Raw genomic sequence first — 69462 nt, forward strand, 5'->3', positions numbered from 1 at the left:
CTAGAAATCGACATACTTAAATTGCAGAAAATTATGTAAACTTCATTCGAAAGGTATACACTCTGAGACTGAACATTTCATCCTAACCAATAAATTGCTCCTAGTTGGCATCGATTTATTAAAGTCACCTAATTGCATATCAAGAATATCCAAAACAATTCTGTTCTTCAGCTCGACCTTCTTGTCCCACAAGCACAATTCCAAACTCCTCTATGGTCATTGTTGTCATCACTTTATTTCATAACCGTCATGCACAATCCAATCTCCCTAGCATCCGGAACATCATCCAAAGGAATAACCCACATACTCCAACGAAACTTGTTTTTTACGGCAGTGTTTCTCCGGTGGGTCAAACTTCTGCACCAATGATCCCAGCTCAAAACAGTGAACTAAAGAAAGCTAGCAAAACCCAGATTCCAGAAAAATCGAAGTTGAAGACCAAATCGAACAAATAATGGCGTGCAGGACCGTGTGGCGTCGCGTGTTCCTGACCGAGACTCCGGCGAGGCAAAGCAAAACCCAGATCATTCGCAACCTCGGGCAGCCTGGACGGGGCAACACTAAGGACGGTAATTTCAAGTATTTCTATGCAAAACAGGCAATAATCGACATTTCGCCAGAAACTAAACCAGATCTCCAATTCCCCTAAGCTTGACTACCGTATAAAATCAGGTGTGGGGGCGCCTTGAGCTTAAGGCCTTTAAAAGGCCTTGGAAATGCTAGCATTTGGGCAAAATGGGATCCCAAAAATAAATGCCAAACACACTAGCATTTCCTTGGACAAGTTTTTGCAGTATAAATCTATTGACGTAAAATCATGCCGTAACTTCCGGTAAATGTTAATGTGCATCATGAGATCGCAGAGGCAAAGAGTCTGAACTAATCGCTGTAACATATTGAGATACTAACACTACAACCATCGATATCAAGTTGAGAAGCTTTCAAGATTCAAAATTCTCCAGCAAAAAGCGGTACAGCTCCTCCGCAACGGCAGATGGGTACTCTTCCTGTGGCAAGAGCGCACCTGGAACCCCCACGAATTTGGTAACCCCTTTGGCTCCTCGAAGGGCTTCCATCTCTGCTTTTGACCTCCTAGGAGAGCCTTCGGTTGACATGACTAGGACTGGCGTCTTTCCCTCCAAACTGGCAAATAGCTCAAGAAACTCCTCTCGCGATTTCACAGGGTCAAGTAGACCCGTCAAGAAAGCGGCAGGCACATATTGGGCACCTGGTCGTTTAGTTAGCCCATACCTGCTCTCGACAATTTCTGGTGTCACGTTGTCGGGGTTTGCGTATACATGAGATTTGTACTGGGATTGGATTGCCTTCTCGTTGCTGACCAGTACTTTGTACATCATCCACCCCAAAGCAGGGGCCCTTAGAGTGCCTCTAAGCAATCCGTACCTGATAGAAAATCGAGTAAGAGAAAGAGAACTACTTCTGAACTTGGGGAAATAGCGCTGCTTACAGGGACCAAGGGGGACAATCTTTTTGAAAGGCTACCCAGAACGATGTTGGCAAGGACAAGCCATAGATTTAGTTCAGTTAAAGTTTAGAATAGTGACATTCAAATATAAACTAGCTGAGAATTTGGCAAAAGTATGTCTCATTTTCAACAGGACAAGTGGCTCGGTGATCTAAATGCTTTGAGGAACACGAAACCAAGTCCATAGGTGAAATGCCATGTTCAACAATTCTCAATTTTGTTTCCAGGAGAGATACTAAATCTGCACTCAAATCTTTCAGCAGATAGCGCAACAATAAACATGGGTGTGGATTAGCACAATGAATCATGGTCCAAGACTAAAGAAATTGGCTTTATTTTCCTCCTTTTTTCTCTTCTTTTACCTTCAAGCGGTTGGCTTTATCAGCAACTTGCTACACTACATCACCAAGTAAACAAGCATGCACTTAGCCTCTCCCTTTTCAAACTGTTAGAAAACAACTCCTACCTGGAAATTGAAATTATAAAAGGAAACAAAAGAAGCCCAAAGGTACCTTGTTTCCATGTTGGAGTCTCGGCCAAACACTATAGGGAGAGGACCAGCCCATGTCGGAGCAACAGCAGCAATGGCTCTTGGCTTCACCAAACCCTTTTTCACAGCACGAGCTATGATTGTGGCGGCATGCCCTCCTCCAAAAACCACCAAATCATTTCCTGGTATTAACATAAGAGAGTTATCAAGAGTATAATCCATACAACTTGAGAGACAAACAGGCTCTATTAGAAGATAAAAGCTTTAAACAGAGCAGCAGACAAAATAAACCAGTAAGTAATTAAAGACGACCGGAACTTTAAGATAGTTGTGAGCAGGGTTGAAACTATTGAGCTCAAATTGCTTATCCTCGTACAGAACAAGCGAGACTAAACGTTTGATCTTTGAGCAGCCTAATGGCTGCATATACCAACCTCTTTTACTATATTGAGAAGAAATACATGAGAATAAATAAAATTTTGTCTGTCCTACACCTTTAATATTCTCTGACCCTCATAGAGAAAATCACTGACACTTCTACAGAACATATAGCCATATGTCAATCACCTTGTTTGCTTGATTGTACAAGAACATGATGCCTTGTTAGAAGCCTTGACATTGTAGGATTTTAACTGTTAAAAATGCTTTATCACCACCACACTATGGTGTATGTAGTCGAAAAAGTTTCAAATGGAAGCTTCAGTGAAGTAAATGTACTCATTTACATGTATTTTACTTGGAATGCACTACCTGAGTGACTTAGAGGGCCATCAGGCGCATTTATAAAATCAACCAGGAATTTCTCCATGACATCCGCATCATAATCCATCTTTAACCGATCAGAGTAGCCCAGACCGGGCCAATCCACGATAGTAGCGTGCCAATTAACTTTACCAACTCGTTCGACTATATCTTTGGCCACTAGCCTCCACTCCTCTACAGTACTCACATCAGATACTGTTGGCACCATGAGAATATCTTTAGAATCATCAAAGCTTTCACTTTCATGCTTTTCGTAGTGGATGTTGATATCATTGTCCTTGAACTTCCATAGCCAATTGTTGGACTGAAATCAGATTTAGATTGATCAGATAAATTGCAAACAATAAATAGCTGATGTCCACATATTTTTAGTCACAATCATGTACTACGTTAGGTAACATGAAAATCACGAAACACCCAGATTTTGCATAACATGTTGCCCACCAATTAATAATTGAGTTGAAATGCAGGACCACCTAACCCTACAATATAAGTCAAGATCAGCCAGTCTGCTCGCCTCTTCGTCAGGCAAATTTGGCGAGTCAATATCAGCCAGTCTGCTAGCCTCTACGTCAGGCAAATTTAGTTAGTCTATCAGCCAATCTGTTGCACAACCACAAAAAATCACCAATAAAATGCTACTTCACTTTTATTTAATTCTGTCGTACAAGCTATCTTTGCCCAACAATACAAGCTAAGCAGCTAAAACATGAGTGTGATAAAAATCTCCATCAAGAGGGAGACAAGTTTACATTTGAGAAACCTAGATCAGAGATGAATCGCCAACACCAATTATCAAGGAGAATTGCACTAAACCTACTGTTGTATAAAATAAGTATTTCAAAAGGCTTACATTCTCACTTTACTGAATTCTAAGAGTTTAAAGCAACATTGAAAAAAGAACTTCGGTGAAGAGCCTTTGGCAGTGGAAGTCAAGCAAATGGACCATGAACAAAGTCCGAAACATTTGCTTCTTTACGAAGCAAATTTGAGACAGTGGCAAGTACATGAGCAAGCTGGAAATTTCTACACAAGGAAGCAAGAAGTAGCCAAGTCCAAAAACTATGTTGACTTGAGAAGCCAGCTCGCATCAAATGCAATGAAGTGGTCTTCGGCGGCAACTTGAACCAACGAGAGGCAATCTATACTAGGTCATGGACTCCCATAGATGTATGTTAATGTGTTTGATGTACTTCTCTAAGAAAAAGAATGTATTTAAGAAAAGCACAAGGTCGCAAGGTTTTGAATGTAAGCACAAGTGTTTAGAGAGGGAGAGTGATACAGAGAGAAAGAGACTTGCTGTATCGAAAGAATCATGTTCCTATATTGCCCTGTTTAGACAGTCTGTTGTATCCTGGAGGATTGCCGCAACATGCCTTCTCCACTTTATGAATGGCAGAATTTATCCTCGAGGACAATGCTTGCACGCCTCAAGCTCTTGTTTTCTACATTTTCTATTTGTAATTCTTCAAATTTTCACAAAACTTACAAGAGAGAGCAAATCTTTCATGGGTAAATAACACTTGAATCGAAAAACCCATCACCATCCAGCAAATTAACACTCGAATCGAAAATCCCATCACCATCCATCAGTTGTTTCAACCGCCCCCCACCCAATTAGCTTAGCAAAATTCAACCATTCAACAAACAAGGTGAACTGTAGGACTGGTAGAAGCGCACGTACCCTTGATGAGCTCGAGGGCTTATCAGCAACCGAGACGGCGGAATAATCCACAGAAGCCGAAAGGGCCTTAATTGACACGGCTTGTTTCACAAAGCAAAGAGCTTTACGGGTCTTCCAGTGAGCGAGCGCAAGAGAAGATGGCGAGGAAACGCAAAACGCTGCGGCGGAAGAAGCCATTATCTTGTGGTGGGTGCGACAAGGACAGAATCCTCAGAGGCGGGTGTTGGGAAGAACTGGGATTTGAGGAAGAAAGATGCCAAATTGGATGAATTGGAGTCGCCTGAACAGCAGCTAACCAGAGCCAAGAAGTCAACCGAACACCCAGATCTTTAGGACGTTGCGAGAAATATCACTCCCCTTCTTCCTTTTCCTCTTTTGGGTGGACGGTGGATCTCGATTCTTTAACGATAATCTGTAATTTTGGCTCGGTTTTCTTCGACCATCTACAGTCGACGGACTGAAAAATAAAATAAAATTATACGAGCACGTGCCATCGATCGAGCGTTTGTGCTGTTAATCTCGTTCAAGGGAGTTCATACAGAGGTTCCTGTTCAACTTACAAGCTAATTAACTGGACATGCTGTACGCGAGTATGTCGGTCTTTCTTGTCTTCTGGTTCTTTCAAGCACGCTCGCCTTTCCTTTTTTTTTAGATTGCTGTTCAAACAAAAATGTTTACCACCCGCCTCGGTGGCTTGGCTCTTTGAAAGAGCACTCTTCCTCTCGCAAATGAGTTGAGTGTTCGAATCCGGGCGTCGCAGGCAGACTTAACCTGCACAAGCGGGTGCAGCGTGTGTGGTGGGCAAGCGTGTCGCCTGTGGTTTGCCTCCGCCGTCGGCCGTGCGGGAGTTCCCTGGGTTACCAAAAAAAGAAAAATGTTTTGTACAATTCGACTAAGAAATTTGCATCGTGTCAGGTTCTCCTCCTTGAATGCATATCCGGATTGATGGATTCATTTTCTTGGTTTTTTTTTTTAGGTCTTCACTCATCTATTTTATGTACATGTTTGTGCGATGCTCACAAGAATCGAATCCGGATCTAGTACTCTCCAGCTCTATCCCCAATCCTTTTATCATTAAGGTCACATGTCCGTTGGAATTCATCTTCTTGATTGATGAACTGAAAAATATATCTTTTTTTGAATCTCTTCTATGTTATGATAACAAAGTCACTTCCCTTTCTTTTTCTTTCTTTCTTTGCTGAACCTGCCGGTGGGGGATCATTAATCTGAAAAACATATGTCTCAAGTGTCCATGTTGAATGTAGTCAAACGAAACGGCATTTTGGAACACATCATAGACATTAGCAACGCTCCATTTAGCTAAAGATTAGGCACGAGGTCATGATCTTACAGAATTACAATCATATTCGGTTCACAACATGTAAATTACTATGGGCTGTATATCAAACATATCGATATTCCGATATACCATGATGATTGAATTGATAATTTTAATGTGGTTGAGAGCCTTACGACAGAGTAAAACAATGTAAATGCATGATTTCAAAATTTTTAGAAAATAACATGGCAGATATATTGTCAAATCTACCTATTGGAGAGCCCATGGATTATCGAGAAAATATTGGGTACAACTGTTGAGCCACGTCATATTTAAGATAGTCCATCCAGAGCACTGACATATGTCGAGCCGGGCCCACCTTGTAGAAATTTTGAGATTTCCTCTATCCTCTCTCTCCGTTACTTGTTCCTCTCTCTAAATTGACTTCAATCAGTTCAGTTCAGCTGACTTCAAGCAGAATCTTTTCCCAGCAGCAATGGGCTGTATTGTTCAAAGAGGGAAAAAGAAATTGTATTGTTGGAGTTGACGGCCAAACATGGTTATCAGAAATGTTGGGTATTTACACCTGTTAGGAAAACTCAATCCCCGATCATTGCGTTCGAAACATATTCGGAACGAATTCGATCAATGCGGAAAACGTGCCCGAGGACCATCAACTTGTATCACCGATCGTACAGGTATATCACACAACGAACATACCTGGTATTGTCACAGATTAAGTGCCACTTTGCGCTTGAGAGTTCTTCGAATGTCTTTCGTACTCGCGTGCGTTCCGAAGCAAAAGCAGAGAATACGTTGTATCAAAAGAGTGTGTTTGCATATATGGAAAATCACGTCTGTTTTCCAAGGGGTGCCTTCTATTATAGATAGACAAATAACTACCTCATGGGCCCTTGTGGCTCACGGGCCGGGTTTGGCCCATCTTGGGCGGTCCACCCAATATGTCTTACATCTCCCACTCGCCCACGATGGGCTAAACACAACTCTCTTCCTTGCAAAGTTCATATTGGCAAATAATCCGTGCGACCAGCATACTCCGAGAGCTCGTTGTTATACATCTGTTAGGAATATATAACAGCTCAAATTGGGCATTATCCAGAGTAGAATTAGTATGAAGTTCCCTAGATCAATCAGTCACAATTTTCATATCTTTTAATCTCTTTTAGTATCTCGTATATTGTATTCACAACTATGATTTACTCAAAATCATAATTGGTCGACCTGTGAATACAAATATAGAATGTGACATCATAAATTAAATTGATCTTCCTCTTTCCTTAAACCTCTCCATTTCAGTCCAACTCGCTTTTCTAGAAATGCCCCGTTAGACCGAATTATCATGATCATCGGCAACATCCTAAGATAGCAAACACTGAATAGAAATTTTGAGAATAAGTAAGAGTCGTGAGGGCACTTTAATTGAGAAAAACTATTTTCCTCAAGAGTCTCACACGACTTAAAAGTTGAGATCATAACTTTTTGTCAACTCTTATCGGTCGTCCCATGCATACGTAATATGAAATACGTATTACGGTATTCTCTCCTTTTGCCATAGATCGTATGTCTTTACTCTCAATACCGTACAGATGATAGTTTAGACATACTCAATGTCTAACTTGAGTTCACAAATCTACTCTATTCATAAGCATCTATCAGAACTCACATCTGGCATTAAAGACAGGTAAAGTGAAATATGTGGGTCATTTCACTTTCGGACATAATAATCTATATGTTCTCATCTTAACATTCTGTTAAGGCGACGTCCATGCTTCAAGCTTGAGCTCTCAATTATCACCTAGATAACATGCTTAAAACTGTCTCATCTCTATTCATCACACAGTGAGTAGAGGCGATTACCCGTGTGAGTGGGCTAATCTCTCATCTGTCCGACATACCTTTTCAATATAATGCACTCAGCATCGACATTCACAAACGTCATACAAACTTATAGGCTTTGATAATAACAAACTTCATTAATAGTGAACATTCTGGGAAAATTACAATATTCAGTACATCATATTCTACACAGTCCTAGATATCTCACATGACCATGGAAAACTTCTCTAGGAATCGGCTTCGTCATAGGATCTGCTATCATCCTTTGTGTAGATATGTACTTCACGTTCACTTCCTTTCGTGCAACCATGTCCTTGACATAGTTATACTTGATATCTATATGTTTGGTCTTTCCATGGTACTTGGGATCCTTAGTGTACGCTATTGCTGCTTGGCTATCACAATAGACCAATACTGGGTTTGCAGCATTCTCAGTAACACCTAAGTGATCCAAAAATCTTCTAAGCCAAACAGCTTCTTGTGCCGCTGCTGATAGAGCCATGAACTCGGCTTCCATTGTAGATAAGGCTACACACTGTTGCTTCTTACTGCTCCAAGATATGGCGCCATTATTCAGTAAGAACACGTATCCAGAAGTAGATTTCCTTTCTTTTAAATCTCCTCCCCAGTCAGCATCAGTATAGCCTTCAAGGTGTAGATCACTTCCTTGATAAGTCAGCGCATAGTCGGCACTTCCATTTAGATATCTCAGGATTCTTTTGACGGCGATTCAATGTGCTTGACCTGGATTAGATTGGTATCTACTTACCATTCCAATTGCATAACAAATATCAGGTCTTGTACACATCATAGCGTACATCAAGCTTCCGATAGCACTAGCATATGGAACTTGTTCCATTTGCTCCTTTTCTTGTGAAGTCTCAGGACACATTCTGTCGCTTAATGCTTCGCCCTTTGCAATAGGAGTATCTATTAGTTTACAGTCTTGCATACGAAATCGCTCAAGGATTTTATTCACATACGTCTCTTGTGAAAGGGATAGGGATTTCTTTGAGCGATCTCTTGAAATCTTAACTCCAAGAATGTATGCAGCTTCACCCATATCTTTCATCTCAAAATTGGAAGATAACCAATTCTTGACTGTATTAACCAACTCCATACTGCTTCCGGCAATTAGTATATCATCAACATATAATGACAAGATCACAAATTGATCTTTGGATCTTTTGATATATACACAATTGTCTTCACTAATCATTACAAAATCATATGCCATTATGGCATTGTGAAAACGTATATACCATTGTCTCGAAGACTGTTTAAGGCTATATATCGACCTCAATAGTCGACACACTTTGTGCTCTTGGCCTTTTGTAATGAAACCAACAGGTTATTCTATATAAATTTCTTCCTCTAATTCTCCATTGAGGAATGCAGTCTTTACATCCATTTGATGTAATTCCAGATCCATACTAGCTACTATTGCCAGAATAAGGCGAATAGAGGTAAATCTAATCACAGGAGAAAAAGTTTCTTCAAAGTCAACTCCTTCCTGTTGATTATATCCTTTCGCCACAAGGCGAGCCTTATACCTCTCTATTGAGCCATCAGCCTTACGCTTTATTTTGAGAACCCACTTGTTCCCAATGGCTTTGCGTCCTTTTGGAAGGTCAACCAATTCCCAAACTTGGTTTGATCTTAATGACTCCATTTCCTCTTCCATTGCATGTATCCATTCTTCCTTATCAGGGCACTTTAGAGCATCGTTCACATTGTTCGGCTCATCTTCATCTTGTGGGGCGATCATGAAAGCTTCTCCTTCAATGTCAAAACGTCGACGGGGAATCCTATTACGACTTGACTGTCGTATGGAATGCTGTACTCCTGATGATTCACCACGTTCCATTGCGCTCCCACTCGAATGAGATAATGGTGGTGTCGTCTCTTTAAGTGGTTGCAATTGAGACTGGGTTGCATTCAACTCTCCATTTGTCACAATGCTCCCACTAACTTCACTATCACGATCCACAGATTCGTATAGTGAGTAATCACCACCTACTTCGCCCTTTTTAGGAAATTCATTATCTAAGAATGTGACATCCCGTGATTCAAATTCAGTTATACTTCCGCTTTCTTGCTCACTTATGAATACATATCCTTTTGAGTGCTCTGAGTATCTTATAAAAATACTCTTTTTGCCTCTTGGGCCTAATTTTCCATACTTGTGAGAAGACTCACGAGTATAGGCAGCACAACCCCAAGGTTTTAGAAAGCTTAAATCAGGCTTTCTGCCTGTCCATAACTCATATGGAGTAGAAGCAACTGATTTAGAAGGCACACGGTTAAGTATGTAGGCAGCAATCAACAAAGCATCACCCCAAAAGGTGATGGGCAAGTTAGCTTGTGTCATCATTGATCTAACCATTTCCATTAAGGTTCTGTTTCTCCTTTCCGCAACACCATTTTGTTGTGGAGTATATGGAATAGTCAGTTGTCTTTCTATTCCCTTTTCATCACATAAAATTCTGAACTGATCAGATAGATATTCTCGACCTCGATCGGATCTTAATGCTTTTATTTTCTTGTCTAATTGATTTTCCACTAAGGTCATAAATCTTTTAAAGCAATTTAAAGCTTCGGACTTATGAGAAATCAAATCGACATGTCCGAATCGAGTATAATCATCAATGAATGTGATGAAATAAACAGACCCGTGCCTTGTTTTTACATTCATTGGACCACGGATGTCGGTATGGATTAATTGCAAAGAAATTCAGCTCTTGTTCCTTTTCCAAATGGTTTCCGTGTTGTTTTTCCTTCTAGGCAATGCTCACATATGGGCAAATCAACCTTTTTAATATTGCCCAATAAGCCATCTTTAGCCAATCTATTCATTCTTTGTTGGCCAATATGACCAAGACTAGCATGCCACACGTTCACATCATTCTCATAAGAATCAGATGATGTAAATAAGGAATAACTAACATTAACTTCACAATAGTCAACATCTAATACAACGAAACCATATAAGAAATATCCGGAACCATAATAACTTGTACCTAAAGGCAAGTCTACACCATTGTTATGGAAGTTTACATTAAAACAAAGTCTAACTAAAACCAACACTGAAACTAAGTTCCGACGAATCTCTGGAGCAAATAGCACATCATGTAGGAACAATGTGCGTCCACCGCGCATAAGTAGTTGACAGGTGCCAATGCCTCTGACCTCCACTCTTGAATTGTTCCCCACGTATATCCACTTCGTTCCTTGTGGAACTCGTTGGAACCTACCACGAAAAGCTCATCTCGTCCTTCGCTACATGGTCTCGTGGCTCCCGGAGTCTACAAATTCCACAAAGGATTAGATTCGATTAGAAACACCGAACTAGACACATAAGTAGCATTTTCATGAATGCTAAGTGTTTCTACCTTCTTTGGCTCGCCACAGTCGCGAGCAAAGTGACCCTTCTTGTCACAGTTGAAACATTTCACTCTTGAAATGTTCTTCTTGAAAGGACGCTTTCCTTTCTCCCGTTGGTTGAGCCTCGGCTTCTTCCCTGAAGGACTTGGCCCCTTGCCTTTCCACTTCTTTGACCCAGCAGGGTGCTTCCTCTTGGAGCCCGAAACTCCATGCGAGCTAGAACCAGCAAAGTAAATATCAGTTTCTGGCTTAGCCGCCATGAGGCGATCCTCTTCCAGCTCAAGATGCCGCATAGCATCCTCGAAGGTCTTGATACCCTCATTGTGGGTCAAATGGATCTTCATGTGCTCCCATCTTTGAGGCAAAGAGCGGATTACTGCCTGCACCTGCTGTTCATCAGTGAGTATGTGCCCGGCATCCTTTAGCTCACTAATCATATTCGACATCTGCCTCAAATGTTGTTTCATGGTCTTTCCATGAGACATCTTGTATGAGTCGAAACGGATAGTGAGTTGTCTCAGTTTGGTCACAGAAGTTCGACCAAATCTTGATGCCAATGTAGCCCACATGTCTTTGGCGTTCTGGAAACGTCCGAACTCTCGCATGATGTCATTGTCCATGCTGCTTAGCAACGTAATGCGAGCAAGGGAGTTCTTTCTTTTCCAAACATCAAAGGCATCTTTGTCCCTTTTGTGTTGGGCAGTTGTCCCATCCTCAGGTTCTTCCATAATCTGGTTAAGAGCTTCGAGTGCCTCTTGCTCTTCCAGCACATATTGAATCTTGAGACTCCAAATCTCATAATTGTCGCCATTCAATTTTTCTCCCTTATTAAGTTCAGCCACTATGTTCTTAGTTGCTGAAGCCATCGTATCTGAACATTTCAGACACATATGCACGAATTATTAAAGCCTATCTAAATGCTTCATTAGCATCATGATTACATAAACTAATCATATTAATGAATAGTTTCACAAAAGGTCTTAGAGTCGAAAGTTCACTATGTTCCCAATCATCGTCTAAAAAACCCAATTTGAAATTACCATTAACATAATCATTTATGTAAAGAAATTGGTTCTTCAAAAGTTATTCAAACTTTTAAGAACTTCCCACATATAACATAACACATAATATGGCAATATAAAATGAGAGATCACAAAAATTCATAGCCATATATATATTTCATAACACATTCACAAATATTTAAGAACATGTAATATCAACTTGAAACATATACAGAATTGATTCCAAATCCTAAAAGAACAATATCAAGTGTACCAATCCAACACATAGACAGAAAATGACTCATAAAATTCTTTAGAAAGTTTTATTTTCTTCGGAACATAAAAGGAGGCTCCCGGAAAACCCCTAGATCCGGGCCATGATTTGCGCCGAGACCCATTCAATGCAAGGGTTGATGTTCTTCTTGCCCCAACCCTTATGTATTCTTGCACAAAATTCTCCACAAGCATCTTATAGCTTGGACCATTTAAGGTTTCTTTAACCTTATCAAGCATTCTTCCCAACTCATTAGGCATAGTGCATTTTAGGGCTCCGACCATTACATATTCCGGCATTACAAAACCGTTCCAAATGATATCCTGTATCATTTTGTTGACCTTGATGATGTGTGTCATCATATCATCTTTAGCGTCCCATCGATAAAGAGCTAGCTTGACTCTTAGGTTTTCAAGCTTCTCCTTTTGAGCTGCCGTTCTTGGGATTATCGGAGTGCGTCTCAAATGTACCATTGTTCCTGCAACGAATGCAGAACGAAGGATTACTCATAATCCATGATACATTAAGATAAGGAATGCTTATTCATATACATATGATCTAGCACTTGTATTTCAAAAAACTATAGAGAAATACTAGAGAAGGATTACTTATAATCCACGAAGGATTACTTCACATGCTTATTCATATACCCCTAAGTACGTGTACATAGGGTTTATCTTGCATTTTCACATTCATAAGTGCAGTAAAAATGTAATATGAATACACCATAACGTAGAGCATTCCGATACGAGCACATCGATACCAAGAACGCCCAAATCGGAGTTCAAATGAGCTCGAACGGCCGAAAGAAATAACGGAGTCATTCTGCCGGTTTGAACCGGTCCGGTTCGACCGGTCCGACCGTTGACCGGTCAACGGTCAACCGGGTCGGTTAACGGTCAACCGGGTCGAGTCAACGGGTCGAGTCAACAGTCAACTGGTCGGGTCAACGGGTCGGGCAACGGTCAACCGGGTCGGTCCGGATGACGTCACGCTGACGTCACGTCGGCGGTTGGGCGGCAATCGACGCGCCGTTTCTCACGGCCGCGCGTGGGCCTCACGCGCCGTCGCGCCCGCGGCACTTGTAGGCGCGTGAGAGCGCGTGCAGCGTCCTCCGGCGACGCGCCGCCCATCATTTTGCTCGTCTCGACGAGTACTTTCTGTTTATGCAATAAAATTTAAGTTTTGACGAAAAACAAAAATCGAAACATGCATGAATAGTTCGGCGACGCGAAAAAAACGAGCAAAAACGAGGCCAAAACGGAAAAACAAGCAGTATACACTTCAGACGATACATATGCATGATCGGGAAACAAGTAAACGGGCTCTGATACCAATGTTGGGAAAACTCAATCCCCGATCATTGCGTTCGAAACATATTCGGAACGAATTCGATCAATGCGGAAAACGTGCCCGAGGACCATCAACTTGTATCACCGATCGTACAGGTATATCACACAACGAACATACCCGGTATTGTCACAGATTAAGTGCCACTTTGCGCTTGAGAGTTCTTCGAATGTCTTTCGTACTCGCGTGCGTTCCGAAGCAAAAGCAGAGAATACGTTGTATCAAAAGAGTGTGCATATATGGAAAATCACGTCTGTTTTCCAAGGGGTGCCTTCTATTATAGATAGACAAATAACTACCTCATGGGCCCTTGTGGCTCACGGGCCGGGTTTGGCCCATCTTGGGCGGTCCAAACAATATGTCTTACAACACGGCAAAGATTGGCGAAAGCATGTGATGATCTTCTTGCAGAGTTAGATCCTTCGTCGTGTTCAGCGAGGTTGCAAGTTGCAGGCAGTCAGTTTTCTATGCAGCTAGTAGAATCGGTGATCAATAGCTACGCAATATATCACGGAAGGATGGAACAAATGGCTAGTTCAGTGTTATCGCAGTAGAAGTATTTATAGAGAGACTGAAATATAACGGAACATTCAAAGTAAAACTTTATTGGGCGGTAGCTTATTCCACAAGTATATGCAGATCACATAGAAGTGCAATCAAATATAACATGTGAGCGCGACAGACGAAGTTCCCGCCTTATTATCAAGGAGACCCTTATAAGCATCAAGCTGTTGCAGATTCAAGAGCCCTAGCCCTTTTTAACTGAAGAACGCCCACCAGCTTCTCATGAGGACGCATTGCCTCTTTCACCGATGGCAACTCGGTTAGAGCTTTCACCCTAGAGGTCACCCTCGGATACTTCTCTTGGTCCAGAAATTTTACACGGAGTATTTCTTCCTGAGCTTTATGAGCACCCAATATTGAACAGACAACAATGTCCAGGAGTCCCACGTTGTCACCGTTGATAATTGGTGATCCCCCGGGATAACTGCACTTGATACCCTCTTCGAACACCTTCATTTTCTCGTGCACTTCCTTGACAGCTCTCTCTTGCGCTTCGTAATCAGTTTTGAGCACAGAGAACATGGCCTCAAACAACTGCAGTTGACAACTTCCAATCATAAACTTGCTCGAACTCTAGTTTGATCTTAACTTTGTTTTAACCTGTCTATTTTGCAAAGAGAAAATCTTTCATCATGGCAAATGCTCCTGTTAAAATTTTGAGAATTTCTCATGCACGATGAATAACAATTAGGCAGCAGCTTACCTATCTCAAGGTAATAGCAAATTAAAACAACAGCAGGTTGATACGACTATTGTAAGAGTGTCATCTTTATCATCGCTGTCATATAAAAGCTCCCTTGGTCACGGACACCCGTTCTTGAGATTTTATTGGGAACAATGACAACTTGTCCTCATTTCCTACTCCATGTCTTTTAATTATTTGCATGTATTTACTGCATAATTTTGCCAGTCAAGATCATCACTACGAACAAGTGCACTCGCTGATTGATAAACAAGATGGTAAATCATGTAAAGCTGTGAATGAAAAGGCATAATCTGTCTGTCCTGTGACGATGGAGTAATGCAAGAAATGATAATGTACGCGTTGAGAATTTTCATCACACATTTTGCTGGAAAATTTGCACTGACCTGCTGGTGGAGAAAGCCAGCCCAGAAGCGAATTTTGGCTCTTTCATATGGATCTTGGGGCAAGAGCCGAGGACCCTCCTTCCAAGTCTCGTCGATGTTCTCGATAATGACAGGTGACTCGGCAATGGACTTGCCGTTGTGAGCAAGAACAGGGACTTTTGTTATAAAATTGCTTCAGTACTGCACGTGTTCTTTGAATACGTTTCTTTTTCTTTAATTTGTTTCAGTTAATAAAATCATGTTATCCTAGTCTTTAGGAAGTAGTTAGATATGTTGTTGGGATTTTCATCCACGATTCTCTCACTTTCAGTTTGTTTTCAACTTTAAATTTAAGATTGAGAAATCAAACAGATGCAGTTTTCCTTGATGGCTGCATATCCGTATACTTCTTTTCTTCTTCAGCACTTCAATCCTCTGTTTTTTTTTCTTTAAAAACTTACAAATTGGTATCAGAGCACTCTTCTTGAGGGATCTGTGTGTGAGTTTGACGCGTCATGGAAGCCGAAGCCAGTTTCTCATCAATTGCTTCGCCGGTGTTCGATGGAGACAACTACCAGATTTGGGTAGTACGCATAGAGACATACTTGGATGCCTTGGATCTTTGGGAAGCAGTGGAAGAAGACTATGAAATTCCTACTCTTCCAAACAATCCCACTGTGGCACAGATCAAAGCGCAGAAGGAGAAGAAGATGAAGAAATCAAAGGCAAAGGCCTGCTTGTTTGCTGCAGTCTCATCCACCATCTTCACTCGTATCATGTCTTTGAAGTCAGCAAATGAGATATGGGATTATCTCAAGACCGAATACGAAGGAGACGAAAGGATCTGAGGGATGCAAGTGCTGAATCTGGTACGTGACTTTGAGTTGCAGAAGATGAAGCAGACTGAATCCATAAAAGAGTATTTTGACAGATTGCTTAACATTGCAAGCCGAGTCAAACTACTCGGCTCTTCTCTGCCAGAATCAAGGATTGTTGAAAAAATCCTTGTAACGATGCCTGAAAAATTTGAGGCCACGATTACATCCTTAGAAAACACTAAGGGTATGTCAAAAATCACTCTAGCAGAACTGTTGAATGCTTTACAAGCGCAGGAACAAAGAAGAGCTATGAGGCAGGAAGGTGAACTTGAAGGAGCCTTACCTGCAAAACATCATGAAGCTGACGAAAACAAGAAGAAAAAGAAGAAAAGCCAAGAGGGAAATTCGGTCTTACCTGCTTCGAGTAGCAACAAAAGCAGAAATGGAAATTTCAAGGGTAAATACCCTCCTTGCCATCACTGTGGGAAGAAAGGTTACCCTCCATTCAAATGTTGGAGGAGACCTGACGCCAAATGTTCCAAATGCAATCAGCTCGGACATGAGGCAGTGATATGCAGGAATAAAAATCAGGTGCAGGAAGCAGATGCTCAAGTTGCAGATCAAGAAGAGGAGGATCAATTGTTTGTAGCCACTTGCTTCTCAAGTAGAGAATCAAATGTGAGTTGGCTGATAGATAGTGGTTGTACAAACCACATGACTCACAATTGAAGTCTTTTCAAAGAGTTGAAGCCCACGGCAATCACAAAGGTCAGAATAGGAAATGGTAACCATATTCCGGTGAAGGGAAAGGGAACCATTGTCATCTCAACAAATTCACGTACAAAGTCAATTTCGGATGTTCTCTTTGTACCTGATATTGACCAAAATTTGTTGAGTGTTGGTCAGCTCATTGAAAAAGGATTCATGGTGTTTTTTGAAGATAAACTTTGCCTCATACAAGATGCAAATGGAAAGGAAATCGTCAAAGCAAAAATGAAATGCAAGAGCTTCTCATTTGAACCAACCAAGGAGGAGAAAGCTGCTTATTCCATGGAGGAGAATGTGACTGAGACCTGGCACAAAAGACTAGGCCATTGTCACCTTTCAAGAATGTTGCTGATGAAAAAAAAGGAGTTGTCAAATGGTTTACTAGTCTTTGCAGACCATTTATCGAATTGTCATGCCTGTCAATTCGGTAAACAAAATAGAAATCCATTTCCTAAGTCAATTTGGAGAGCCTCTCACAAGTTGCAACTAATCCACACAGATGTTGCTGGTCCTCAAAGAACTCAATCACTCGCAGGTAATTGGTACTACGTTATTTTCATAGATGATTTCAGTAGAATGTGTTGGATTTTTTTCATGAAGCATAAATCAGAAGTGGCTGGCACGTTCTGGAAGTTCAAGAAAATGGTGGAGAAGCAGAGTGGTAGCAACATTCAATGCATTAGGTCTGACAATGGAAAAGAGTATACTTCAGAGCAGTTTAACAAGTTCTGCGAAGAATCTGGCATCGAGCACCAACTCACTGCTCCCTACACTCCACAGCAGAATGGAGTCAGTGAGCGGAGAAACAGATACATAATGGAAATGACTCGATGCATGCTTCATGACAAGGAGTTGCCAAAGAATTCCTGGGCTAAGGCAGCAAGCACTGCGGTTTTCTTGCAGAATAGATTGCCTACCAAGGCATTAGAGGACAAAACTCCATTCAAGGCATGGTATGGCTATAAACCTTCACTCAATTTCCTTAGAGAGTTCGGTTGTATGTGTTTCTCTCACGTTCCATAGGTCAAGCATGATAAACTTGACAAGAAGTCAGAACCGGGCATCTTCGTGGGTTACAGTTCTTCCTCCAAGGCCTACAAGGTGTATCAACCTCAAACAGGGAAGATAATTGTCAGTAGAGATGTGTTCTTTAATGAAGATGAGAAGTGGAACTGGAAACAGACACAAGAGACATCCACGAGCAAGCAGAAATCAAGTCTTCCCTTCCAAACAATAGAAGATCGAGCAACAGAACAGTGGCAAGAAGAGTTGGAAGATGATCCACCAATCCATGGAACAAGACTGCTCTATGATATCTATCAGAGATGCAATGTGGCCATTTGTGAACTTGCAGGGTATGAAGAAGCTATTAAAGACCAGAACTGGAAGAAGGCAATGGAAGAGGAGTTATCGATGATAAAAAAAAATAAGACTTGGGAGCTTGTCGACAAATCGAAGGGTAGAAAGGTTATTGGAGTAAAGTGGGTGTTCAGAACCAAGTTAAATGCAGATGGTTCCATCAACAAGTACAAGGCTAGACTTGTAGTTAAGGGTTATGCACAAATTTTTGGTGTTGATTATTCAGACACCTTTGCACCCGTGGCTAGATTAGACACCATAAGACTCTTGCTAGCAGTTGCAGCTCAAAAGGGTTGGAAGGTGTTTCAACTAGATGTAAAATCTGCATTCTTGAATGGTATTTTGCAAGAGGAGATCTATGTTGAACAGCCCGAGGGATTCGGGGAACAAGGTGAAGAGGAGAAGGTCTACTTGCTCAAGAAGGCTCTATACGGCTTGAAACAAGCACCTAGAGCATGGTATAGCAAGATAGATGAGCATCTGTCAAGCCTCGGATTTGAAAAAAGCATGTCAGAGACTATTCTTTATGTGAAACATAAGGGAGATGATTTGCTTATAGTCTCTCTTTATGTTGATGATCTCTTAATCACAAGTGGTAATGCCAAGCTTGTTGAAGAGTTCAAAATAGAAATGATGCAAATCTTTGAAATGACAGACCTTGGACTAATGACATAGTTTCTGGGAATGGAGATTAAGCAGTTGGAAGATGAAGTTTTCATCTGTCAAAAGAAGTATGCCAAGGAAATTCTCAAGAAGTTTCGTATGGAGGATTGCAAGGCAATGGCCACTCCAATGAATCAAAAGGAGAGCTTGAGCAAAGAGGACGGGAGTGACAGAGTTGAAGAGGGTTACTTTCGAAGTCTGATTGGTTGTCTAATGTATCTCACGGCATCAAGACCAGACATTTTATTTTTTGTAAGTCTCTTATCTCGTTTTATGCATTGTGCTACTGAAATGCACTTAAAAGCCGCAAAAAGAGTAGTGAGATACATTAAAGGAGCAATTGAATTTGGTGTGAAGTTTAAGAAAAGCCAAGATTTCAAGCTGTTGGGATTTTTTGACAGTGATTGGGGAGGTTCGGTGGATGATATGAAAAGCACCTCTGGTTATTGTTTTAGTCTTGGCTGGGGAATTTTCTCATGGTGCTCTAAGAAGCAGGAAGTTGTAGCACAATCCACAACAGAAGTTGAGTTCATAGCAGCCACATCAGCAGTTAATCAGGCAATTTGGCTAAGAAAAATTTTATGTGATTTGAACCTGAAGCAGTGGAACAACACGGAAATTCTTGTTGATAATCAGGCAGCAATTGCAATTTCTCACAATCCAGTTTTTCATGGGAAGACTAAGCATTTCAAAATCAAGTTTTTCTTTCTAAGGGAAGTGCAAAAAGAAGGCGAAATTGCACTTGTTTACTGCAAATCAGAAAATCAGTTGGCAGATATTTTCACGAAGCCATTGCCTGTAAGCAAATTTGAAGATCTAAGGAAGAAGCTCGGGATTTGCAGCACCTAAAGCAAGGAGGAGTGTTATAAAATTGCTTCAGTACTGCACGTGTTCTTTGAATACGTTTCCTTTTCTTTAGTTTGTTTCAGTTAATAAAATCATGTTATCCTAGTCTTTAGGAAGTAGTTAGATATGTTGTTGGGATTTTCATCCACGATTCTCTCACTTTCAGTTTGTTTTCAACTTTAAATTTAAGATTGAGAAATCAAACAGATGCAGTTTTCCTGGTTGGCTGCATATCCGTATACTTCTTTTCTTCTTCAGCACTTCAATCCTCTGTTTTTTTTCATCTTTAAAAACTTACAACTTTCTTGTGAACAGGATTGAACCGCAAGAGTGCTTCACTCTTGTTCGTCAAATCTTCTTCCACGAACTCATACTCGATTCCTTTCACTTTCAGAGCTAGCTCCACCCTCTTGCTGAACAGACTAGCCCACTTTCCGTGAAGAACCACTTCTTCTGCCATCTCTCTCGCTCTCTCTCTCTCTCTCTCTCTCTCTGGGTGTCTCTATCTCTGAGTTTCAGCTTAGACGTAGAGGTCTCATGGGTTTAGTGCTTTAATATACGATGCGTTGTTCTATTCAACGTTGAAACGAAAGCATCTTTGGCTTGTTTGACAAGAACCATGGCCTTTATTACAGCTTTTTTACGAGAGCAAGTAGTAGGCATTCTCTGCACGAAATGGACGGTACACATACTAAAGAATTTTATCTCCTCGAATGCGCACAGACTGATTCATCGATTTCTTGGTTGACGAACATAAAACTAGATCCTTCACGGAATCTCTTCTTTGCTCATAATAACAAAGTCACTTCCTTTCATTTCCTTTTTCCTTTGTTGAACCTTCCAATGGGGAATCATTAAGCTGCAAAAGCATCCATCTCTAGTGTCCGTATTGGATGCAGTCAAACGAAATGGCACTTTGGAACCCATCATAGACATTAGCGAGGCTCCATTTAGCTAAAGCATCGGGCACAAGGCCTAGATGTTACATAGTTACAATCAAAATTTTTAGTCAAGACAATGTGAAATAACCAAGAGTTGTATATCAAATATATCGATGTTAAGATGTACCATGATGATTGAATTAATAATATTACAATGCAAATGAGTTATTTCACCATTTCTAGGAAACATGGCAGATTTATTGTCAATCGACCTGATGGAGAGGCCCATGGATTATCATTCAAGGTCTTCAAATTATAGATTTCATTCTCTTTCCAATGAGAACAGATCTGGCTAGCCTAGGGAGATGTCTTGTCCCTAGAGCAATTCCACCTAGGCATAAGAGCATATCTACATGTGCGCGCGCGCGAGAACACATCTGACAAGACTAGCTTGGAAAGAATGTTTTTGGGCAATTCACATTGAAAATATCCCTAGTAATACAAAGATCAGCCATCCAATAGGCATGATCTAAACTGCCTCAATCAGTCCGGTTCAGCTGACTTCAAGCAGAAATCTTTTCCCAGCAATGAACTATATTGTTCAAAGTTAGATCCTTCGTTCTGTTCAGCGAAGTTCCAAGTTGCAGGCAGCCAGATTTCTATACAGCTAGTAGTATCAATAATTAGTAGCTACATAATATAGCACAGTAGGATGGAACAGATAGCAAGTTCAGTATTATCGCAATACAATAATTGAAAAAGAGACAGATGTAGGGAAACATTTGAAGTAAACTTTATTGGGCAATAGCTTATTCGCAAATACATTCGGATTACATCGAAGTGCAATCAAACATGACATGCGAATGTGACTGACGAAGTTCCCACCATTATTATCAAGGAGACCCTTAGAAGCATTAAGCTGCTGCAGACTCAAGAGCCCTAGCCCTCAAGAACTGAAGAAGGCCAACCAGCTTCTCATGAGGAAGCGTTGCCTCTTTCACCAATGGCAACTCAGTTAGAGCTTTCACCCAGGAGGTCACCCTTGGATACTTCTCTGGGTCCAGAAATTTCGCACCGAGGACTTCTTCCAGAACTTTATGAGCACCCAATATCGGCAAGACAATAATGTCTAGGAGTCCCATGTTGTCGCCGTTGATAAATGGGGACCCCCTGGGATAACTGCCCTTGATGCCCTCTTCCAACACCTTCAGTTGCTCGTGCACTTCCTTGACAGCTCTCTCTTGCGCTTCTCCATCAGTTTTGATCACAGAGGCCATGGCCACATAGAACTGCAGTTAACAACTTCCAATCATAAACTTGTTTGAACTCTAGTTTGATTGTTCTATTTTGCAAAGAGAAAATCTTTCTAGTTCGCACGCTCAATTAGGCAGCAGCTACCCATCTCAAGGTAATAGCAATTAAAGACAACAGCAGTTTGATGCAGCTGTTGTCAGTGTCATGTTATCATCGCTGTAATATAAAGCTCCCTTGGTCGCACGGACACATGTTATCGAGATTTTATTGGGGAAAAAGAGAACTCGTCCTCATTTATTACTTTATGTCTCTTAATTACTCACTAGTATGCTCAATATATTTGCAAGTCAAGATCATCACTACGAACAAGTGCACATACTGATTGATAAACAAGATGGCAAATCATGTAAAGCTGTGAACCAAAAGGCATAATTCATTTGTCCTGTGACGATGGAGTAATGCAAGAAATGATCATGTACACGTTGAGAAATTTCATCAATTTTTTTTGCAGGAAAATATGACCTGCTGGCGGAGAAAGCCAGCCCAGAAGCGAACTTTGGCTCTTTCATAGGGATCTTGGGGCAAGAGCCGAGGACCCTCCTTCCAAGTCTCGTCGATGTACTCGATAATGACCAGCGACTCGGCGATGGGCACGCCGTCGTGAACAAGAACAGGGACTTTCTTGTGAACAGGATTGTACCGCAAGAGCGCTTCACTCTTGTTCGTCAAGTTTTCTTCCGCGAACTCATACTCGACCCCTTTCACTTTCAGAGCTAGCTCCACCCCCTTGCTGTACGGACTAGCCCCAGTTCCATGAAGAACCACTCTGCCTGCCATCTCTCTCTCTCTCTCTCTCTCTGGGTGTTTCTATCTCTGAGTTTCAGCTTGGACGTGGAGGATCCATGGGTTTAGTGCTTAAATATACGACGCGTTGTTCAATTTAACGTGGAGTCCAAGCATCTTTGGCTTGTTTGACAAGAACCATCGCCATTACTAAAAGCTTTCTGACGAGAGCAAGCGGTAGGTATTATCCTATGCAATAAATGGACGGTATACATATTAAAGAAAATGATCTGCTCTGGAATTCAACTCAATGTGTTCATCACCTCCCCATTAAAAAATGGAAAAGAGCAAGGAGACAAAATGTCAGGAGATGAGATCCTTCTTTCTTCCCTCGTTGACCAAGATCGTTCTTGTTTCTCAAGAAACTGCGAAACCTCGTCTCGAGCGCAAGGATTGTCTGAAAATGAAGAGGAGAAATTACACTTCGGTCCTCAAGTTCATCAATTCGCCCCTTGTTATTAACTTTATTTTCACTTCACCTATTTTTGTATAGCTTGCGTCAATTTTATCCCAAATTGCTAATCGTCGTATAATTTTCAGCACGGATTTAAAATTTCTTGAAGTACGCACAAGGCGAATGATTTTGAGTTGAACTTTTCGACGGAAATAACTATTTGTACTTATCCACACCTTCTTTGCCCTAGTTACGGATATTTTCAACATGCGACGTGATTTCCCCTGGATCTATGTCATTAGTCTAGGCCAAATAACTATCGATTGATCTACAATGAAAGATCTAAGAAAAACTAATCTAGAATGAATAGAACTAGCACAAATTTCATGTAATTCATTTTCTCCATTTTCACTAAAATAACTTACTTGGGAATAAAACCGGAGTAACCACCATTCCCAGTAAATATACGTAAATTATTTTTCAATCAATCATAAGTAATTGTATGATGGATTTATCAATTTCTCGTGTCGTCGAAACATTGGATTCTCGGTTCATGAATTAACAGGTTTTTTCTATGGTCCTTGATAAGAAACAAAACAATTGCTGGCATCCTAGAGGCCCTCTCTACAAGTTGTTTCGCGATAGGGAAATATTTCGGTCCGGCATCCCTTCGCAATGCCTCGGTAAAAGACTTCTTTCCTCGGTTTGGCAGGACTCTTTGGTACTGTGTACGTTTTACTCCTGGAATGAGGTTCTCCCACCCTTGTGGGGGACATTGGGGATAAATTTCTGTGGCAAGGACATCAATCAGGTAGATTTTCTGTTGCCTCGGCATGGGGAATGATTAGAAAAAGAGGGCAGATCATGTACTGGCACTCCTTCATTTGGGACGGTTTTATATCTCCCCGGCATGGATTCTTGTTGTGGTTGATGGCCCTTAATAGATTGCCAACGCAAGTGCTTTTACTTTCTTACCGAAGAATCTCGAAGGTGTCTGCGCTTTTTGTCGTTGTAGACCGGACTCGGTGGACCACCTCTTTTTTTGCGTACTCGGTCACGGGCTCTCTTGCATTTCTGGGCTCATAATTGCGACCTCCTCTGGAGGAATTCTTCTTGGCAAGACAACCTTTTGTGGGCAACCAAATATATAGATGGAGATAATTTCCACCAAAGATTAGCTCGTTTCTCCTTTGCTGCTTTGTGCTATACCATATGGACTGAGCGGAATCATATTCTCTTCAGAAACCGGTCACTCTTTGTACCGGCCATACACAACCACCTCACTAAGGTGATAAGGGATAGGGGCGCTACCTTCAAGCATGTTCAAGACTCCCCCCGCAATAGAAGAATCCAAGCAAACTGGGGTCTCTCCACTTCCATTTTTGACCAACTTTGAGAGATCTCCTTGTAGGTCTTTTCGATCCTTCCCCGGTTGGACGCATCTCTTGTCCTTGCCTTTTGGTGCACTATTGTTGCTTTGTTGAGTCGACACACCTTTAATCTATCGGGACACCTCTTTTGTCTCCTCAGGTTCGAGGTTTTTGTGTTCGATCTCTTTCCTTGTAAATTGCGTTTAGAAAAGTTAATATACTACTTACCTTACTAAAAAAAAAAAAAAACAACAAAAACAGAGAGAGCGACGGCAATTCATCCCTTCCATGGGATATCATGCTTAAAGAGGTCCCTGTTTAACTTACAAACTAATTAACTGGACATGCTATAGCCTATAGGCAAGTATGGTAGTCTTTCTTGTCTTCTGCTTCTTTTCAAGCAAACTTGCCTTTTCTTTTCAAATTGCTGTTCAAATACAAATGTTCTGTACAATTCAAAGAAGAAACCTGCAGCGAATCACCTCCTCCTCCTCAAATATGCGCTGAGACTGTTTCATCGATTTCTCGGTTGACGAACATAAAATCAGATCCTTCTCTGAATCTCTTCTCTGTTCATAGTAACGAAGTCACTTCCTTTCAATTTCTTTCTGTGTTGAACCTTCCAATGGGGGATCATTAAGCTGCAAAAGCATCCATCTCAAGTGTCCATGGTGGATGCAGTCAAACGAAATGGCATTTTTGAACACGTCATAGACATAGCAAGGTTCCATTTAGCTAAAGCAACAGTCGCGAGGTCATGATTTTACACAGTTACAATCATATTTGGGTCATGATGTGAGATATAACTGAGCTGTATATCAAGCATATCAATGTGCTGATGTACCATGGTGGTTGAATCAATGATATAACAACGTAAATGTGTGATTTTACCATTTCTAGGAAACAGCACGGCATATTAACTGTCAAATCGACCAAATGGAGAGCCCACGATCATCATTCATGGTATTCAAATTACAGATTCCATTCTTTTTCCCATAAGAACAAATCTCGCTATCCTAAGAATATGTCTCGTCCCTAGAGCATTTCCACCGGACTAGCTTGGAAAGAAAGTTATTGGGCGATTCACATTGAAAACATCCCTGGCAATGCAAAGATCAGCCATCCAATAGTACATGATCTTAATTGACTTCAATCAGTCCAGTTCAGCTAATTTCAAGCAGAAATCTGTTCACGGTGACGGACCATATCATGCAAAGAGGGAAAAAAAGTAAATCTTTTGTTAGAGTTGACAACCAAACATGGTTATCAGAAATGTAGGGATTTACACCGCAGAAGGAGGTTATCGGCAAAAGCATGTGATGATCTTCTCACAAAGTTAGATCCTTTCATCGTGTTCAGCGATGTTGCAGGTTGCGTGCTGTCAGTTTTCTATGCAGCTAGTAGTATCAATAGTCGATAGCAACATAATATAGCAGCAGTAGGATGAAACGAATGGCTTGTTCAGTGTTATTGCAGTAACAGAATTGATAGAGAGACTGAGAAGTATTGAAACATTTGAAGTAAACTTTACTGGGTAATAGCTTATTCCGCAAATACATTCAGATTACACAGAAGTGCAATCAAATATAACATGTGAGTGTGACAGACGAAGTTCCGACCTTTATTATCAAGGAGACCCTTATAAGCATCAAACTGCTGCAGATTCAAGAGCCCTAGCCCTGAAGAGCTGAAGAATGCCCACCAGCTTCTCATGAGGAGGCATTGCCTCTTTCACCAATGGCAACTCCGTTAGAGCTTTCACCCAAGAGGTCACCCTTGGATGCTTCTCCGGATCCAGAAATTTTACACCGAGGGCATCTTCCTGAGCTTTATGAGGACCCAATATTGAACAGACAACAATGTCTAGGAGTCCCATGTTGTCGCCATTGATAAATGGGGACCCCCCGGGGTAACTGCCCTTGATGCCCTCTTCCAACACCTTCAGTTTCTCGTGCACTTCCTTGACAGCTCTCTCTTGCGCTTCTCCATCAGTTTTGATCACAGAGGCGACAGCCTCAAACAACTGCAGTTAACAACTTCCAACGATCAAATTGCTTGAACGCTAGTTTGATCCTACTTTTTTTAGATCGGTCAATTTTGCTAAAGAAACATCTTTCCATTTCTCATGCTCAGTGAATAACAATCAGGCAGCAGCCTACCTATCTCAAGGAAATAGCAATTAAAGACAACAGTAGGTTGTTGCAACTGTTGTCAGTGTCATTGTTATCGTCATTCGTCGCTGTAATATACAGCTCCCCCGGTCGTGCGGACACACATTCTTCCTCATTTCCTACTCCTTGTCTTTTAATTAATCCCATGCATACTCAATAAATTTGCAAGTCAAGATCATCACTACGGACACTCGCACACACCGATAGATAAACAACATGGTAAATCATGTAAAGCTGTGAACCAAAAGGCATGATCTGCTTGTCCCGTGACGATGGAGTAATGCAATAAATGATCATGTACACGTCGAGAAATTTCATCAAACATTTTGCAGGAAAATTTGCACTGACCTGCTGGTGGAGATAGCCGGCCCAGAAGCGAACTTTGGCTCTTTCATAGGGATCTTGGGGCAAGAGCCGAGGACCCTCCTTCCAAGTCTCGTCGACGTACTCGATAATGACCAACGACTCCGCGAAGGGCACGCCGTTGTGAACAAGAACAGGGATTTTCTTGTGAACAGGATTGTACCGCAAGAGGGCTTCGCTCTTGTTCATCAAATCTTCTTCCACGAACTCATACTCGATCCCTTTCACTTTCAGGGCTAGCTCTACCCTCGCGCTAAACAGACTAACCCGCATTCCATAAAGAACCACTTGGTTTTCTTCTCCTGCCATCTCTCTCTCTCTCTCTCTCTCTCTCTCTCTCTCTCTCTCTCTCTCTCTGAGTTTCAGATTGGACATGGAGATTCATGGGTTTAGTGCTTAAATATGCGACGCGTTGTTCAACTCAACTCGAATCGAAAGCGTCTTTGGATTGTTTGACAAGAACCGCGGCTATTATTACAGCTTGAGGAGCAAGTAGGAGGCATTCTCTGCAAGAAATGGACCGAATACATATTAAAGAAAATGATCTGCTCTGGAATTCAAATTAATGTGTTCATCACCTAACCATTTGAAAATGGAAAAGAAAGTAAGGAGAAAAAAATGTCAGATCGTTGACCAAGATCGTTCTTGTTTCTCAAGAAACCGCGAAACCTCGTCTCGGGCGTCAGCATGGTTTGAAAATGAAGAGCAGAATTGCACTTTGGTCCTCAAAGTTTATCAATTTGCTCATTGTTACTAAATTGAACTTATTTTCACCTCACCCATAGGGGTGTACAAAGGAACCGGAAACCGCCCGGAATCGGACCGGCCCTACCTGGAACCGGCAGTTCTCGTCGGGATCGGTCTGGTTGCCGGTTCTAATTTATTATAACCGGTGAGTACAGGTCCAGTTCCCGGTTCTAGGCGTGGAGCCGCTCATCCGAACCGGACCGGTAATATATATAATTTTTAAGAAAAATTTCAACAAAAAAAAAAGAAAACATTTTAAGGAAAATGAAAATCATAAATTCTCTAATTTGAAGCTCGACTCTCAACTCCCATCAACTCACGGCCTTGACTCTGGTCATTCATCGTCTCACTCTCTCGCTCTCGGTCATCTCCATTTGCTAGTGGGACGGGTGGGTCCATGGAACCAACAGATGATTTCCGGTTCCAATTTTTGGAAATCAATCCTTAGTGAGTGGTTCCCGACTTCATGTTAAGAACCATCCACCTGGACCATGCTAACCCCTACTCACCTATATATTTTTATATAGCTCAGTGTCATTTTTATCCCGAATCGCAAGTATCTTCCAATTTTTAGCACGAACGTGAAAATTCTTAAAGCATGTACATGGCGACTAATTTTATTTGACTTCTCAGCGGAATGTTTTGGTACTAATCCACATCTTCTGTGGTAAACAAGATTCCTTCCTTATCGTATCCATTAGTCTAGGCTAAACGGTCATCAATAAATCTACAATTAGAAATCTAATTAAAGAAACTATTGTAGAATGAATAGAATTAGTACAAATTTCAGGTAATTCATTTTCTTCTTTTTCACTAAATAAATTTAGGAATAATGACACAAATGATCCTTGAATTTTAGCCCAATGTGCAATGTGATCCCTGAATTTTCAATTTATTGAATCTGATCCTTGAATTTTTTGTATATGTTAAAACTAATCCCTGAACTATATGAAAATATTTAATATTGTTTCTGAACTTAAATTAATAGAAGGACAACATTTAGCATCTTTATATAATCCAAAGACTAGTTTGAACATGTACCAAAAGTTTACGGACCACATTGAACAAATTAAAAGTTTATGAATCATGTTGCACATTAGGCTAAAGTTTGAGGACCACATTGAGCAAATTGAAAGTTTAAGGACCACATTGCACATTTGACTTAAGTTCAGAGACCATTTATGTTATTTTCCCTTAAATTTACTTGGAAAAAAAAATCCGAAGCAACCATCGTTCCAAACAAATATTCATATAACATTCGAATCAATTGTTAACAACTGTATGATGGATTTTATCAATTTCTTGTGTCATCGGAACCATTAGATTCTATATTCATAGAAAAATTAAAAATAAAAAGAGAGATTGTCAAGAATGGGATTCGAACCCATGCCCTTTCGGACCAGTACCTGAAACTGGCGCCTTAGACCAACTCGGCCATCTTGACATGTCGTGTTGGATTTATTCGATAAAATGAATATATATATATATATATATATATATTGTCGTCCCGCGCATCTTCATCCCGTTAATTTCATCGAACTGAGCCGTTTGTTCTCTCTGAACCCAAATGAAACCTCTCTTCCTTCGCAACATCCACGAGAGAGTTTCATCATCATCATCATCGTCTGCTATAAACCTCAAGCACTCCTTGGCCGTCATTGACCCTCCATCGATCTTCTTCGATGAAGAACCCGAACCGGCTGCCGCTCCGGTTGACCCCCTTCTTGTCCTCTTCAATGATTATGCCAAGTCTGGGCAGTGCACCGCGGCAAACACGAAAGTCTTGCATGCCCAGTTGCTCAAAAGACGTCTTTTGCAATCCCAAGTGGGCATTTCGGATTCTTTGATGGATTGCTACCGGAAATGCGATGCCACGGGATATGCACTCAAGCTGTTTGATACAGGTCCTCAACGGCGTGTTGTTTCTTGGAACGTTCTCATTTCAGGTTGTAATAAGGAATTTTTGTTCTTGGAGTCGTGGAAGCAATTTTGCAGGATGCATAAGTCGGGTTTTGAGGCGGATGAGATAACGTATGGAAGTGTTATCTCGGCCTGTACCAGGATGCAGGCTCCACTGAATGGTATGCAAGTCTATTCTCTGGCACTGAGGAAAGGTTTTCGCGCAAACGGTTATGTTCGAGCTGGGATGATTGATTTGCTTGCGAAGAATTATAAGTTTGATGATGCTTTGAGGGTTTTTCATGATGTGTTGTGTGAGAATGTGGTTTGTTGGAATGCTATAATCGCGGGGGCAGTTAGGAATGGAGAGAACCGGATTGCTTTGGATCTTTTCCGGCAATTATGTCGTCATGGCACTTTTCTGCCAAATAGTTTCACTTTTCCTTGTGTTCTTACGGCCTGTGCAATGCTTGAAGACCTTGAGACTGGAAAGGTGATCCAAGGATGGATCATTAAGTGTGGAAGTTATGATGTGTACGTAAGTACTTCGCTTTCTGATTTATATGCCAAATGCGGAGATATGGAAGGAGCTATGAAGATATTTACTCGGATGCGCTTCCGCAACGTTGTTTCTTGGACTGCCATGATTTCAGGTTTTGTGCAGCTGGATGATTCTATCTCTGCAGTCCAACTGTTCAAAGAAATGAGAAGTTTGGGGGAGGAAATAAACACCTTTACTATTACTAGTTTACTTAGTGCTTGTGGCAGACCAGGATCAACTAAAACTGCCGCACAATTCCATGCCTTGATCATTAAATGTGGATTTGACTTGGACCCAGCAGTGGGGGCTTCCTTAATCAATACGTATTCCAAAGTTGGAGCTGTTGACTCATCTGAATTAATATTTGTAGAAATGGAAAGAGGGAGAAATCCCCATAGTCATGCAGTTGTGATATCTCTGCATGCACAGGCTAATGATGCTGAAAAGGCTGTAGAATTGTTCATGAGAATGTTACAGGAAGGTTTGAGACCAGATAAGTACTGTACTTCCAGTCTCTTAAGTGTTGTAAACACATTAAGCTTGGGGAGACAGGTCCACTCTCATGTTATTAAAAGTGGCTTGGTCTTTGATGTCTCGGTTGCTAGTTCACTTTTTACAATGTATTCTAAATGTCATAGTTTGGGAGAATCATATGAAATTTTTGGGCAAATTTGTGAAAAAGACAATGTCTCCTGGACATCTATGATTGCTGGTTTTGCTAATAATAATCATCCAGATGAAGCAGTTCGACTATTCAGAAATATGCTGCTTGAGGGGAATAGTCCTGATCAATCGACCTTTGTTGCAATTTTAACTGCAATCTGTTCACTAAACTCAGTACACAAAGGCAAGGAAGTTCATGCCAAAGTTATCCGATTAGGATTTGGTGAAGAGATCACAGTTGGTGGTGCTCTTGTTATGATGTACTCCAAATGCGGATATCTGAAATTGGCAAGAAGGCTACTTGACTTACTACCCTTGTGGGATGATGTTGCATGTTCGTCAATGATTTCAGGGTATGCCCAGAATGGGTACATTGAGGAGGCATTGTTGATGTTTCACAAGATGCTCAAGGCTAATTTTGCCATTGACTCCTTCAGTATATCATCTGTTGTTCAGGCTGTTACTCTCACAAACAGATCAGACATAGGAACACAGCTACAATCTTACGCAATGAAAGTAGGATTGGACTCCAATGTGGCTGTTGGTAGTTCACTAGTGGCAATGTACTCCAAATTTGGAGGCATCAATGATTGTGTTAAAGCATTTGATCAGATTGAGTCACCTGATTTGATAGGTTGGACAACAATGATCATGAGTTATGCCAGACATGGAATAGGTGAGGAGGCCTTGAGGCTCTTTGAGCTTATGAAGAGAAAGAAGATGCGACCTGATCCAGTGACTTTTGTTGGGATTCTCTCGGCTTGTAGCCACAGTGGTTTGGTTGAAGAAGGTTATTTCCATTTTGATTCGATGGTTAAGGATTATGGCATCAAGCCTAACTACCGCCACTATGCCTGTATGGTCGATCTTCTTGGTCGCTCAGGGAGACTTAAAGAGGCTGAAAGGTTCATCAGCAACATGCCAGTTGAACCTAATGCTTTGGTTTGGGAGACACTGCTTGCTGCTTGTAAAGTACATGGTGACATTGAGCTCGGAAAACTAGCAGCAAAAAAGATCACCGAGTGCGGGCCATCTGATGCTGGAGCTTATATTTCTTTGTCAAACATCTACGCTGACATGGGCCAGTGGGAAGAAGTCATGAACATTAGAAGTTCGATGAAAGGAGCTAAAGCAAAGAAGGAACCTGGTTGGAGTGTTGTTTGAGGTAGAAATACTTTGAGACTTTGATTGGGTGGATGGGCAGATCTTGTGCAACTATTTGTGCTGCTTTCAGGTGGTGATCGAGGATTTTACTCGATAGAATATAAATTGAGGAGGCAAACTAGTCAAATATTTGTTTGCTTCCATTGCCTATACGTGTGTCAAGAAGACGATCCGGATTCTGGATGCTACATAACATAGCCCATTCCTTGAACTTCTCAGGCTGGCAATCCTGAGAACAGACAGATAGTTAAACAACTGTATCTTCTATATCAACTTTGTTGTTCCCAATTTAATGGGATAACCTCGTGGGTTAGCATCCCGCTGTCTAAGTACTTAAGTTGAGCTTACCAGCACTGCATTTTGAGCATGTTTGACCATTCCTTTAGACGAACACAGTAGTTTACGCAATGGGAGTCAGCTAGTGCGATTAACGCGATCAAAGGAGCCATGTTCTTCAATCGCTCTCTTGTATTCAACCATGGTCTCTATTATTGACTTCTTATAGTAGGAAGTAGGGCTTGGAGTTGGCATGCAGCCAGCTTCTCTGTATGAGTTATCACTTCATTTTTGCCAGCGCCCTCTTTGCCGGCTTTTGCTTCATAGGATTGTTTAAGATGCCAAGGCTGGATTACCTTAAATACTTGATAGCTTAGTGATTCTTTGCTCTTTATGCTCATCTTGACCATGCATTTTTGTTCATATTATCACAGTGGTCTAACGGAACCATGCAATGATGCTGGATTTTAGATGCTCAATTCAGGCATTATCAAATCACGGTGTCACTTGCAGAACCTCGGAACAGTGCAGCGTGTTGCCTTCCCGAAAGAAGCACGGAAAATGAAAAGGTAAAGAATGAATTTGGTCTTCCCAGTGATAATTTTTCCGTCGCTTTCGTAGCTGTTCATGTTTTGATCTTAGTATACTTTCCCAGAAGATCCTGCCTGTCTTTGATCGAGGCAGGACGTCAAACTTACCGACATGATCACATTGGATGTTCTTCTCCCATAAAAAATCAAGTGAGCTCTCTCATTTTCTTTCTCAATCTCTCGCATAAATGGTCAGAACTGGAGAAACAATGAAATAAGTCTAAAGGCTGACCTAGCTCCATCTTTGGCAGGTTTGGGCCATGGGCAAATTCAGTGATGATAGACCATATGATTGTCAATTGGACTTAATCAACTGGATAGGGGTTTCAGAGTATCCAACGGAGAAATCACACATGCAAAAGCAGGAAAGTAGATTTGTTGACCATGTGCTTGCGGATGATCCAAAGCATTCAGCCCTTTATCTATCAGCCTACATAGTAATGATTGGCCTTCAAGTTTTGGGCACGAATCAACTGCCATGACACGGAACTGTTTCCCAATTTCAGAAAAGTGTCTCTTTGTTCTAATATAGATCGCTTTATAAAGGAGAAGATAGTAGTGGCTGACCAGGTCATAGTCAGAATGCCACAACTAAGATCAGAGATGGGAATGTTCTTACATGTGGCGCATCATGTTGATTTGCTTTGTAAGGATAGAACATTACAGATCTGTTGAAACAGACATTTAGCATTCACGGGAATCCACTGAAAAGGTTTTCTTTCCACTTGTGTGTGATGAAACACAAATTCATGTCTTGTACAGTTTTGTGCGACTCAGAGAAGACTACAAAACTCAGACGGTAAACTAATATTACGTACCTTGTCATTGCTAAAAATAAGATAGGACGGACAGTCGTTTGAAAAGGAAAATGTGATTGGTAAATGCAAATTATACAGCATTACAAGTACCTCTAGGAAACAAATATGAATAGTGCTGAACCAAATATGATGACTATCCAACATCTCCTTCTCAGGCATGTAAATAATTCTGTCAATCAAATCACAGTTCTTATGAAACAGATTTCACTTCCAGATGACCACCGGCACAAGGTTCTCGTTCTTATGCTTCACATAGCCTTGAATGACTAGTCAGTGGAGTTGAGGTCACGTTCTCATTTTAATAAGCTTAATCCTCACTGGTTCATCCTTCTCCATTGACTGGCCTGCTTATAAGTAAATTTGTACAGGCATCAATTGCGATTCATTTTCCACGTAAACCAACCTTGAAATATGCTGCAACCTCATCAATCTGGAATTAAACAGACGAGTCTTAAGATGTGAGTTTGAGTTTGTCTAGCTCTGTATGTAAAAACTAACTGCATCACTAGTCCAAATCACTCGAGCCCAATCAACAATAGTAGCTATAAACTTCAAAGGCTCTCGTCCAAGAAAAAATTGAAAACTGTCAAAGGCGAGGGTACATTGCCATATTTCTCTAAGCAACTTTGTAGAAATTTATAATGTTTGACAAGATTATCTGGGCATAGATGTGGTTGATTCTTAGAGAATAAAAAGATTTTACACGTTATACGGAGTGAACAAAATACACAGCACTAAGATATGTAAAAATGAAATTGTCCCACTTTTTCTTTTTACAAAGAGAAATGAGGATGTAAATTACCGAGAATTAGCATAGCGCCTTACCAGAGTTTGAGCGCACAAATGAGTTCAATCTCAATATCTGGTGAACTCAGCCTGAAGAAACCATATGGGCAAGATTCCATGTAGCGAAGATTTCTGATATATAGGGAATTCTGACCCAGAGAGGGGGGAAGAGTGAGTTTTATATGGAGCACTAGAAAATCTACAAAAATGTACTTTTTTTCTTTATTCCACTAGAAATGAGAATGTAAATTACCAAGAGGTAGCTAAATGCCTTACCCTAGCTTCCATGGCAACAAAGAGTTGAGCCTCAATAGTATATTGAAGATGATCTTGGCCCAAGCGAAGCTATATACACAGGACTCTCAGTGAAGGTGCTTGCTGACATGTTGGAATTCTGTCGACAAAGGAAAGAGCAGCCTATGATAGAGCTATGGATCTATACATGCGTGCTCATGTAGTTCGACATAATATTCAGTTGTCACCACATCCTCGTACAATCCTGTAATATGTCTTCTTTGTCAATATACCAGTAGACCTTTTCTTATATGGCAATAGTAATTGAAGCATTGCAAGGTTTGGAACTAAAATCATGCAAAATGTATGACTGTTCCATCCTTTCAAGATATCGATGTATCAACAGACGAGGACATCTTCTTTGGGTCACGTAAGAATCTACTAGGAGGCATCTTCTTTAGCATCTTTTTATCCCTAACACCCTCATGGAGAAGTTCATAAGTATAATAAGTTATATGGCTTTTCTTCAACAAGTCTTCCACAACAATCTTAGGCGCGGCCACCTCCTTTTTGTCAGCCTCAAAAATAGCGTTCACTACCTCAGGAACAATTCCCTTTTGAACCATAAGGTGAATGATCCCAACAGCCTCATGAACCCTATGCTTCACACAAAGGCAATTTATTACGCGTCCAAATGTAGCAAGCGTTGGAATAAAACCCTTCTCAATTTTTTCGAGTAGAAGGTTATATCCAGAGTCAACATCCCCTGCTTTAGAGAATCCATCAATCATCACAAGATATGTGTAACTATCGGGAAGGCAACCTTTGACACTCATCTCATGTAAAAGCTTTCCTGCCAGTTCAATTTTTAGTTTTCTCAGAAAAGCATGGATCATTATATTGTATGTTGCTGTCGTATGAGAAACCTTATAATGCTCCTCCACTTTCCTGAAAAAGTTGTAGGCTTCATCCAGCTCCCCATGATCACAAAGACCATTAATCAGTGTGCCAAAACTTACAATATCTGGTGCAATCCCCTTTATTTCCATCTTATCGAGCAAATCCAAAGCTTCCTTTACTTTGTGAGTCTTGCATAAGCTCTCAATGAGTATATTGTAAGTAATGATGTTAGGGATGCACTGTTTCACTATCATTGTGTCGAACGTTTCCATCACATGTTCAAACTTTGAAGCCTTGCATAGGCCATTCAACAAAGAGTTATATGTGATCACATCGGGAAAAACACCATGACTGCACATTCTCTCCATAATCTCAATTGCACTATTCAACTTCAATTGCTTACAAAAGCCATCAACCAATGTATTGAAAGTAAAAATGTCAGGAATGTAGCCTCTGGTTATAGCATCATCCATCAGGCCATAAGCATCAGATACGCAGCCCATCTTGCAAAGTCCATTAATAACAAGATTGTATGTCCATATGTCGGGGGAACAACCATTTTCCGACATCTCAGTCATTAATTCCAAGGCTTCCATTATAAGCCCATTCTGGGACAAGCCTCTGATCACTGTATTGTAGAGAACAACATTAGATTTCACTCCTCTTCTTGATACCTCATTAAATAAATCCATAGCACGCCTGACATCACCATCTTGGCAGAACCCACTGATGAGAGAACAATATGTGAACTGATCAGGCACAAATCCCTTGAAAACGGCCTCATTAAGAATTTTATCTGCATTTTCTGTGAGACCAACTTTGCAGTATCCATTGATTATAGTGTTGTATGTATAGTCGTCTGGCTCAAGCCCAAAATTCACCATTTTACGCACATAGCTTTCAGCTTCCACAGCCCTAGAATTCTTACACAAGCCACCAATTAAAGTGTTATACGTGACAACATCTGGAGTTAAACCCTCCGTAGTTACACTTTCCAGCAACTTCACAGCCTCAACAAGAGCTCCTTTCCTGCAAAGTCCTTGAATGAAAATATTGAATGTGAACAAATTTGGACTTGATCCCCTCTTCAGGATATTGGCAAAAAGCTTTTCACTCTCCTGGATGTCCCCATTCTTGCAAAGTATATGAATCAGCTTATTGAATATGGTGATATCAGGATAAATATCTAAACTAAGCATCTCAAGAAACAATTCATATGCCTCACATCGATAATTCTCTACATAGAACCCACCAATGACAGTACAATACGCAACAGCATTGTGATCACAACCCTGAGAAGTCATATTTCGGAGAAGTCTTAGAGCAGCATGAGGCCTACCTGTCCGACAAAAGGACTTTATCCTGATTGTGAAAGTGTACACATCTGGAGCAATCCCTTTATCCCTCATCCTCAGATACACTTTATGGGCTTGATTAAAGTAACTATTCTCAATAAGTATATTCATGATAGCATTGTAAGATTGGACTGACGGCTCGCAACCGTAGAAATCCATCCTCTCAAACACATTGACGGCTTCCTGAATCTTGCCTTTCCTTCCATAACTTCTCAAGGCCCCAATATAGATTCCTTCGAGTAAACCGCTATCGATGTTTGATCTCACCTCTGCCAGCAAATTCTCCATAGCCTTAAACTCCCCATGAAACCCGAGCTTTTCAATCATGCATTTGTAAGTCGACAATGTGTGCTCGAAGCCATCTTCTTTTCTAACTGAATTGAACATCTCCAATGCTCTGAGAGGATCCTTTTGGTACCTAACAACCGCGGCCACATGTTTTGGAAGTATAGCACGACGCATTCCAAGACCGACCGTCTAACAACGAGACAGCTCGAAATCCATCAATTATTTACCGTGAACTTCTTTTCTGCTCCATTTACATACATCCCCGTGATCCCCTGAACAAGAGAGAAAGACACAGAAGTCGTGAGTTCAACCAATTGCTGGGATAGAGGAAAGGGGGCAGCAAAAAGGATGAAACAAGAAAGCGATGCCTTGAAAAATTGACATACACAATTGATCATTTTCTTGAATCATGTACCAACTTTGGAAATTTTCCACACAATAAATAGAATTACAACAGTAGGTGCGTAGGTCTTTTCTTTGTTTCCCCTCTTTTCCAGTTCATCTTTTATCAATGAGAAAAAATCTTTCCAAGAAACTAAGCATAGACTTCCTTTCTTAGTGAAACAAGAAAGTGAATCGAGACAGAGAAATTTGCGGGAGAATTGCGTGTACTGCAGGGAAGGAAGCGCCACCCAACTCGAGATAATCAGTGAGGGTTGCAAGAAAGTTGAGTCTAGCGGATGATAGTTGCATCACCAAGGGAGGTGCATTGCTAGGGTTTGCTATTGACAGTGGAGGGAAGACCGGTGAAAGAAGATGCTGTGTTTTCAGAAATAGAGTGATGTTGAAGAATGTTGGATTTTCACCATTCCAAACTCATTTTGTTCTCCCCTACAACATCCACTAATCCAACAATGCTATCATCGAATCTACTCTACAATTGCACGTACAAACTCAGTTACTCAACATTTCACACTGGAATTCCGTCAAACGGGTTATGGGCATGGATAGTTTGCTCAGTATCCCATTGCCGAACACTAGACTGCTCTCCTCGAACATGCTAAGCCATGTTTCGACATAAACCTATGATTGTAACATTCGGTAGTTCAACGAAGCTTCCAAAGAACTCACTCTGTATTGCTCATCAAGCTCACAACTTCAACTAGGAATTCCATCGAACACATAACAAGCACGCGTATTTTGCACTGTAAAAATGCAGACGAACGCGGAAGTAGCATTTTGTCAAATGAAGGGACGAACCAATCACGCAGGTCTCTTACCCAGTTGAGCGATCGAAGCAACAAGATCGAAACCAACGCGAAAATGGAGAAAGGATGGCAGGTGGCGTTGAGGGATCAAGCGAGAATGACAGAATATAGAGAGAGGTGAAGATGTGACGAAAAATACTCAAACGAGTTATGTGCTATGCTCATGTAATAATATTTCAATTTCTTACTCATTCCGCATTTTTCATTGATGAATTAATAATGTAACGTGTCAATTATTAGTTATATACAAAAAATAAGACCATATCATATCACATTCACGCGAATAAAATATCAAATTTTTTTGATTTATCGAAATAGCTATAAGATGAAATGTTTTTATACAATATTATATTTAAATTAGTGATATTATCATACCCCAAAAAGAGTTAGTTACATTGTGAAGGAAAGACAGAAAAGAAAAAGTTTAGATTTTTATTTACTTTCACATTAGCTACCAAATGTGTCACATGAATGTGTGTCGAATGTGTGTCGAATGTGAGTAGTGGAAAGTAAAAAACATACATGCCACGTCAGCAACTGACGTGACAGTCTCTAACCATTGAATATTTTCTTGTTTGTGTCGCGACCTACCCCCGCCAAAGATCGGGTTTAGGGCAAGAGGTATTTGTCGATGGATACGAACAACGATTGATTTGTTCGAAAGACAAACCAAATGGTTCATTAATCCAAAGACCGAGGCACTCCCAAGCCTCATACCTCGCGCGACGAGAATTTTTTTAATTTACGCAATTGATTGGAGTCACCACTAGCCATGATCAAGGGTCGGCTAGAAACCTTGATCGAGACGCGGGAGTGTCGTCTCGATACACGAGAAAACCAGAGATTCCAAAATTCGGGGACTTGATTACACTAGCGATCTAACTAGTGCCCTTTCGGTACCTAAACTTGAATGTTCGCAAACTAACGTACCGGACGGCCTATCGAAAAAACTAAGATTCCACCTAACCATTCTAAAAACAGAAAATAACAATCAATGTATTAAAAATGCGCAACCAGATAATCATGAAGAAAATAAACAACCAGCGACCTAGCATCGTCTCTAAAAAGAAAATGCAATCAAAAGCCCTAAAGTAAAGCCCTGATGGCTTATCCGATTTTTGGAAAATTTTTAAGGTTTTTTCTCATTTTTCATTCATTTTTTTTTTGAGTTTTTACCCTAAAATCTAGTGAAATTAAGCCCAAAACTGATTTCTGAACATTTCCTAATTTTCTAAATTTTTTGGAATTTTTCTGAATTTTTCTGAATTTTTTAATAATTTATTTAATTAATTAATTAATTTGGGATTTTTAAACATTTTCGATTTTTTTTGGAATTTTTAATATTTTTTTGAATTTTCGAATATTTATATTTATAAAAAAAAACCGGACCGGGTCTCCTGACCCGGGTTACCAACCCGCCCGAGTTTTCAAATTTTGATTTTTTATTATATATATTTTTTCTCTTTTCTTTTTTCTCTCGTTTCCTTTTCTTTTCTCTTTTTTTTTTGTTTCTTTTTCTTTTTCTATTTTTTTTTCTTCTTCATCCCCTCCTTCGTACCTTCTCTGCCCAGAATGCTTCTCCCCTTTGTTTCTTACTGTTCTTCACCGAGTCTTCTTCTTCTTCAGTCGACCACGCCGTGATCACCCACCGCCGGCCGTCGGCTCGGGCCGCCAGCGCTAACTGCGGACGCCGGCCTACACCGTCACCGCTGGCCGACGCTCCGGTGACCACATCGACGACTTAAAGAAGAACCGCACCTCCCCGTCGGCGACCCAAAACTCAAACTCATTTTCCGGTTAGAACATCTTTCATCGGCTAAAATCTTTCGAGCGATACAATGGACACACATACACACAACAAAGATGGGGCAATGAAAGAGAGACTGACTAAGGTGGCCTCTAACCGCAGGCGTCCATCCAACGACGGGAATGGCGTCTCCGGAGAAGGTTTCCTCGATGGCTCACTCGGATACACGACAAAGATGCCACAACAAAGAACAAAACAACACAGTATCAGTCACCAAACATCAACCCCAGGACGAACAAATGTGAATCTAAGATTTTTACGGGTCGACGCAGTGACTTTGGTTTCGGTTTTCATTCGGTCATTTCATCGAACAGGTGGGATGCGCCTAAAACTGAGGGTTTCCTAAAACTGAGGGTTTCCAAGTGGATTTCAGCGGGATTCGAACGTTTTTATTTTTTTTAATGGAAATCGTTCAATAACACATCCTGGATAAAGAAACACTTTCCTCATCTTATGGTGCCGGGCGACCACCGAATAGACTCGGTGTGCCCGGCACTCAAGAGGCAGGGGAGGGGGACCAAAACAGGGCAAGACGAAGAAGACCCACCTGGTTCACGGCTGGCCGGGGCGAGGTACGACGGCTGGAGGCTCAGCGGCGACTCGGACGGCCCTCCGGCGAGTGGGCGAGGCTCTCGGTCTCTCTTCTCGCCCTCAAGATCTCTCTTTTTCCACCTTGTTCTCTTCTCAAACTCTCTCTCTCTCTTGGATCTCTCTCCGTTCTGTCCTCTTCAGTCCATGATCCCCCAAAACCCTTCAATCCTCCATTTTCTGCTCTCTCCGTTTTTCTCCGATCACTCCCCCCTTTGCTCCCTTTTATCCCGGATCGCGACCCCCCTTTTGGGACCACTGGCCGCCTGATCTCTGGCCCCCTCGACGCGCGACGACGCGCGACGACCTCCTCCCTGCTGCGCGTCTCCCCCCTTTCTGCTTCTTTTCCCCCTTTTTCTTATTGTCTTCTCTGTCGCTTTCGTGAACAAGTGTGAGGAAGAGGGAAAGAAAAGTAGGGGGCTGGGCTGAAAAGGAAGATGGGTTAAGGATAAATGTTGGGCCCAGAAAAGAATGGAAGAGGAGGACTTGGGCCTAATTGGAAAAAGAAAACAAAAGAAAGAAAATGAAAATGGGCCTAATCTGGTCGGGCTGGGTCGAACTGGCCCGGCTCCACTTTTTTTTTATAATAATTTTTAATTTTTTAAAATTTTATCTCTCTTTTGCATTAATTTGGCCCATTTACAAATTAAGTACCGATTTGGCAAAATGGGCAAAAATAGGTGTCAACAGTTTGTATGCATGTTTTTCTCGTTTTTTACACAATTAAGATAAAAATTTTGATAACATCGCCTTTAGATCCTAATGTCGAATTTTTTCACATGCTTTTAACATATATACCCTAATGTATATGATACCACGTTATTTTCATTATGTATTGCTAACATATCTTGTTAAGCAACTAGCTAAAATTTAATATATTTTCCAATGCACTAATCTCATGCTATCTATAATCAACTTTTTAGAAAATATTTTCTTTTTTACGGGACATCAAGCTCGTGCAAACTTAACTAAAATTGAAACTGAATGGACAATAATGAGTTATGATAAACTTTCACAAAATTACATCCAACGACGTCGTACGGAGCTGCCCTACCGAGAACCAAGGGAAAAAGGAAGGTGCTTTTACCTTCTTCTGCGAAGCCCGCGCCGATCGTCTTCGAGGTTGCAGAGAGCAATGGAGTCGCCTGGGCAATGGCTGGAGAAGGCGCTGCTGGATCTCTGCGACCGAGCAGACTCGGGTCTGGACTTGGACAGGGACGTGATCTCGGGTCTCGTCTCCTACTGCGACCTCGCCCAGCCCTCCGACGCCAAGGAGTACCTCGACGTAAATCTCCCGTCTTTCTCGTGTCTTCCGCGTCTTTCTTCGGTTGCTCGCGATGGTGCGGTGTTACTGTGAATTGGGTTTCTCGCTTTTTTGATTTTCTTGATCGAATTTTCATATGGGTATTGAAGATGGAGCATCGTCCTACTCAAAGATCTCACTTTTCATCTGAGAAACCTCTTCAGAAATCTCGGGCTTCTTTTTTGTCTTGTTTGTAGGAAGAGATTGGGTAATGTTACGGTGGATTGACGATTAGTTTATGAATGATTTGTTCTTCGAGCGAAGGGAATGAATTTCTTATGAGCAGACAATTTAATTTGGCTGTAGATTGGTTTTGACTTAGTGTTTTGAAATTTCTGCTCAGAACATTATCGGGCAAGAAGTGGGGAAAGGCGTGATCGATGAATATCTGCGGCAAAGAGGCCATTCAAATCTCGGCAGCGGCAGCAGCAGGGTTTCTGATGTTTCGTCCTCGAAATTACATGCCTATGTCAAGCCGCCCTCAGCTGAAGTTTCCACTTCCGGTACCAAGAAACCACCTAGAGCATCTAAAGAGGCTGCTGGCTCGAGTAGTCAAGAAAAGTCGGCAGTGACCAGAACCAATGAGTCGAAACCTGCGAATCAAAGTAATTCTCGGAAAAAGAAATCTGGGAAGGTCGTGTCGCTAGCTGAGGCAGCCAAAGGTTCCGTTGTGTTCCAGCAGGGTAAACCCTGTTCGTGCCAAGCCCGCAGGCACAGGTTGGTGAGCAATTGCTTATCCTGTGGCAAGATTGTTTGCGAGCAGGAGGGAGAGGGGCCGTGTAACTTTTCGGTGCACTTGTTTTGAAGGAAGGAATCCAGTATGCCGGTCTCGACCAAACTGCACCGGTCCTCACAGAGGCTGAAGCTGCAGCAGAAGCTTATGCCAAGAGACTTGTGGATTACGATCGGAACTCTGCGGCGCGTACAACGGTTATTGATGACCAAAGTGACTATTACGAAATTGAGGGCAACAGCTGGTTATCAAAGGAGGTATTTTCATCTTTAGGAATCTTGATGAGTTGAGAGATTTAGCTTCCTACTTGAGGCCTTTTTTGAAATGTTCTCTCATCCTCACAGGAGAAGGAGCTCTTGATAAAGAAGAAAGAGGAGATCGAGGAAGCTGAGCGGGCCAAACGAAGCAAAGTGGTCATGACCTTTGACTTGGTTGGTCGCAAGGTGAGTACATTCTCTGTAGGAATTTTAATGAGTTTGTCTAATTCCACACGACTTTAATCTCACCGACTTTCCAAAAACAAATGTAGTGAAAATGTCCGATTGTTCCGTGCATACGCTATTCCGTTCCGGTTCCATAGCAGCACTAACATTTTGTAAGAGCCCTTAAGATTATCATACTCTGTTTTTTAGGATTTAGAGCGACAGTCACATTTTTGTGGCTTTTCATCTCTATGGTTAGCATCTGGAATTGGTGAATGTTGAGTTCTGATGGCAAGGTTAGCAACGTATCTCAAGTCCTCTGAAAATTAGCTGTTCTTACTGAAAGTGAAACCAATGATCTTTACTTTGCAATGATCAGAGTGAAAGCTTGCTACATGTTCTTTAAACTGCTAATAGTATCATTCACGGATGTTCAATGTGTTCTTTTCTTTTTAGTAGTTTCATATCTTTAAATTAAGCTAGCATGATGTGGAATGGGTGCAGGTCCTCTTCAATGAAGATGAAGTTTCAGAAATGGAATCACGGAGCAGCATATTAAAGCCTCCGGACAAGAGGGAAGTGAACAGAATAAAACCAAACCCAACCCTTAGGGTTCAACCAATTTTTATAGATCCAGGCCTGAAGAAGAAGCCGGATAAGGGTAAAGTGCCGAACAAGAGTCTCAAGAGCGGATTATGCTTGGAAATCACCGGGAGGGTGCAACACGAGAGAAACGAGTTGAAACACTTCATTGTTGATGACCATCTGGAAATAACCTCAAATGGAAAGTCTTGGCACGGGCCATCAGTGAGTCGGGGAGTGCATATAGAAGATGGAGCCGAATGTTATCTAGAATGTAACTAGCATGGAGCATCAAGATAATAGGGGTCTGCTAGTACTTGTATCTTTGGTAAGACAACCTTAAAGCTCGTCGTTCTTATACGACGGCATCTACCATTTTGTAGATACCGCAGATCATTCGCTGGCTTTTTTTCATCAAGCCCACATTTTTTCACTACCTCTGTGAGGCCGGAATGGCGAGATGATTGTTATTTTGTTTAAGTGGATTGGTGTGAGTCTAGAATAGCCGCTCCTTTGGAAGCGAAGTATGTTCAGAAGTTGGCTATTATGCATCGGTAATCTTCTGCTTGTTATCGCCCAAATATGGGAAATGTTACGGGCTCCGTCTTTTTGGTTACATTCTGCATAAAGATGGAGAGGGGATGGTGAGGCTGTCTAACTCGAGATCCCTCAAGAGGAACACAGAGTCTTCTTAATCTAAGCATCATCACTTTATTAAATTTTTCTTTACTTGATTAATCTCCATGAATGCACATGAAAGGTCATGTCCATTTATATCGGGCAAGGTTTTATCATAATGTGATGTCCATGAATCCTGAGATTACTTTGAGCGGAAAACACCGTAATTTGCAAGAATTCAAATCGAGACGCTTAACCATTCACTCAATTTTTTGAGGCCGACTCTGTCGCCTACTTTGCAACCGAACTTGGGGATTGAATGTCAATGCACGATCGTAACCAAGTTAAGGGGAAAAACTTATAAAACCTTTGATATTAAAGACATGTAAAGTGCAAACTATTTCTTCGGAAGTAACCCGAAGATTCAAATATTCAGAAAATACAATATCTCAAAAAAAGTATGACATTAAACCAGCAGCAGCGTATGAGACCGAGAGTCTTCTATACTTTTAAGTATTGGCCAAAGTAATGGGCTAGGAGAGAAACCTCGAACTGATGTTCAAATTTGTAGAAGCCAGAGTCCAGAGAATCTGAAAAAGTCACACCAAAACACATGACCGTGAAAATCAAATATCGTTCATATCAATCAAATAAACAGGCTAGGACAAAAACTGTTAATGTGAAAGCCACAAATAAATTATTAAAATTAAGCATTTATATACTAAGTACTCGCTATATAACACAACCCTAAATTTATTCGGACCACTCAATGATAATCATAAATCACGTGCTCCCAAAGCCGACATCGACCGAAATACCCCAGAAGCACGCCATCAACTCGAATTCCATCTCTACCCCGGGAAAGCATGCAACCCTCATCGCAACTCATTTTGATGGGAGTTCACTTGCAGGCGACGGTGGCGGTTGTTGTGGTGAGTTCGACATGGCGGCCCCACCTTTGCCATACCTTCACCGCCTTGCCGTAGCTCGCCGCCTACACGTCCAGTGAAGTCACCACCATCTGGGCGCCGTACATGTCCTCATCATATGCCTCCTCCGGCCATGCCAGGCCGCAAGCACGGATCGCAGGGGCTGCGTGGTTCTTGACCAGTACGAAAGGGAAGTAGCACCATCTGGACCAATCATTGCCAACCCAACCAGGTGGACGGGCTCCGAGAAGGTGACGATCTTAAGCATCGACAAGTTCTCATTTATTTTATGTTGTTCATCAACTTCAGTGGAGAGAAAAAAACTCCGACGACGATAGCAATAGAAAACTGGACAGGAACTTCGTTAATTTTTCTTCTTACCAGAGTATAGTAAAGGTGTCCGGCGTGCAGCTCAGGGTGCCCCTGAGGATCATCCAATCGCTGCCACTCTCGCTGTCGGTCGGAGCCGTGAAGGTCACGTCCATGCATGAAAAATAAACGTCCAACACGGCCACCCACCATGGACCCAAGTGCAGCCTCCGCTTGGCTTTCGCGACCACGTCGATGGTCACCTCCCCGCCCTTCAACATGCTCACCAGGCCCTTCACGCCCAAGTCATTGACGATAGCAATCGTCGACAGGGCCTCTGCTCGGACTGTGGTCACTTTGCCGGGGCCCTGAGTGAAGGTGGGAATGAGGGGGGAACGAGAGAGAGCGAGTTGGCTGAAACTCAAGAGGAGCTTCATGTGAGTGTACTTGACAGCAATGAGCTTACTGGGATTCTTGACAGAGAGAGCGATGTTCCACTTTGCGGAGACGTGGGAGGTGGAGATGTTGAGGGACGAAAGGGAAGAGCCCGGGTCGAGCCCGAACTCCGGTGGCATCATGGCGGGTATTGCCAGGAAGATGACCATGAGGAGGCCAAGAATAGTGGGTACTGAATATGCGATACAGTGGCTGGCGATCAGCTTGTATTTGCCGGACAGTGGCGGTGCCGGAGATGGCGAAGACGGATTATTAACCACGCGGGGTGGGATGGCTTGGAGGGCTCTCATTTGGAATTTTTGGGTTATATGATTCTTCGGTCTCTGAGTACTTTTGTGTGAAGTTATATATTTATAGATATATATAAAGGAGGAAATTTTTTTTTTTATGGGATGTACCCGAGGAGACAATTCGGTTGGTGGGAGGAAAATTTCATTGGGGGACCGGGTTGGCCGTGAACTGGCCAATACGCTTTCTTACAATTTCAGAACTTCTGAATTGACATATATGCCCTCTCTTACGACTAGAGTTTCCATTGGTCGGGGCGGGATTGGCCGTGAACTGGCAACTATGCCCTCTTAAAATTTCATTGGTCGTGGAAAAGTCTTCCGTCGTGTGAGTAGGGAGGGACTCTATTTCCTCGAAGCCATCCAGCAAGTCATTCAGCACCGCGAAGCAAACCGACTGGTGGGCCTACAACACAAACTACAGAGGCGTTGTGGTGGTGGGACTCCGACCTAGATAGTCATCGATCCCCTAAAAACCAAAAAGCTCCCACAAAGATAAATATTTCATGTGTAGGGCCTACAACACAAATCACAAAGGCGTTGTGGTGCTGGGACTTCGACCTAGATAGTCATCGATCCCCCAAAACCAAAAAGCTCCCATAAAGATAAATATTTCACGTGTAGGGCCTACAACACAAACCATAGAGGCGCTGTGGTGCTGGGACTTCGACCTGGATAGTCATCGATCCCCTAAAAACCAAAAAGCTCCCATAAAGATAAATATTTCACATGTAGGGCCTACAACACAAACTGTGGTGGTGGGACTTCGATCAACCACTCAAAACCAATAAAGCTCCCATGAAGTTTAATATTTCACACGTAGGGCCTACAACACAAACCACAGAGGTGTTGTGGTGGTGGGACTCCGACCTGGATAGTCATCGATCCCCCAAAAACCAAAAAGCTTACATAAAGATAAATATTTCCCATGTAGGGCCTACAACACAAACTGCAGAGGCGTCGTGGTGCTGGGACTTCGACCTAGATAGTCATCCATCCCCCAAAACCAAAAAGCTCCCATAAAGATAAATATTTCCCATGTAGGGCCTACAAACAAACTGTGGTGGTGGGACTTCGATCGATCCCCCAAAACCAATAAAGCTCCCATGAAGTTTAATATTTCACACGTAGGGCCTACAACACAAACCACAGAGGTGTTGTGGTGCTGGGACTTTGACCTGGATAGTCATCGATCCCCTAAAAACCAAAAAGCTCCCATAAAGATAAATATTTCACATGTAGGGCCTACAACACAAACTGTGGTGGTGGGACTTCGATCGACCACTCAAAACCAATAAAGCTCCCATGAAGTTTAATATTTCACACGTAGGGCCAACAACACAAACTACAGAGGTGTTGTGGTGGTGGGACTCCGACCTGGATGGTCATCGAACCCCCCAAAACCTTAAAGCTCCCATGAAGATGAATATTTCACATGTAGGAGTTGGCCCCAATCAATATTTCTCATGTATCCGTCGTATATCATCTATATAACTGTGAGAATAATATAGGGACGACTCAAAAATGTATTTCAGAACTATTTATTGATCTGCATTTGGCATTTTGGTCCGAGTCACTTGCCACAATTCCAAAAATTTGGGAGGCGAAAATTAGTTCAGTCAATGTTTCGTTCATGTCTCCCCTGATTTTTGAATCATCAAGCTACGATTTTGACGGATGTGAATAAATGCGCCATACGAGGTAGAGGTGACCAACAAGAACAAGCCCGACCCAGACCGGCCCGGCTGGTTCTGGGCAGTTCCTGGGAGCACCGGTCCGGATCCGGTTCCGGCTGACCCGGACCATTCAAAGTTGCTAAAAATTTGGATTCGAGATTGTGGGGATTTTCTTTCCTCAAGAATTTGATTGGTGATCTTCTATTCACTTCAAAGCGCTTATTTTTGGCTCGGATTTGTCAACGAGAATTGGGCATGAATCTCTCCAATTATATAATCAAATATTTGTTGCTTATTCACCTCTCGCATTTGCAAAAATTCTGCCGATTTCGGTCCGGTTCCAAGACTAGGTGGGCCGATTCCCGATTCTAGGGTGGGAACCGGCCCACCCTGGAACCGATCGCCCATAATACGAGGTGATGGTACTTTACTCTAGGAATAGATGATATTTTTTCCCAATCCAATAAGTAAAACTCTTGAAATAATCGAGATATTAAGATCCCAATCATCTGGCATCATCATTTTGCCGTACCTTATGTTTTCTTAAGATACTCTTGTGAACTATTCATTTTACTTAGGACGCGATCGAGCTAGAGGAATTGGTGGTGAATCCTACCGAATTACCTCCCGTCCAGCTTGAGAAATCCAAGAAATTGGCATGCTAAAACTGTTAATGCGTTTAGAATGACTTACTTTTTTTTTTTCTTATTTGTTCTTTTCAATACTTGATCATTCTGAAACACGTAAACTTTCAAAATATTTCAATATTGGCATTAGATATATGGAATGAAAATGTAAAAAAGAGAGAGAGGAGTATTTTGGCTTTTAAATGGCATAAACAGTTAAACATGCGTATAAATGCCCGACTAATTTTATGTCTCTCTGTGTCGGTTATTATCAACTTATTCACAGATTTCAGCTAGTGGAATTATTTCTAAATCATGATATCGAAATGGCTTGGAGATGCGGTTAAATATCGTGCCGACAATTATGTCCATATGGGACTACATGCTAAAGGTTAAGATATCCAATGTATGAATTATCTTAATGAACTAGAATTATAGCCCGCGCGATGCGCGGGTTTACTATGGATTATTTTCTAGTATAAGATTATTGATTAATTTGAACAAATTGGTTGTGATGTTTAGATCTTTTACCTATTTAAGTAAACATCTCATATAACATACTTTTACAAATAATCTTTTTAGTGTGTCTCATTTGAAGAATCTTTCATGTATTTCACATTACAAATGGGTAATTCAAAATATTTATTAGATATTAAAAGGAAAATGTATAATTTCGTTATCGACTGAGCTTGACGCGATTTATGTAAGATATGGGCGACGGAGATCAATAGACTAGTGTAAGTTCTGTTTTAGATCATTTCACCATTGAAAGGTCATTATCACGAGTACAATGGGAGAATTACCAAAAAAAGTCGTAAACCTATTGCAATTGTTCCAATTCAGTCATAAACTTTTTTTTTGCCATTTGAGTTCTAAACCTTTTGCAATTATGCTAATTCAGTCCATTCGGTTAATTTTGGCAAGCCGGTGATGATATGGACGCCAGCTGTCCTACGTGGCGTGGCCGGTGTTGACGTGAATATTTTTTTAATTTTCGAATTATTTATTTATTTTTCTTTTTTGTTCTTTCTCTTTATTTTTTTCCCTTCCTCCCTTCCTTCTTCCTCTAGCCGGTCGCTGATGGCAACCGGTCAGAGGCAAGACCCTCGCCGGCTACTAGCGAGGCCGACCTTGCCGTCTCTGGGCGAGGCTCGGCCTCGCCATGTCATCACAGGTGAGGGTGGCTCTAGTCGGATCTAGCGAGGGTTCGATCCTTGCAGCCTGGGCGAGGGTCAAAAGAATCGCATTTTTTTTAATGTCAAACCGGAGGTCAACTCTTTGTCGATCTAAAACCTGGTTGATTATTAAATTCTGGCCTATCCATATGTAGGAGTTACCTCTCCGAAAAAACTGCTCCATCATTTAAAAAAAAAAAGACAATTGATGATAACCACCATCAGGCTGAAATCCACTAATGGTCCTTTGAGTAGTTCCAACATAGACTGTGTTGCTTCCACCCAAAATCGGTAGATCACACTACCAAACTCAAGCACTACTACAACACTCGTACACTTCTCAAACAAGATTATAATCGGTGATAAGTAAATGAATTTCTTGCTCAACAACACAATAAAAGTGTTAAAGTATCAAGCTTTCTCAGTTTGTGGTTGTTCTTGTGATCTTTTCTTCAGCATGCGTTAATATTCTTATATGGCTTTCAATCTCCAAACTAATTATTGGATAATCTTCAAAATGATCAATTTAGCAATTGAAGATGATCACCATAATCATTCAGAGATCTGGTCGCCCATACAATTAAAAATTCCTAGAGTGGTGTAGCTTTAATTGAATAGAGTTGTCTATATTAAAAAATAATCCTTTTCATCAAAGTGATTGTCAATTGATAGGATTCTCCTTTGTTTATCTTTTCCGAAATTCTAGGCCTATGGCTTTTTGGCTTTGTAAATGGGCTTTGGGAAAATGCAAATGTCTTTAACTTAAAACCCCTTTGGGGAAATACAAATTGCGTTTGGTAAAAAGTTTTTTGTAGAGCTACTTTGGCCCAAGTAGTGTTTGGAATTTTTTTTTTTGCAAAGGGCTTTTGGGTTTATTTTTTTATTGAAAAAAAAAAGCAAACCCTTCACCGGCTCTGGCAAAGGGCTAGGGTTGCAAGGCGAGTCAGATCTAGCATCGGCGGCCATCACCTGAGGTCACACGACCCCAGGCGATGAAGTAATATTCTTATCTGCATTTATCAAGTAATAATGAGATATAGATGATTTTGTCAACTTCAAAATATCATAGGAGGTTATCTCGACATGATGGCCCATTCTCATTGTGTATCGGTATTTAGTGAATATCCCCAAGAAGAAATCTGATCAACACTGGCAATATAAGAAAATGTTTACCGTTAAATTCATGGATTAACAAATGTTGAGCAAAATTGTGTTATCTTTTTCTCATTTCGACAGGTAGATAACAATCTGGCCAAGTTAGTTTGTATTAGTGTTCCGGCATTGCTTGACAAACCAAATTCATTCTTTAGTACCAAAGAGCGTGACAATTCATTTCATTCTAAATGCCAGCTATGAAGCACAATCAATTTAGTTCAATAAATTAAGATATAATCCAACTTCAATCTCAATTGTGGGAATGTGATTTTATCATACTTTCATGTAGTTTTATGTTCCCGTGGGGTTATTTTCTAGTTTTATTTATTTGAAAATATTGCTATTATTTTTAAGAAATTTATGATCACGGATATTTACTTCGTCATTTGGATGATTGGTTTATAGATTTCTATGTACACGCGATACTGTTATCATCTTCATTGTTGCGCTCGCTCTTGGCAAAACAAGTGGAACCGACGAGACTTGTGTTTAGAACATTTATCACATTAGATTTTGTTTTTCGTTACTGCCAGAGAAAAAACGACACGTTTTTTAATTCCCGCTAATTGCGTGCAATTTGTTTTGGATCGCTTATACGGGTCAAAAGTCTGGACTCAACTGATTCATAAGGCTTCAGTGGATCTCCAAATAACCGAGTCTTCACGTCCGTGTCTCCCAATTATAAAAATATTTTGTTAAAAAAAAAGGATAAATGACATTATCTTGAATGTGCTAAAGAAGAGTATATGAAAAGTATCCAAACCAATTAATATTATTTTTACGGGGCTCAAGTATTTTCGCGGGATGTGATGTTTACGTAGATTTAGGAGTAACAAAGTTCACGATGCTATTATTGATGATATTATTGAGGAAAGAAATGCCTTGGAAAATCGAGATGGGCAACTGATCGTTCCCGTGTGAATCGAACTGAAGTGGGCAACTTTTCCGCTCGATCGAAAAGAATAACGAAAAGTCACGAGAAAAAGAAGGCCATCATTCAAATGTGATTTCTAGCCAACCATTTTCAGGCTGCAATTGATGGGCGCTGGTGTGAGGAAGGGGAAGGGGAATCTAGAACCCCCACGAAGCGGTAGGTTTGAAAAGTCATGGATACACCCTTATAAAACAAATATGCCCCGAGCACGGGAAAGTCCCTGTCGGTATACGTATCATAGCATAGCGGATTGGATTGGACGGGAAAATTGTCCAAAAAGAACTAAATCTAATGTACGGTGGCCAATTCAGTCATAAACCTTTTAATCGTGCCAATTCAGTCATAAACCTTTTAACTGTGCCAATTTATAGTCCTAAACCTTTTGACGAATTGTCAATTTATTCATTCATGCTAATTTTGGCCGGATATCGCTGACGTGACGGTCTAGTCAGCGCTGGCCGTCCTTTGTGGCGTGGTCGTGCTGACGTTGATAATTTTTTAAATTTCTTTTAAAAAAAATTCTGATTTTTTTTTTATATTTTTTTTCCTTTTTTACATGGGCAAACGGGCCGTCGACCCCTAAGCAAGGGCCGGTGACCCCTATCAGACCCTAGGCAAGGGCCGCGGCGCCAACATGGTGGCTTGCGATGGACTGGGTGAGGGCTCAGGCCGTAAAATCTTTTTTTTTCTTATGTCATCATAAAGTACATGCCATGCCGAAAATATTTAATTTACTTGAAAAGTCAGGCACGTTTATAAAAGCATACAATACAAGTGATAAAAAGCCATTTGTCTCAAATTTCCTCTAAAAAAAGGACTGCAAACTACTCTAGTCTAAATCTAGAAGTTTCTCTCTTCCGTTTCGGGGAGGTTTTTATTATGATCTAGTCTAGATTTTGGATTTTTTTGCGTATATGATTTTGGGGTTTCGCTTTTCTTGGGTTTCATTGGTGTACAAGTCTAGTTTTGAAGGAGATCAGAGGAGTTTTGTGAAGGTTTCGCTTTCACAGGTGTCAGATCTGTGCGCGTTCAACCTTGTTACCCTACTTAGCGATAGTATTAGAGACGCCGAACTTAGGCGTGCACCACTGAAAGGCAAAGTCGTAGCAACATATGGAGATTTTAGTGTGTGTGCTAATTATTGAAGACGAGTTTGGTGATTGGCCACCGATTTTGGTTTGAAGAAGTCCCGTATTTGCTATTTGAGTGTGTGACCCATAACCTTGTTATGATAATTCATCTTCTTATTTGTAACTTGTTTTGGTTTGCCGTTGGACTGCGTATCTCTATTGTATATCTGTGAAAATGAATAAAATGTTTCTTTGATAAAAAAAAAATGGATTTCCTTCTGCTCCTAATCATAAATATTTTAACCAAATATCGGAAATGCTCCCTCAAAAAAATAAAATTGTGTCTTTTGGGCCAAATGGGCCCGTCTCGGTGAGAATGATGAAAACGGGTCAATGGACTCGGCCTAAGTCTTAAACTAAGCTCAATGTCTATAAATCGAGACTTGTCATACTTAATCTACAATTTCTCTGTTAGTTGTTAAATGAAGCTGAAAATATTTTCTTTTTATCGAGTAATCCCCTTCTACGTTTCCAGAGAACTAAAATTTTCATAAGGTTAAGGATCACGAGCTAAAAGGAACAACCCTCTGATTTCATTAAACTTTTAAAAAGTACAGAACCATGTCTTCATTTTTCAGTAATTGCTCACAATTTCCATATGTCAGCGAATATAAAATTTTTATTTAAAAATTACGAAAAAATTGAGGTAGTGTATAGCTAACTGTGCTAAATTCAATGGTGAAAACCGGGTTTCAACCGGACATCGGGGTGAGCTGCACGCGCCCCTTGAGGTGGCTGCGTGTGGGACTGAGCACCATGCATGAACAGTATGCGCTTGGTGCTGGGATTTATAGTTTCTGGTTGGGAAATTGACACTAGAAATGGTATAATTTTTGTACGGCGCTTACCTTAGTGCACTAGAAAGGACATGCAAGATGCATAGACGGAAAGGGAGATTGAGGAAGCTAAGCGGGCCAAACGAAGCAAAGTGGTCATGACCTTTGACTTTATTGATCGCAAGGTGAGTACATTCTCTGTAGGAATTTTAATGAGTTTGTCTAATTCCACACGACTTTAATCTCACCGACTTTCCAAAAACAAATCTAGTGAAAATGTCTGATTGTGCTGTGCATACGCTATTCTGTTCCGGTTCCGTAGCAACACTAACATTTTGTAAGAGCCCTTCAGATTATCATACTCTGTTTTTTTAGGATTTAGAGCGACACTGTCACATTTTTGTGGCTTTTCGTCTTGGTGAATGATGATTTCTGATGGCAAGGTTAGCAACGTATCTCAAGTCCACTGAAAATTAGCTGTTCTTACTGAAAACGAAACCAATGATCTTTACTTTGCAATGATCAGAGTGAAAGCTTCCTACATGTTCTTTAAACTGCTAATAGTATCATTCACGGATGCTCAATGTGTTCTTTTCTCATTAGTAGTTTCAAATCTTTAAATTAAACTAGCATGATGTGGAATGGGTGCAGGTCCTCTTCAATGAAGATGAAGTTTCAGAAATGGAATCACAGAGCAGCATATTAAAGCCTCCTGACGAAAGGGAAGTGAACAGAATAAAACCAAACCCAACCCTTAGGGTTCAACCAATTTTTATAGATCCAGGCCCGAAGAAGAAGCCGGATAAGGGTAAAGTGCCGAACAAGAGTTTCAAGAGCGGATTATGCTTGGAAATCACCGGGAGGGTGCAACACGAGAGAAACGAGTTGAAACACTTCATTGTTGATGACCATCTGGAAACAACCTCAAATGGAAAGTCTTGGCACGGGCCATCAGTGGGTAGGGGAGTGCATATAGAAGATGGAGCCAAATGTTATCTAGAATGTAACTAGCATGGAGCATCAAGATAATAGGGGTCTGCTAGTACTTGTATCGTTGGTAAGAAAACCTTAAAACTCATTGTTCTTATACGACGGCATCTACCATTTTGTAGATACCACAGATCGTTCGCTGGTTCTCATCAAGTCCACATTTTTTTGCTACCTATGTGAAGCCGGAATGGCGAGATGATTGTTATTTTGTTTAAGTGGATTGGTGTGAGTCTCGAATAGCCGCTCCTTTCGAAGCGAAGTATGTTCAGAAGTTGGCTATTATGCATCGGTAATCTTCTACTTGTTATCACCAAATATGGGAAATGTTAGGGGCTCGGTCTTTTTGGTTACATTCTGCATAAAGATGGAGAGGGGATGGTGAGGCTGTCTAACTCGAGATCTCTCAAGAGGAACAGACAGTCTTCTTAATCTAAGCATCATCACTTTATTAAATTTTTCTTTACTCGTTTAATCTCCATGAATGCACATAAAAGGTCATGTCCATTTATATCGGGTAAGCTTTTATCACTAGTTGATGTTCATGAATCCCGAGATTACTTTGAGCAGAAAACACTGTAATTTGCAAGCATTTCAAATCGAGACGCTTAATTATTCAGTCAATTTTTTGAGGCCATCTCTGTCGCCTACTTTGCAACCGAACTTGGGGATTGAATGCCAATGCACGATCGGAACCAAGTTAAGGGGAAAACTTAATAAAACTTCGAATGTTAAAGACACGTAAAGTGCAAAATATTTATTAGGAAATAACTCGAAGATTCAATTATTCAGAGAATACTCATTTTCAAAAGAAGTATAACAATAAAATAAACCAACAACAGCGTATATGAGATTGAGAGTCTTCAATATTTAAGGTATTTGTCAAAGTAATACGCTAGGAAAGAAACCTCATACTAATGTACAAAGTTGTAGAAGCCAGCGTCCCCAGAATCTGAAAAAAAAAAAAATACCAAAACACATGACCGTGAAAATCAAAATTTGTTTATATCAATTAAATAAACAGGCTATGATAAAAATTGTTAATGTGAAAGCCACAAATGAATTATTAAAATTAAGCGTTTAATACTACATAAATCACGCCATCAATTCGTCATCAACTCAAATTCCATCTCCCTCCCGGGAAAGCATGCCGCCCTCATCGCAACTCATTTTGATGGGACTTCACTTGCAGGCGACGGTGGAGGTTGTTGTGGTGAGTTCGACACGGCGGCCCCACCTTTGCCATGCCTTCGCCGCCTTGCCGTAGCTCGCCGCCTACACGTCCAGTGAAGTCACCATCATCTGGGCGCCGTACATGTCCTCATCATATGCCTCCTCCGGCCATGCCAGGCCGCAAGTACGGATCGCAGGGGCTGCGTGGTTCTTGACCAGTACGAAAGGGAAGTAGCACCATCTGGACCAATCATCGCCACCCCAACCAGGTGGATGGGCTCCGAGAAGGTGACGATATTGAGTATCGACAGCTTCTCATTTATTTTATGTTTTTCATCAACTTCGGTGGAGAGCAAATAACTCCAACGACGATAGCAATAGAAAACTGGACAGGAACTTCGTTAGTGTTTCTTCTTACCAGAGTATAGTAAAGGTGTCCGTCGTGCAGCTCAGGGTGCCTCTGAGGATCATCCAATGGCCGCCACTCTTGCTGTCGGTCGGAGCCGTGAAGGTCATGTCCATGCACGAGAAATAAACGTCGAACACGGCCCCCCACCATGGACCCAAGTGCACCCTCCGCTTGGCTTTCACGACCACATTTATGGTCACCTCCTCGCCCTTCAACATGCTCACCAGGCCCTTCACGCCCAAGTCATTGACGACAGCAATCGTTGACACGGCCTGGGCTCAGACTGTGGTCTCGTTGCCGGGGCCCCGAGTAAAGGTGGGAATGAGGTGGGGACGAGAGAGAGCGAGTTGGCCGAAACTCAAGAGGAGCTTCATGTGAGTGTACTTGACAGTGATGAGCTTACTGGGATTCTTGACGGAGAGAGCGATGTTCCACTGCACGGAGATGTGGGAGGTGGAGATGTTGAGGGACGAAAGGGAAGAGCCCGGGTTGAGCCCGAACTCCGGTGGCATGGTGGCGGGTATTGCCAGGAAGATGAGCATGAGGAGGCCAAGAGTAGTGGGTACTGAATATGCAATACAGTGGCTGGCGATCAGCTTGTATCGGCTGGACGGTGGCGGTGCCGGAGATGGCGAAGACGGATTATTAACCGCACGGGGTGGGATGGCGTGGAGGGCTCTCATTTGGAATTTTTGGGTCCAGTGGATTTTCGGTTTATGAGTACTTTTGTCTGAAGTTTGTAAGGACACACATATATAAAGCAGAGGGGAAACGTTCAGTAGGTGGCAAAGTATTCTCGAAAGTCTTCGTTCCCTTGGGAGAAAAATTTCATTGGTGGGACACGGGATTTTTGCCAAATATGCCATCTTACGATTCGGAACTATAACGATGGTTGGATCGGATTGGCCAAGCAAGAATTGACATATATGCCCTCTCTTTGCGACTAGAGTTTCCATTTGTCGGGGCGGTATTGGCCTTGAACTGGCAACTTTTCGGTGGGACCTTTCGAAATGGATGGACATTGACGCCAACGTTTACCCCAAGCAATATCTCTCACGAAAAATTCCAAATAAAAACTCGAAATGCTCTCATTTTTTCAAATAAGGCTTGAAGTGGCTAATTACTTAGACCTAACGAGAAAAAAATTAAGTTTTCTCTCATCATCTTTTCACTGCTTAACTTTGTCCGCCCAAGTGAATCATCAAGCTGCGATCTCGAACTAATCGAGATACTAAGATCCCGGTCATCAAGCATCATCATCATAAGCATCACACGTTTGGGCTTTGGCATGCTAAACTGCTAATGCGTTTATAGTGACTTACCTTTTAATTTGAACAAAATTGATTGTGATTTTTAGATCTTTTACCTATTTAAGTAAACATCTCATATGAACATACTTTTACAAATAATCTTTCTAGTGTCTCATATGAAGAATATTTCATGTATTGAACAATAAAAATTGGTAATTTCAAAATACTTATTAGATATTAAAAGGCGAATGCATATTTCATTTCCCAGTTTCATGGGCGATTGCAACAAAATCATCCCAACACCCACACGATGCACCATATGCAAGAGGAAGAACATCCTCATCTCCGAACTTTTAGTTGTGGCATGTCCGACTATCACCTGGTCAGCCACTATTATCTTCTCATTATAAACCGATCTACGTCGGACCAAAGCGAAGCTTTTGCTTCTGATTGAAGAAAGAGACGATGGTAACTTGGCCATTCAAATCTTTATAAAAATCTGACTGCTTTTCGCCTGAAGATTGGAAGTGGTCCCGAAACGCCTCCTGCTAAATACTGTAACCCAACCTGTAAAATGCTCTTTCTCCACAGATGCAATCCATCATCGACAATCACGTCATGTTGCTTGGTAAATATAGAACATCGCAGATTTGTTAAATGGACATTTAGCGTTCGGTATCCACAATGAAAAGATTATCTCTCCACCTGCATGCGACATGTCTTGCAAACTTTTGTGCAACTCAGGGAGGACTTCAAGACTCATAAGGTAAATTGACTTCACGTTCCTCGTCCTTGCTAAAATGAGATAAGATATACAGTCATTCGAAGAAAATAAATATTGGGTGGTCTTAGGCCTCTTTAACCCCAAAAACTATCTCAAATTGTGAGACTTTCCCTCACACTCATAAACTGACTATCGGCTCATTCTATAACCGATATGGGATAACCTTAACAATCTTCCCCTCATACATCAAACGAGTTATGTGTTATGCCCATGTAATATATTTGACTTTCTTAATCATTTCACATTTTTTCATTGATAAATTAATAATGTAACGTGTCAATTATTATTTATATACAAAAAATAAGATCACATCATACCACATTCACACGAATAAAATATCATATTATTTTGATTTATCGTTAGATTGAATGGAATAGTTATCCGATGAAATATTTTTACACAATATTATAATTAAATTAGTGGTATCATCATACCCCCAAAAATATAGTTACGTCGTTTGTATGCACGTTTTTCTCGTTTTTAATACAATCAAGATAAAAATTTTGACAACATCATTTTTTAGATTCTATTGTATTAATGTCGAATTTTTTCATGCGCTTTTAAGGAAAATGACCGCGTATACCACATATTGTATCTGATACTGCGTTATTTTCATCTCTTATTGCTAACACAGCTTGTTAAGCAACCGGCTAAAATTTAATATTTTTTCCAATGCACTAATCTCATGCCATTTATAATCAACCTTTTAGAAAGAGCGATATTTTCTTTTACGGATATTTTCTCTGTAGGAATTTTAATGAATTTGTCTAATTCCGCACAACTTTAATCTTGACTTTCTAATTTTGCTATGGATACGCTATTCTGTACCGGTTCCATAGCAGCACAAACATATTGTAAGAGCCCTTCAGATTATTATACTCTGTTTTTTAGGATTCGGAATTGAACGACAGTGTCACATTTTTTGTGGCTTCTCGTCTCGATGGTTAACACCTGGAATTATTGAATGATGAGTTCTGATGGCAAGGTTAGTCATGTATCGTTAGTCCACTGAATGTTAGCTCTTCTTACTGAAAGCGAAACCAATGATCTTTACTTTGCAATGATCAGAGTGAAGGCTTCCTACATGTTCTTCTAACTGCTAATAGTATCATTCACGGATGTTTTTTTTTTTTTTGGTAAGGAAATCATTCACGGATGTTCATTATGTTCTTTTCTAATTAGTAGTTTCAGATGTTTTAATAAAGCTAGCATGATGTGGAATGGGTGCAGGTCCTCTTCAATGAAGATGAAGTTTCAGAAATGGAATCAAGGAGCAGCATATTACAGCCTCCGGACGAAAGGGAAGTGAACAGAATAAAACCAAACCCGACCCTTAGGATTCAACCAATTTTTATAGATCCAGGCCCGAAGAAGAAGCCGGATAAGGGTAAAGTGCCGAACAAGAGTCTCAAGAGTGGATTATGCTTGGAAATCACCGGGAGGGTGCAACACGAGAGAAACGAGTTGAAACACTTCATTATTGATGACCATCTGGAAACGACCTCAAATGGAAAGTCTTGGCACGGGCCATCAATGAGTAGGGGAGTGCGTACAGAAGATGGCGACGAATGTTCTCTAGAATGTAACTAGCATGGAGCATCAAGATAATAGGGGTCTGCTCTTACTTGTATAGTTGGTAAGAAAACCTTAAAAGTCATCGTTCTTATACGACATCATCTACCATTTTGTAGATACTGCAAATTGTTTGCTGGCTTTTTCTCATCGAGTCCACATTTTATTCGCTACCTATGTGAGGCCGGAATAGCCGCTCCTTTGGAAGCGAAGTGTGTTTAGAAGTTGGCTATTATGCATCGGTAATCTTATGCTTGTTATCGCCAAATATGGAAGTGGTACGGGCTCGGTCTTTTTGGTTACATTCTGCATAAAGATGGAGAGGGGATGGTGAGGCTGTCTCACTCGAGATCCCCTAAGAGGAACAGACAGTCTTCTTAATCTAAGCATCATCACTTTATTAAATTTTTCTTTGCCCGATTAGTCTCCTTGAATGCACATAAAAAGTCATGTCCATTTATATCGGGCAAGGTTTTATCACAACTTGATGTTCATGAATCCCGAGATTACTTTGAGTGGAAAACCCTATAATTTGCAAGTATTCAAATCAAGACACTTAATCATTCACTCAATTTTTTGAGGCCGACTCTGTCGCCTACTTCACAACCGAACTTGGGCATTGAATGCCCATGCACGATCGGAACCAAGTTAAGGGGAAAACTTACAAAACCTCCAATATTAAAGACATGTAAAGTGCAAAATATTTATTTGGAAATAACTCAAAGATTCAATTATTCAGAGAATACTCATTTTCAAAAGAAGTATAACAATAAAATAAACCAACAACAGTGTATATGAGATTGAGCGTCTTCAATATTTAAGGTATTTGTCAAAGTGATAGGCTAGGAAAGAAACCTCGTACTAATGCACAAAGTTGCAGAAGCCAGAGTCCCCAGAATCTGAAAAAAAAACAAAAAACACCAAAACACATGACAGTGAAAATCAAATTTTGTTTATATCAATCAAATAAACAGGCTAGGATAAAAATTGTTAATGTGAAAGTCACAAATGAATTATTAAAATTAAGCGTTTAATACTACATAAATCACGCCATCAATTCGTCATCAACTCAAATTCCATCTCCCTCCCGGGAAAGTATGCCACCGTCATCGCAACTCATTTTGATGGGAGTTCACTTGCAGGCGACGGTGGCGGTTGTTGTGGTGAGTTCGACACGGCGGCCCCACCTTTGCCATACCTTCGCTGCCTTGCGGTAGCTCGCCGCCTACACGTCCAGTGAAGTCACCACCATCCGGGCGCCGTACATGTCCTCATCATATGCCTCCTCCGGTCATGCCAGGCCGCAAGCACGGATCGCAGGGGCTGCGTGGTTCTTGACCAGTACGAAAGGGAAGTACCACCATCTGGACCAATCATCGCCACCCCAACCAGGGGGACGGGCTCCGAGAAGGTGACGATATTGAGCATCGACAGCTTCTCATTTATTTTATGTTGTTCATCAACTTAAGTGGAGAGCAAATAACCCCAACGACGATAGCAATAGAAAACTGGACAGGAACTTCGTTAGTTTTTCTTCTTACCAGAGTATAGTAAAGGTGTCCGGCGTGCAGCTCAGGGTGTCCCTGAGGATCATCCAATCACCGCCACTCTTGCTGTCGGTCGGAGCCGTGAAGGTCACGTCCATGCACGAGAAATAAACGTCGAACACGGCCACCCACCATGGACCCAAGTGCAGCCTCCGCTTGGCTTTCACGACCACGTCGATGGTCACCTCCCCGCCCTTCAACATGCTCACCAGGCCCTTCACGCCCAAGTCATTGACGACAGCAATCATTGACAGGGCCTCGGCTCGGACTGTAGTCTCGTTGCCGGGGCCCTGAGTAAAGGTGGGAATGAGGGGGGGACAAGAGAGAGCGAGTTGGCCGAAACTCAAGAGGAGCTTCATGTGAGTGTACTTGACAGCAATGAGCTTACTGGGATTCTTGACGGAGAGAGCGATGTTCCACTTTGCAGAGACGTGGGAGGTGGAGATGTTGAGGGACGAAAGGGAAGAGCCCGAGTCAAGCCCGAACTCCGGTGGCATCATAGCGGGTATTGCCAGGAAGATGAGCATGAGGAGGCCAAGAGTAGTGGGTACTGAATATGCGATACAGTGGCCGGCGATCAGCTTGTATCGGCCGGACCGCGGCGGCGCCGGAGATGGCGAAGACGGATTATTGACCGCACGGGGTGGGACTGCGATGATGGGTCTCATCTGGAATTTTTGGGTAGTGGTTTTTCGGTCTTTTGTGTGAAGTCATATATATATAGGGGGGAATTTTTTTTTTAATTTTTTTATGGGATGTATCCGCCAACTACTTTGGCGGAAAGGGACAGGACAGAACGCCTTCCTACAATTTCAATACTTTCTATTAGAATTTCGTGGGTACTCCTCTGCCATTTGCGGTCACTGTCCTTGGTGATCCCCGCTCGCACGCTGCTAACACGCCTTCGGAGCGGAAGATGGACAAAAGATCGACAAAAGATGGATCGCGCAGCGCGCGTTGGCCTTGAATAATTGACATAAGTAAGGTGTGTTTCGTGGGTGAATTGACGTGTATGCCCGCTCTCACAATTAAGCTTTTGTAGGTGGGTGGGGCGGGGATGAGCCCCTAACGCCCTCATAAAATTTCCTTGGGTGTGGAAAAGTCTTCCGTCGTGTAAGTAGGGAGGGACTCGATATCTCCTCATTTCCTCGAAGCCATGCAGCAGCAAGCCATCCATCACCGCGAAGCAAACTGGTGGGCCTACGGTCGTGGGACTGCGACATGGATATGGTCATCGACCCCCCAAAATCAAAAAGCTCCCATCAAGACGAATATTTCACACGTGGGAGTTGGCCCCAATCAGTATTTCTCACGTATCCATCGTATATCTTCTACATAACTGTGAGAAAAATATATGGACGACTAAAAAATATATTTCAAAACTATTTCAAAATTTGGGAGGCGGAATGTAGTTCTGCCAATGTTTTGTTCATGTCTCCCCCAATTTTTGAATCATCAAGCTACGATTTTGGCTGATGTGAATATATACGCCATACGAGGTAGGGGTGAGCAAAAGAAACCGGCTGGTTCTAGGCGGTTCCCAGAAGCACCGGTCCGATTCCCAGTTCCAGCCCACCTGGACCATTCAAAGTTGCTAAAAATTTGGATCTGCGATTGTGGGGATTTTCTTTCCTCAAGAATTTGATTGGTGATCTTCTATTCACCTAAAAGTGCTGATTTTCGGCTCGGATTTGTCTCCGAGAATTGGGCATGAATCTCTCCAATTATATAATCAAACATGTGTCGCTTATTCACCTCTCACATTTGCAAAAATTCCGCCGATTTTGGTCCGGTTTCAAGACCAGGTGAGTCGATTCCCGGTTCCAGGGTGGGAACCGACTCACCCTGTAACTGATCGCCCCAAATACGAAGTGATGATATTTGTTGCGGAATCAAGCGATCGAACAATTAAATAGACAGAATAAGAAAAATAAATCTAACACCAGATTTACGTGGTTCGGTCATAGTGACTTATGTCTACAGGGAGAGCAGCGATGAATTCCACACTAAATCAAGTGATACAACAGAGATTACAACCACACTCGAGTCACTCAAACACTCTCAATGTTTCCCAAGCTCCAATTACACCTAATAATTCGCGCAGTGTTTGGCCCTACAATTCCTCACGAAATAATCTCTCAATCTCGCGAAGAAATTATACACAAATTCTTACCACAAGAATTTAATCGACTACAACGCACTCGGATATCTTCAGGATGTAATTCACTAGCAGAAGCTCCTCTTTGATACTATTCACAAATAACATCCCATTCTTAAATATAGGCAAGAATTGGATCCAAAATATGAAACTTCTTTTTAGGAAACTTTCTCCAACTAGGAAACTATTCAATTATAAGACCTATTCAAAATAGGAAACCTACTTAAATTATAAAACTTTCATTTTTGATCTCAAACTCGAGACATATTTTCAACAGTATTGTGCTTTAGGAATAGATGACGATTTTTTTCCCAATCTAAACAAGTAAAACTCTTGAACTAATCGAGATATTAAGATCCCCAATCATCAGGCATCATCATTTTACTGAGGACGCGATCAAGGTAGAGGAATTAAGGGTGAATCCTACCGAATTACCTCCCGTCCAGCTTGCGAAACCCAAGAAATTGGCATGCGAAACTGCTAATGCGTTTAGAATGACTTACCTTTTTTTCTTATTTGTTCTTTTCAATACTTGATCATTCCGAAACACGTAAACGTTCAAAATATTTCAATATTGACATTAGATAATGGGAATGAAAATGTAAAGTAAAAAAAAAAGAGAGAAGTATTTTGGCTTTTAAATGGCATGAACAGTTAAACATGCGTATAAATGCCCGACTAATTTTATGTCTCTCTGTGTCGGTTATTATCAACTTATTCACAGATTTCAGCTAGTTGAATTATTTCTAAATCATGATATCGAAATGGCTTGGACATGCGGTTAAATATCGTGCCGACAACTATGTCCATATGGAACTACATCCTAAAGGTTAAGATATCCAATGTATGAATTATCTTAATGAACTAGAATTATAGCCCTCGCAATGCGCGGGTTTTCTATGGATTATTTTCTAGTGTAAGATTATTGATTAGTTTGAACAAATTGGTTGTGATGTTTAGATCTTTTACCTATTTGAGTAAACATCTCATATAACATCCTTTTAAAAATAATATTTTTAGTGTGTATAATTTGAAGAATCTTTCATGTATTTCACATTACAAATGGGTAATTCAAAATATTTATTAGATATTAAAAGGAAAATGTATAATTTCATTATCAACTGAGCTTGACGAGGTTTACGTAAGAGATGGGCGACGAAGATCAAGAGACGAGTGTAAGTTCTGTTTTGGATCATGTTGCCATTGAAAGGTCATTATCACGAGTACAATGGGAGAATTACCAAAAAAAGTCTTATACCTATTGCAATTATTTCAATTCGGTCATAAACTTTTTTTTGCCAATTGAGTCGTAAACCTTTTGCGACTGTGCCAATTTAGTTCGTCCGGCCAATTTTAGCAAGCTGGCGATCACATGGATGCCAGCTGTCCTACGTGGCGCGGCCAGCGTTGACATTGACATTTTTTAATAATATTTATTTTTTGAATTTTTTTTCCTTTTTTTTTTTTTCTTTTTCTTTATTTTTTTCCCTTCCTCCCTTCCTTCTTCCTCGGTGGCGACCGGCTAGAGGCAAGACCCTGGCCAGCCATTGGCGAGGCTGGCCTTGCCATCTCTAGGTGAGGCTCAGCTTCGCCATGTCATCGCAGGTGAGGGTGGCTCTAGTTGGATCTAGCGAGGGCTCGATCCTTACGGCCTGGGCGAGGGTCAAAAGAATCGCATTTTTTTTAATGTCAAACCGGAGGTTAACTCTTTGTCGGTCTAAAACCTGATTGATTATTAAATTCTGGCCTATCCATATGCAGGAGTTACCTCTCCGAAAAAATGCTCCATCATTTAAAAAAAAAACAGTTGATGATAACCCTCATCAGGCTGAAATCCACTAATAGTCCTTTGAGTAGTTACAACATAGACCGTGTTGCTTCCACCCAAAATCGGTAGATCACACTACCAAATTCAAGCACTACTACAACACTCGTATACTTCTCAAACAAGATTACAATCAGGGATAAGTAAATGAATTTCTTGCTCAACAACACAATAAAAGTGTTAAAGTATCAAGCTTTCTCAGTTCGTAGTTGTTCTTGTGATCTTTTCTTCAGCATGCGTTAATATTCTTATATGGCTTTCAATCTCCAAAATAGTTATTGGATAATCTTCAAAATGATCAATTTAGCAATTGAAGATGATCACCATAATCATTCAGAGATCTGGTCGCCCATACAATTAAATATTCCTAGAGTGGTGTAGCTTCCACGAATAGAGTTGTCTATATTAAAAAATAATCGTTTTCACCAAAGTGATTGTCAATTGATAGGATTCTCCTTCGTTTATCATTTCCGAAATTCTAGGCCCGTGGCTTTTTGGCTTTATAAATGGGCTTTGGGGAAATGCAAATGCCTTTAACTTAAAACCCCTTTGGGAAAATGCAAATTGCGTTTGGTAAAAAGTCTTTTGTAGAGCTATTTTGGCCCAAGTATTGTTTGGCAATTTTTTTTTTTTGCAAAGGGCTTTTGGGTTTATTTTTTTATTGAAAAAAAAGCAAACCCTTCGCCGGCTCCGGCGAAGGGCTAGGGTCGCAAGGTGAGTCAAATCTAGCGCCAGCGGCCGTTGCCTGAGGTCGGGCGACCCTAGACGGTGAAGTAATATTCTTATCTGCATTTATCAAGTAATAATGAGAAATTGATGATTTTGTCAACTTCAAAATATCATAGGACGTTTTCTCGACGTGATGGCCCATTCTCATTGTGTATCGGTATTTAGTGAATATCCCAAAGAAGAAATCTGATCAACACTGGCAGTATAAGAAAATGTTTACCGTTAAATTCATGGATTAACAAATGATGAGCAAAATTGTGTTATCTTTTTCTCATTTCGACAGGCAGATAACAATCTGGCCAAGTTAGTTTGTATTAGTGTTCCGGCATTGCTTGACAAACCAAATTCATTCTTTAGTACCAAAGAGCGTGACAATTCATTTCATTCTAAATGCTAGCTATCAAGCACAATCAATTTAGTTCAATAAATTAAGATATAATCCAACTTCAGTCTGAATTGTGGGAATGTGATTTTATCGTACTTTCATGTAGTTTTATGTTCCCGTGGGGTTATTTTCTAGTTTTATTTATTTGAAAATATTGCTATTATTTTTAAGAAATTTATTATCACAGATATTTACTTCGTCATCTGGATGATTGGTTTATAGATTTCTATGTACATGCGATACTGTTATCATCTTCATTGTTGCGCTCGCTCTTGGCAAAACAAGTGGAACCGACGAGACTTGTGTTTATAACATTTATCACATTAGATTTTGTTTTTTGTTACTGCCAGAGAAAAAACGACACGTTTTTTAATTCCCACTAATTGCGTGCAATTTGTTTTGGATCGCTTATACGGGTCAAAAGTCTGGACTCAATCGGTTCATAAGGCTCCAATGGATTTCCAAATAACCGAGTCTTCACGTCCGTGTCTCCCAATTATAAAAATATTAAAAAAAAGGATAAATGACATTATCTTGAATGTGCTAAAGAAGAGTATGAAAAGTATCCAAACCAATTAATATTATTTTTACGGGGCTCAAGTATTTATGTGGCATGTGATGTTTACGTAGATTTAGGAGTAACAAAGTTCACGATGCTATTATTGATGATATTATTGAGGAAAGAAGAAAGTGACTGCCTTGAAAAATCAACATGCGCAACTGATCGTTCCCGCGTGAATCGAAGACTGAAGGGGGCAACTTTTCCACTCCATCAAAAAGAATAACTAAAAGTCAAGAAGGCCATTCAAATGGGATTTCTAGCCAATCATTTTCAGGCTGCAAGTGATGGGTGCTGGTGTGAGGAGGGGGAACGGGAATCTACATCCCCCACGAACCGGCAGGTTTGAAAAGTCGTGGATACACCCTTACAAAACAAATATGCCCCGAGCACGGTAAAGTCCCTGTCGGTATACGTATCATAGCATAGCGGATCGGACGGGAAAATTGTCAAAAAAGAACTAAATCTATTGTACGGTGACCAATTCAGTTCTAAACTTTTTAATCGTGTCAATTCAGTCATAAACCTTTCAATTGTGCTAATTTATAGTCCTAAACCTTTTGACTAATTGTCAATTTATTTATTCATGCTAATTTTGGCCGGATATCGCTGACGTGACGGTCTAGTCAGATCTGGCCGTCCTTTGTGGCACGGCCGTGCTGACGTTGATAATTTTTTAAATTTTTTAAAAAAAATATTCTGAATTTTTTTTTTATTTTTTTTCCTTTTTTTACATAGGGTGAACGGGCCGTCGACCCCTAAGCAAGGGCCGGTGACCCCTATCAGACCCTAGGCAAGGGTCGCGGCGCCAACACGGTGGCTTGTGATGGACTGGGTGACGGCTCAGGCCGTAAAATCTTTTTTTTTTCTTATGTATGCCGAAAATATTTAATTTACTTGAAAAGTCATGCACGTTTATAAAAGCATACAATACAAGTGATAAAAAGCCATTTGTCTCAAATTTCCTCTAAAAAAAAGGACTGCAAACTAATCTAGTCTAAATCTAGAAGTTTCTCTTTCCCGTTTCGGGGAGGTTTCTATTTCGATCTAGTCTAGATTTGGGGTTTTTTTTGCGTATATGATTTTGGGATTTCGCTTTCTTGGGGTTTCATTGGTGTACAAGTCTAGTTTTGAATGAGATCAGAGGAGCTTTGTGAAGGTTTCGCTTTTACATGTGTCAGATCTGTTCACGTTCAACCTGGCTACCCTACACAGCGACGGTGTTAGGGATGCTGAACCTAGGCGTGCACCGTTGAAAGGCAAAGTCGGAACAACATATGGAGATCTCGATGTGTGTGCTAATTACTGAAGATGAGTTTGGTCATTGGCTGCCGATTTTGATTTGAAGAAATGCCAGATCTGCTCTTTGAGCGTGTGACCCATACCTTGTTCTGATAATTTATCTTCTTATCTAGAATTTGTTTTGCTGTTTTGGTTTGCAGTTGGACTGCGTATCTCTATTGTATATTCGTAGAAATGAATAAAATGTTTCTTTGATAAAAAAAAATAATGGATTTCCTTCTGCTCCTAATCATAAATATTTTAGCCAAATATCGGAAATATACCCTCAAAAATATAAAATTGTGTCTTTTGGGCCAAATGGGCCCTTCTCGGTGAGAATTATGAAAGCGGGTCGATGGACTCGGCCTAAGTCTTAAACTAAGCTCAATGTCTATAAATCGAGACTTGTCATACTTAATCTACAATTTCTCTGTTATTTGTTAAATGAAGCTGAAAATATTTTCTTTTTATCGAGTAATCCCCTTCTACGTTTCCAGAGAACTAAAATTTTCATAAGGTTAAGGATCACGAGCTAAAAGGAACAACCCTCTGATTTCATAGAACTTTTAAAAAGTACAGAACCATGTCTTCATTTTTCAGTAATTTCTCACAAATTCCATATATCAGCGAATATAAACTTTTTATTTAAAAATTACGAAAAATTGAGGTAGTGTATAGCTAACTGTGCTAAGTTCAACGGTGAAAACCGTGTTTCAACCGGACATCGGGGTGAGCTGCACGTGCCCCTTGAAGTGGCTGCGCCTGGGACTGAGCACCGCGCATGAACAGTATGCGCTTGGTGCTGGGATTTATAGTTTCTGGTCGGGAAATTGACACTAGAAATGGCGTAATTTTTGTATGGCGCTTACCTTAGTGCACTAGAAAGGGCATGCAAGATG

The 69462-nt window shown here is 41.0% G+C and overlaps 9 protein-coding genes and 1 non-coding gene across 19 annotated transcripts; 3 read left to right on the forward strand and 7 right to left on the reverse strand.

Annotated features, from left to right (window-relative positions):
- Positions 1–771: 771 nt before the first annotated feature.
- On the reverse strand, positions 772–4930 carry LOC115691132 (uncharacterized). The gene is made up of 4 exons (XM_056319385.1): positions 4423–4930; positions 2727–3042; positions 1995–2158; positions 772–1400 (listed from the first exon to the last, which is right to left on the reverse strand). The coding sequence occupies exons 1-4, from the start codon at positions 4597–4599 to the stop codon at positions 942–944; spliced, it is 1116 nt and encodes a 371-aa protein (XP_056175360.1). The 5' UTR covers positions 4600–4930; the 3' UTR covers positions 772–941.
- A 972-nt stretch (positions 4931–5902) lies between these two features.
- Positions 5903–20113, reverse strand: LOC130140226 (glutathione S-transferase U10-like). Its single transcript, XM_056319069.1, has 4 exons — positions 19948–20113; positions 15221–15375; positions 13940–14665; positions 5903–6287 (listed from the first exon to the last, which is right to left on the reverse strand). Exons 1-3 carry the CDS (start codon positions 20111–20113, stop codon positions 14291–14293), a joined length of 696 nt encoding a protein of 231 aa, XP_056175044.1. The 3' UTR covers positions 5903–6287; positions 13940–14290.
- Positions 20114–21305: 1192 nt separating this feature from the next.
- Positions 21306–22665, reverse strand: LOC115668981 (glutathione S-transferase U10-like). Its single transcript, XM_056319367.1, has 2 exons — positions 22311–22665; positions 21306–21823 (listed from the first exon to the last, which is right to left on the reverse strand). Exons 1-2 carry the CDS (start codon positions 22623–22625, stop codon positions 21449–21451), a joined length of 690 nt encoding a protein of 229 aa, XP_056175342.1. The 5' UTR covers positions 22626–22665; the 3' UTR covers positions 21306–21448.
- A 3234-nt stretch (positions 22666–25899) lies between these two features.
- LOC115667285 (glutathione S-transferase U9-like) lies at positions 25900–27276 on the reverse strand. Its single transcript, XM_030588885.2, has 2 exons — positions 26915–27276; positions 25900–26418 (listed from the first exon to the last, which is right to left on the reverse strand). The coding sequence occupies exons 1-2, from the start codon at positions 27236–27238 to the stop codon at positions 26044–26046; spliced, it is 699 nt and encodes a 232-aa protein (XP_030444745.2). The 5' UTR covers positions 27239–27276; the 3' UTR covers positions 25900–26043.
- Positions 27277–29039: 1763 nt separating this feature from the next.
- On the reverse strand, positions 29040–29120 carry TRNAL-CAG (transfer RNA leucine (anticodon CAG)). Its single transcript has one exon. It is a non-coding gene; the product is annotated as a tRNA-Leu (tRNA).
- A 120-nt stretch (positions 29121–29240) lies between these two features.
- LOC115691107 (pentatricopeptide repeat-containing protein At1g74600, chloroplastic) lies at positions 29241–33533 on the forward strand. 2 transcript variants are annotated; one of them, XM_056319206.1, is made up of 4 exons: positions 29241–32489; positions 32654–32788; positions 32875–32959; positions 33061–33533. In XM_056319206.1, the coding sequence occupies exon 1, from the start codon at positions 29244–29246 to the stop codon at positions 31941–31943; it is 2700 nt and encodes an 899-aa protein (XP_056175181.1). In that variant the 5' UTR covers positions 29241–29243; the 3' UTR covers positions 31944–32489; positions 32654–32788; positions 32875–32959; positions 33061–33533. The 2 variants fall into 2 exon arrangements, with proteins under 2 accessions (XP_056175181.1, XP_056175182.1); XM_056319207.1 differs by having other exon boundaries at positions 29241–31944.
- Positions 33534–33609: 76 nt separating this feature from the next.
- Positions 33610–38548, reverse strand: LOC115691105 (putative pentatricopeptide repeat-containing protein At1g74580). Of its 9 annotated transcripts, none has more exons than XM_056319215.1 (4): positions 38411–38548; positions 36887–37462; positions 34690–36586; positions 33610–34057 (listed from the first exon to the last, which is right to left on the reverse strand). In XM_056319215.1, the coding sequence occupies exons 2-3, from the start codon at positions 37362–37364 to the stop codon at positions 35031–35033; spliced, it is 2034 nt and encodes a 677-aa protein (XP_056175190.1). In that variant the 5' UTR covers positions 37365–37462; positions 38411–38548; the 3' UTR covers positions 33610–34057; positions 34690–35030. The 9 variants fall into 9 exon arrangements, with proteins under 9 accessions (XP_056175190.1, XP_030473544.2, XP_056175187.1 ...); XM_030617684.2 differs by adding an exon at positions 34453–34562 and having other exon boundaries at positions 33610–33971; positions 34690–37462; XM_056319212.1 differs by adding an exon at positions 34453–34562 and having other exon boundaries at positions 34690–37462.
- Positions 38549–41836: 3288 nt separating this feature from the next.
- On the forward strand, positions 41837–44229 carry LOC115668283 (uncharacterized). The gene is given in 5 exon segments (XM_056319328.1): positions 41837–42078; positions 42440–42881; positions 42884–43086; positions 43174–43272; positions 43756–44229. Coding segments are annotated over 5 exon segments (1254 nt in total). The 5' UTR covers positions 41837–41928; the 3' UTR covers positions 44116–44229.
- Positions 44230–44831: 602 nt separating this feature from the next.
- On the reverse strand, positions 44832–46461 carry LOC115666706 (uncharacterized). The gene is made up of 2 exons (XM_030588384.2): positions 45762–46461; positions 44832–45041 (listed from the first exon to the last, which is right to left on the reverse strand). Coding segments are annotated over exons 1-2 (675 nt in total). The 5' UTR covers positions 46436–46461; the 3' UTR covers positions 44832–45040.
- Positions 46462–54047: 7586 nt separating this feature from the next.
- Positions 54048–55015, forward strand: LOC130140297 (uncharacterized). The gene is made up of 2 exons (XM_056319329.1): positions 54048–54089; positions 54556–55015. Exons 1-2 carry the CDS (start codon positions 54063–54065, stop codon positions 54913–54915), a joined length of 387 nt encoding a protein of 128 aa, XP_056175304.1. The 5' UTR covers positions 54048–54062; the 3' UTR covers positions 54916–55015.
- The last annotated feature ends 14447 nt before the right edge of the window (positions 55016–69462 follow it).

This window comes from Syzygium oleosum, unplaced genomic scaffold (genome assembly GCF_021117445.2).
Source record: "Syzygium oleosum isolate NSW1041296 unplaced genomic scaffold, Sole_v2.1 Sole_v2.17, whole genome shotgun sequence".
Taxonomy (NCBI): Eukaryota; Viridiplantae; Streptophyta; class Magnoliopsida; order Myrtales; family Myrtaceae; genus Syzygium; species Syzygium oleosum.

Bases quoted from the DNA above. Each gene is read 5' to 3' on its own strand.
- LOC115691132 (XM_056319385.1), bottom strand. From the start codon at position 4,599: ATGGCTTCTTCCGCCGCAGCGTTTTGCGTTTCCTCGCCATCTTCTCTT. The intron at 3,043-4,422 runs GTACGTGCGCTT...ATCTGATTTCAG, and splicing joins AGCCCTCGAGCTCATCAAGG to TCCAACAATTGGCTATGGAA. The intron at 2,159-2,726 runs GTAGTGCATTCC...TGTTAATACCAG, and splicing joins TGGCCCTCTAAGTCACTCAG to GAAATGATTTGGTGGTTTTT.
- LOC130140226 (XM_056319069.1), bottom strand. From the start codon at position 20,113: ATGGCAGAAGAAGTGGTTCTTCACGGAAAGTGGGCTAGTCTGTTCAGC. The intron at 15,376-19,947 runs GTTTTTAAAGAT...TTATAACAAAAG, and splicing joins TGTTCACAAGAAAGTTGTAA to TCCCTGTTCTTGCTCACAAC. The intron at 14,666-15,220 runs GTCAGTGCAAAT...TGTCAACTGCAG, and splicing joins CTGGCTTTCTCCACCAGCAG to TTGTTTGAGGCCATGTTCTC.
- LOC115668981 (XM_056319367.1), bottom strand. From the start codon at position 22,625: ATGGCAGGCAGAGTGGTTCTTCATGGAACTGGGGCTAGTCCGTACAGC. The intron at 21,824-22,310 runs GTCATATTTTCC...TGTTAACTGCAG, and splicing joins CTGGCTTTCTCCGCCAGCAG to TTCTATGTGGCCATGGCCTC.
- LOC115667285 (XM_030588885.2), bottom strand. From the start codon at position 27,238: ATGGCAGGAGAAGAAAACCAAGTGGTTCTTTATGGAATGCGGGTTAGT. The intron at 26,419-26,914 runs GTCAGTGCAAAT...TGTTAACTGCAG, and splicing joins CCGGCTATCTCCACCAGCAG to TTGTTTGAGGCTGTCGCCTC.
- LOC115691107 (XM_056319206.1), top strand. From the start codon at position 29,244: ATGAAACCTCTCTTCCTTCGCAACATCCACGAGAGAGTTTCATCATCA.
- LOC115691105 (XM_056319208.1), bottom strand. From the start codon at position 37,364: ATGCGTCGTGCTATACTTCCAAAACATGTGGCCGCGGTTGTTAGGTAC.
- LOC115666706 (XM_030588384.2), bottom strand. From the start codon at position 46,435: ATGAGAGCCCTCCAAGCCATCCCACCCCGCGTGGTTAATAATCCGTCT.
- LOC130140297 (XM_056319329.1), top strand. From the start codon at position 54,063: ATGACCTTTGACTTTATTGATCGCAAG. The intron at 54,090-54,555 runs GTGAGTACATTC...GAATGGGTGCAG, and splicing joins TTGACTTTATTGATCGCAAG to GTCCTCTTCAATGAAGATGA.